The following is a 71,587-nucleotide window of genomic DNA, read 5'->3' as shown; positions in this document are numbered from 1 at the left end:
TCCATTTGCTTCGTCTTGATCTCTTGATGTTATTTCATGTCTCGTTTGTCCATTGTGACGGTGGGAAAGCCAGGGAAATGTCCCGGAGATATACTGAGAAATCTTTGTAACAGCATTTTCCTGCGATCACAGCTGTTCACAGCTACGAGGCTGGGACCGCTTCCATTCGCTTCGTCTTGATATGTAGATGTTATTTCATGTCTCATTTGTTCATTTTGATGGAGAAAAAGTTGTACATTTAGTGAATTCAGAGTGTCTAAGATGCACAAGTAGGCATATTTGCGTACTCAGGTCCAGTGGCTCACTGCGTTAACACTCGCCCCTGTATGCGGTTGGTCGCGTGTTCGAATCCATGCTGTGGCATTCTTTTTTTCATTTTCACCTTTTTTCTATGGATCTCCAAAAAGTGATCTTTTACATTTTCTGAGTCTGGAGGAATTCAAGGGGAGTTTTCAGGGGAGTGCGTTCTCTCTGCCATCTCCTCCTTGTGTGTGTGTTGCTGCAGGCAGCAGCTGCGTGTGTGTGTAAACTGCCCCTCCCTCTCGCAAGCAGGCGGGGGAGAGAGAGATGTTTCGTCTCGATTTACACATGCTATGACTCCGGGGGTACCTCCATTCGCTTCGTCTTGATCTGTTGATGTTATTTCATGTCTCGTTTGTCCATTGTGTCGGTGGGAAAGCCAGGGAAATGTCCCGGAGATATACTGAGAAATCTTTGTAACAGCATTTTCCTGCGATCACAGCTGTTCACAGCTACAAGGCTGGGACCGCTTCCATTCGCTTCGTCTTGATCTGTAGATGTTATTTCATGTCTCATTTGTTCATTTTGATGGAGAAAAAGTTGTACATTTAGTGAATTCAGAGTTTCTAAGATGCAAAAGTAGGCATGTTTGAGTACTCAGGTCCAGTGGCTCACTGCGTTAACGCTCGCCCCTGGATGCGGTTGGTCGCGTGTTCGAATCCATGCTGTGGCATACTTTTTTTCATTTTCACCCTTTTTCTATGGATCTCCAAAAAGTCAACTTTGACTTTTTCTGAGTCTGGAGGAATTCAAGGGGAGTTTTCAAGGGACTCTACCCGCCTTATGAGGCACTATTTTCGAATACTTTTTTCCATTTTCACCCTTTTTCTATGGATCTCCAAAAAGTGAACTTTTACATTTTCTGAGTCTGGAGGAATTCAAGGGGAGTTTTCAGGGGAGTGCGTTCTCTCTGCCATCTCCTCCCTGTGTGTGTGTTGCTGCATGCAGCAGCTGCGTGTGTGTGTAAACTGCCCCTCCCTCTCGCAAGCAGGCGGGGGAGAGAGAGATGTTTCGTCTCGATTTACACATGCTATGACTCCGGGGGTACCTCCATTTGCTTCGTCTTGATCTGTTGATGTTATTTCATGTCTCGTTTGTCCATTGTGACGGTGGGAAAGCCAGGGAAATGTCCCGGAGATATACTGAGAAATCTTTGTAACAGCATTTTCCTGCGATCACAGCTGTTCACAGCTACGAGGCTGGGACCGCTTCCATTCGCTTCGTCTTGATCTGTAGATGTTATTTCATGTCTCATTTGTTCATTTTGATGGAGAAAAAGTTGTACATTTAGTGAATTCAGAGTGTCTAAGATGCACAAGTAGGCATATTTGCGTACTCAGGTCCAGTGGCTCACTGCGTTAACACTCGCCCCTGTATGCGGTTGGTCGCGTGTTCGAATCCATGCTGTGGCATTCTTTTTTTCATTTTCACCTTTTTTCTATGGATCTCCAAAAAGTGATCTTTTACATTTTCTGAGTCTGGAGGAATTCAAGGGGAGTTTTCAGGGGAGTGCGTTCTCTCTGCCATCTCCTCCTTGTGTGTGTGTTGCTGCAGGCAGCAGCTGCGTGTGTGTGTAAACTGCCCCTCCCTCTCGCAAGCAGGCGGGGGAGAGAGAGATGTTTCGTCTCGATTTACACATGCTATGACTCCGGGGGTACCTCCATTCGCTTCGTCTTGATCTGTTGATGTTATTTCATGTCTCGTTTGTCCATTGTGTCGGTGGGAAAGCCAGGGAAATGTCCCGGAGATATACTGAGAAATCTTTGTAACAGCATTTTCCTGCGATCACAGCTGTTCACAGCTACAAGGCTGGGACCGCTTCCATTCGCTTCGTCTTGATCTGTAGATGTTATTTCATGTCTCATTTGTTCATTTTGATGGAGAAAAAGTTGTACATTTAGTGAATTCAGAGTTTCTAAGATGCAAAAGTAGGCATGTTTGAGTACTCAGGTCCAGTGGCTCACTGCGTTAACGCTCGCCCCTGGATGCGGTTGGTCGCGTGTTCGAATCCATGCTGTGGCATACTTTTTTTCATTTTCACCCTTTTTCTATGGATCTCCAAAAAGTCAACTTTGACTTTTTTTGAGTCTGGAGGAATTCAAGGGGAGTTTTCAAGGGACTCTACCCGCCTTATGAGGCACTATTTTCGAATACTTGATTCCATTTTCACCCTTTTTCTATGGATCTCCAAAAAGTGAACTTTTACATTTTCTGAGTCTGGAGGAATTCAAGGGGAGTTTTCAGGGGAGTGCGTTCTCTCTGCCATCTCCTCCCTGTGTGTGTGTTGCTGCATGCAGCAGCTGCGTGTGTGTGTAAACTGCCCCTCCCCCTCGCAAGCAGGCGTGGGAGAGAGAGATGTTTCGTCTCGATTTACACATGCTATGACTCCGGGGGTACCTCCATTCGCTTCGTCTTGATCTGTTGATGTTATTTCATGTCTCGTTTGTCCATTGTGACGGTGGGAAAGCCAGGGAAATGTCCCGGAGATATACTGAGAAATCTTTGTAACAGCATTTTCCTGCGATCACAGCTGTTCACAGCTACGAGGCTGGGACCGCTTCCATTCGCTTCGTCTTGATCTGTAGATGTTATTTAATGTCTCATTTGTTCATTTTGATGGAGAAAAGGTTGTACATTTAGTGAATTCAGAGTTTCTAAGATGCAAAAGTAGGCATGTTTGAGTACTCAGGTCCAGTGGCTCACTGCGTTAATGCTCGCCCCTGGATGCGGTTGGTCGCGTGTTCGAATCCATGCTGTGGCATACTTTTTTTCATTTTCACCCTTTTTCTATGGATCTCCAAAAAGTCAACTTTGACTTTTTCTGAGTCTGGAGGAATTCAAGGGGAGTTTTCAAGGGACTCTACCCGCCTTATGAGGCACTATTTTCGAATACTTTTTTCCATTTTCACCCTTTTTCTATGGATCTCCAAAAAGTGAACTTTTACATTTTCTGAGTCTGGAGGAATTCAAGGGGAGTTTTCAGGGGAGTGCGTTCTCTCTGCCATCTCCTCCCTGTGTGTGTGTTGCTGCATGCAGCAGCTGCGTGTGTGTGTAAACTGCCCCTCCCTCTCGCAAGCAGGCGGGGGAGAGAGAGATGTTTCGTCTCGATTTACACATGCTATGACTCCGGGGGTACCTCCATTTGCTTCGTCTTGATCTGTTGATGTTATTTCATGTCTCGTTTGTCCATTGTGACGGTGGGAAAGCCAGGGAAATGTCCCGGAGATATACTGAGAAATCTTTGTAACAGCATTTTCCTGCGATCACAGCTGTTCACAGCTACGAGGCTGGGACCGCTTCCATTCGCTTCGTCTTGATCTGTAGATGTTATTTCATGTCTCATTTGTTCATTTTGATGGAGAAAAAGTTGTACATTTAGTGAATTCAGAGTGTCTAAGATGCACAAGTAGGCATATTTGCGTACTCAGGTCCAGTGGCTCACTGCGTTAACACTCGCCCCTGTATGCGGTTGGTCGCGTGTTCGAATCCATGCTGTGGCATTCTTTTTTTCATTTTCACCTTTTTTCTATGGATCTCCAAAAAGTGATCTTTTACATTTTCTGAGTCTGGAGGAATTCAAGGGGAGTTTTCAGGGGAGTGCGTTCTCTCTGCCATCTCCTCCCTGTGTGTGCGTTGCTGCATGCAGCAGCTGCGTGTGTGTGTAAACTGCCCCTCCCCTTCGCAAGCAGGCGGGGGAGAGAGAGATGTTTCGTCTCGATTTACACATGCTATGACTCCGGGGGTACCTCCATTCGCTTCGTCTTGATCTGTTGATGTTATTTCATGTCTCGTTTGTCCATTGTGACGGTGGGAAAGCTAGGGAAATGTCCCGGAGATATACTGAGAAATCTTTGTAACAGCATTTTCCTGCGATCACAGCTGTTCACAGCTACAAGGCTGGGACTGCTTCCATTCGCTTCGTCTTGATCTGTAGATGTTATTTAATGTCTCATTTGTTCATTTTGATGGAGAAAAAGTTGTACATTTAGTGAATTCAGAGTTTCTAAGATGCACAAGTAGGCATGTTTGAGTACCCAGGTCCAGTGGCTCACTGCGTTAACGCTCGCCCCTGGATGCGGTTGGTCGCGTGTTCGAGTCCATGCTGTGGCATACTTTTTTTCATTTTCACCCTTTTTCTATGGATCTCCAAAAAGTCAACTTTGACTTTTTCTGAGTCTGGAGGAATTCAAGGGGAGTTTTCAAGGGACTCTACCCGCCTTATGAGGCACTATTTTCGAATACTTTTTTCCATTTTCACCCTTTTTCTATGGATCTCCAAAAAGTGAACTTTTACATTTTCTGAGTCTGGAGGAATTCAAGGGGAGTTTTCAGGGGAGTGCGTTCTCTCTGCCATCTCCTCCCTGTGTGTGTGTTGCTGCATGCAGCAGCTGCGTGTGTGTGTAAACTGCCCCTCCCTCTCGCAAGCAGGCGGGGGAGAGAGAGATGTTTCGTCTCGATTTACACATGCTATGACTCCGGGGGTACCTCCATTTGCTTCGTCTTGATCTGTTGATGTTATTTCATGTCTCGTTTGTCCATTGTGACGGTGGGAAAGCCAGGGAAATGTCCCGGAGATATACTGAGAAATCTTTGTAACAGCATTTTCCTGCGATCACAGCTGTTCACAGCTACGAGGCTGGGACCGCTTCCATTCGCTTCGTCTTGATCTGTAGATGTTATTTCATGTCTCATTTGTTCATTTTGATGGAGAAAAAGTTGTACATTTAGTGAATTCAGAGTGTCTAAGATGCACAAGTAGGCATATTTGCGTACTCAGGTCCAGTGGCTCACTGCGTTAACACTCGCCCCTGTATGCGGTTGGTCGCGTGTTCGAATCCATGCTGTGGCATTCTTTTTTTCATTTTCACCTTTTTTCTATGGATCTCCAAAAAGTGATCTTTTACATTTTCTGAGTCTGGAGGAATTCAAGGGGAGTTTTCAGGGGAGTGCGTTCTCTCTGCCATCTCCTCCCTGTGTGTGCGTTGCTGCATGCAGCAGCTGCGTGTGTGTGTAAACTGCCCCTCCCCTTCGCAAGCAGGCGGGGGAGAGAGAGATGTTTCGTCTCGATTTACACATGCTATGACTCCGGGGGTACCTCCATTCGCTTCGTCTTGATCTGTTGATGTTATTTCATGTCTCGTTTGTCCATTGTGACGGTGGGAAAGCTAGGGAAATGTCCCGGAGATATACTGAGAAATCTTTGTAACAGCATTTTCCTGCGATCACAGCTGTTCACAGCTACAAGGCTGGGACTGCTTCCATTCGCTTCGTCTTGATCTGTAGATGTTATTTAATGTCTCATTTGTTCATTTTGATGGAGAAAAAGTTGTACATTTAGTGAATTCAGAGTTTCTAAGATGCACAAGTAGGCATGTTTGAGTACCCAGGTCCAGTGGCTCACTGCGTTAACGCTCGCCCCTGGATGCGGTTGGTCGCGTGTTCGAGTCCATGCTGTGGCATACTTTTTTTCATTTTCACCCTTTTTCTATGGATCTCCAAAAAGTCAACTTTGACTTTTTCTGAGTCTGGAGGAATTCAAGGGGAGTTTTCAAGGGACTCTACCCGCCTTATGAGGCACTATTTTCGAATACTTTTTTCCATTTTCACCCTTTTTCTATGGATCTCCAAAAAGTGAACTTTTACATTTTCTGAGTCTGGAGGAATTCAAGGGGAGTTTTCAGGGGAGTGCGTTCTCTCTGCCATCTCCTCCCTGTGTGTGCGTTGCTGCATGCAGCAGCTGCGTGTGTGTGTGTGTGTAAACTGCCCCTCCCCTTCGCAAGCAGGCGGGGGAGAGAGAGATGTTTCGTCTCGATTTACACATGCTATGACTCCGGGGGTACTTCCATTCGCTTCGTCTTGATCTGTTGATGTTATTTCATGTCTCGTTTGTCCATTGTGACGGTGGCAAAGCCAGGGAAATGTCCCGGAGATATACTGAGAAATCTTTGTAACAGCATTTTCCTGCGATCACAGCTGTTCACAGCTACGAGGCTGGGACCGCTTCCATTCGCTTCGTCTTGATCTGTAGATGTTATTTCATGTCTCATTTGTTCATTTTGATGGAGAAAAAGTTGTACATTTAGTAAATTCAGAGTGTCTAAGATGCACAAGTAGGCATGTTTGAGTACTCAGGTCCAGTGGCTCACTGTGTTAACGCTCGCCCCTGGATGCGGTTGGTCGCGTGTTCGAATCCATGCTGTGGCATTCTTTTTTTCATTTTCACCCTTTTTCTGTGGATCTCCAAAAAGTCAACTTTGACTTTTTCTGAGTCTGGAGGAATTCAAGGGGAGTTTTCAAGGGACTCTACCCGCCTTATGAGGCACTATTTTCGAATACTTTTTTCCATTTTCACCCTTTTTCTATGGATCTCCAAAAAGTGAACTTTTACATTTTCTGAGTCTGGAGGAATTCAAGGGGAGTTTTCAGGGGAGTGCATTCTCTCTGCCATCTCCTCCCTGTGTGTGCGTTGCTGCATGCAGCAACTGCGTGTGTGTGTGTAAACTGCCCCTCCCCTTCGCAAGCAGGCGGGGGAGAGAGAGATGTTTCGTCTCGATTTACACATGCTATGACTCCGGGGGTACTTCCATTCGCTTCGTCTTGATCTGTTGATGTTATTTCATGTCTCGTTTGTCCATTGTGACGGTGGGAAAGCCAGGGAAATGTCCCGGAGATATACTGAGAAATCTTTGTAACAGTATTTTCCTGCGATCACAGCTGTTCACAGCTACGAGGCTGGGACCGCTTCCATTCGCTTCGTCTTGATCTGTAGATGTTATTTCATGTCTCATTTGTTCATTTTGATGGAGAAAAAGTTGTACATTTAGTGAATTCAGAGTTTCTAAGATGCAAAAGTAGGCATGTTTGAGTACTCAGGTCCAGTGGCTCACTGCGTTAATGCTCGCCCCTGGATGCGGTTGGTCGCGTGTTCGAATCCATACTGTGGCATACTTTTTTTCATTTTCACCCTTTTTCTATGGATCTCCAAAAAGTCAACTTTGACTTTTTCTGAGTCTGGAGGAATTCAAGGGGAGTTTTCAAGGGACTCTACCCGCCTTATGAGGCACTATTTTCGAATACTTTTTTCCATTTTCACCCTTTTTCTATGGATCTCCAAAAAGTGAACTTTTACATTTTCTGAGTCTGGAGGAATTCAAGGGGAGTTTTCAGGGGAGTGCATTCTCTCTGCCATCTCCTCCCTGTGTGTGCGTTGCTGCATGCAGCAGCTGCGTGTGTGTGTGTAAACTGCCCCTCCCCTTCGCAAGCAGGCGGGGGAGAGAGAGATGTTTCGTCTCGATTTACACATGCTATGACTCCGGGGGTACTTACATTCGCTTCGTCTTGATCTGTTGATGTTATTTCATGTCTCGTTTGTCCATTGTGACGGTGGGAAAGCCAGGGAAATGTCCCGGAGATATACTGAGAAATCTTTGTAACAGCATTTTCCTGCGATCACAGCTGTTCACAGCTACAAGGCTGGGACCGCTTCCATTCGCTTCGTCTTGATCTGTAGATGTTATTTAATGTCTCATTTGTTCATTTTGATGGAGAAAAAGTTGTACATTTAGTGAATTCAGAGTTTCTAAGATGCACAAGTAGGCATGTTTGAGTACTCAGGTCCAGTGGCTCACTGCGTTAACGCTCGCCCCTGGATGCGGTTGGTCGCGTGTTCGAGTCCATGCTGTGGCATACTTTTTTTCATTTTCACCCTTTTTCTATGGATCTCCAAAAAGTCAACTTTGACTTTTTCTGAGTCTGGAGGAATTCAAGGGGAGTTTTCAAGGGACTCTACCCGCCTTATGATGCACTCGTTTCGAATACTTTTTTCCATTTTCACCCTTTTTCTATGGATCTCCAAAAAGTGAACTTTTACATTTTCTGAGTCTGGAGGAATTCAAGGGGAGTTTTCAGGGGAGTGCGTTCTCTCTGCCATCTCCTCCCTGTGTGTGTGTTGCTGCATGCAGCAGCTGCGTGTGTGTGTAAACTGCCCCTCCCTCTCGCAAGCAGGCGGGGGAGAGAGAGATGTTTCGTCTCGATTTACACATGCTATGACTCCGGGGGTACCTCCATTCGCTTCGTCTTGATCTGTTGATGTTATTTCATGTCTCGTTTGTCCATTGTGACGGTGGGAAAGCCAGGGAAATGTCCCGGAGATATACTGAGAAATCTTTGTAACAGCATTTTCCTGCGATCACAGCTGTTCACAGCTACGAGGCTGGGACCGCTTCCATTCGCTTCGTCTTGATCTGTAGATGTTATTTCATGTCTCATTTGTTCATTTTGATGGAGAAAAAGTTGTACATTTAGTGAATTCAGAGTGTCTAAGATGCACAAGTAGGCATATTTGCGTACTCAGGTCCAGTGGCTCACTGCGTTAACACTCGCCCCTGTATGCGGTTGGTCGCGTGTTCGAATCCATGCTGTGGCATTCTTTTTTTCATTTTCACCTTTTTTCTATGGATCTCCAAAAAGTGATCTTTTACATTTTCTGAGTCTGGAGGAATTCAAGGGGAGTTTTCAAGGGACTCTACCCGCCTTATGAGGCACTATTTTCGAATACTTTTTTCCATTTTCACCCTTTTTCTATGGATCTCCAAAAAGTGAACTTTTACATTTTCTGAGTCTGGAGGAATTCAAGGGGAGTTTTCAGGGGAGTGCGTTCTCTCTGCCATCTCCTCCCTGTGTGTGTGTTGCTGCATGCAGCAGCTGCGTGTGTGTGTGTAAACTGCCCCTCCCTCTCGCAAGCAGGCGGGGGAGAGAGAGATGTTTCGTCTCGATTTACACATGCTATGACTCCGGGGGTACCTCCATTCGCTTCGTCTTGATCTGTTGATGTTATTTCATGTCTCCTTTGTCCATTGTGACGGTGGGAAAGCCAGGGAAATGTCCCGGAGATATACTGAGAAATCTTTGTAACAGCATTTTCCTGCGATCACAGCTGTTCACAGCTACGAGGCTGGGACTGCTTCCATTCGCTTCGTCTTGATCTGTAGATGTTATTTAATGTCTCATTTGTTCATTTTGATGGAGAAAAAGTTGTACATTTAGTGAATTCAGAGTGTCTAAGATGCAAAAGTAGGCATGTTTGAGTACTCATGTCCAGTGGCTCACTGCGTTAACGCTCGCCCCTGGATGCGGTTGGTCGCGTGTTCGAATCCATGCTGTGGCATACTTTTTTTCATTTTCACCCTTTTTCTATGGATCTCCAAAAAGTCAACTTTGACTTTTTTTGAGTCTGGAGGAATTCAAGGGGAGTTTTCAAGGGACTCTACCCGCCTTATGAGGCACTATTTTCGAATACTTGATTCCATTTTCACCCTTTTTCTATGGATCTCCAAAAAGTGAACTTTTACATTTTCTGAGTCTGGAGGAATTCAAGGGGAGTTTTCAGGGGAGTGCGTTCTCTCTGCCATCTCCTCCCTGTGTGTGTGTTGCTGCATGCAGCAGCTGCGTGTGTGTGTAAACTGCCCCTCCCCCTCGCAAGCAGGCGGGGGAGAGAGAGATGTTTCGTCTCGATTTACACATGCTATGACTCCGGGGGTACCTCCATTCGCTTCGTCTTGATCTGTTGATGTTATTTCATGTCTCGTTTGTCCATTGTGTCGGTGGGAAAGCCAGGGAAATGTCCCGGAGATATACTGAGAAATCTTTGTAACAGCATTTTCCTGCGATCACAGCTGTTCACAGCTACAAGGCTAGGACCGCTTCCATTCGCTTCGTCTTGATCTGTAGATGTTATTTCATGTCTCATTTGTTCATTTTGATGGAGAAAAAGTTGTACATTTAGTGAATTCAGAGTTTCTAAGATGCAAAAGTAGGCATGTTTGAGTACTCAGGTCCAGTGGCTCACTGCGTTAATGCTCGCCCCTGGATGCGGTTGGTCGCGTGTTCGAATCCATACTGTGGCATACTTTTTTTCATTTTCACCCTTTTTCTATGGATCTCCAAAAAGTCAACTTTGACTTTTTCTGAGTCTGGAGGAATTCAAGGGGAGTTTTCAAGGGACTCTACCCGCCTTATGAGGCACTATTTTCGAATACTTTTTTCCATTTTCACCCTTTTTCTATGGATCTCCAAAAAGTGAACTTTTACATTTTCTGAGTCTGGAGGAATTCAAGGGGAGTTTTCAGGGGAGTGCGTTCTCTCTGCCATCTCCTCCCTGTGTGTGTGTTGCTGCATGCAGCAGCTGCGTGTGTGTGTAAACTGCCCCTCCCTCTCGCAAGCAGGCGGGGGAGAGAGAGATGTTTCGTCTCGATTTACACATGCTATGACTCCGGGGTTACCTCCATTCGCTTCGTCTTGATCTGTTGATGTTATTTCATGTCTCGTTTGTCCATTGTGACGGTGGGAAAGCCAGGGAAATGTCCCGGAGATATACTGAGAAATCTTTGTAACAGCATTTTCCTGCGATCACAGCTGTTCACAGCTACGAGACTGAGACCGCTTCCATTCGCTTCGTCTTGATCTGTAGATGTTATTTCATGTCTCATTTGTTCATTTTGATTGAGAAAAAGTTGTACATTTAGTGAATTCAGAGTGTCTAAGATGCACAAGTAAGCATATTTGCGTACTCAGGTCCAGTGGCTCACTGCGTTAACACTCGCCCCTGGATGCGGTTGGTTGCGTGTTCGAATCCATGCTGTGGCATTCTTTTTTTCATTTTCACCCTTTTTCTATGGATCTCCAAAAAGTGATCTTTTACATTTTCTGAGTCTGGAGGAATTCAAGGGGAGTTTTCAGGGGAGTGCGTTCTCTCTGCCATCTCCTCCCTGTGTGTGTGTTGCTGCATGCAGCAGCTGCGCGTGTGTGTGTAAACTGCCCCTCCCTCTCGCAAGCAGGCGGGGGAGAGAGAGATGTTTCGTCTCGATTTACACATGCTATGACTCCGGGGTTACCTCCATTCGCTTCGTCTTGATCTGTTGATGTTATTTCATGTCTCGTTTGTCCATTGTGACGGTGGGAAAGCCAGGGAAATGTCCCGGAGATATACTGAGAAATCTTTGTAACAGTATTTTCCTGCGATCACAGCTGTTCACAGCTACGAGGCTGGGACCGCTTCCATTCGCTTCGTCTTGATCTGTAGATGTTATTTCATGTCTCATTTGTTCATTTTGATGGAGAAAAAGTTGTACATTTAGTGAATTCAGAGTTTCTAAGATGCAAAAGTAGGCATGTTTGAGTACTCAGGTCCAGTGGCTCACTGCGTTAATGCTCGCCCCTGGATGCGGTTGGTCGCGTGTTCGAATCCATACTGTGGCATACTTTTTTTCATTTTCACCCTTTTTCTATGGATCTCCAAAAAGTCAACTTTGACTTTTTCTGAGTCTGGAGGAATTCAAGGGGAGTTTTCAAGGGACTCTACCCGCCTTATGAGGCACTATTTTCGAATACTTTTTTCCATTTTCACCCTTTTTCTATGGATCTCCAAAAAGTGAACTTTTACATTTTCTGAGTCTGGAGGAATTCAAGGGGAGTTTTCAGGGGAGTGCATTCTCTCTGCCATCTCCTCCCTGTGTGTGCGTTGCTGCATGCAGCAGCTGCGTGTGTGTGTGTAAACTGCCCCTCCCCTTCGCAAGCAGGCGGGGGAGAGAGAGATGTTTCGTCTCGATTTACACATGCTATGACTCCGGGGGTACTTACATTCGCTTCGTCTTGATCTGTTGATGTTATTTCATGTCTCGTTTGTCCATTGTGACGGTGGGAAAGCCAGGGAAATGTCCCGGAGATATACTGAGAAATCTTTGTAACAGCATTTTCCTGCGATCACAGCTGTTCACAGCTACAAGGCTGGGACCGCTTCCATTCGCTTCGTCTTGATCTGTAGATGTTATTTAATGTCTCATTTGTTCATTTTGATGGAGAAAAAGTTGTACATTTAGTGAATTCAGAGTTTCTAAGATGCACAAGTAGGCATGTTTGAGTACTCAGGTCCAGTGGCTCACTGCGTTAACGCTCGCCCCTGGATGCGGTTGGTCGCGTGTTCGAGTCCATGCTGTGGCATACTTTTTTTCATTTTCACCCTTTTTCTATGGATCTCCAAAAAGTCAACTTTGACTTTTTCTGAGTCTGGAGGAATTCAAGGGGAGTTTTCAAGGGACTCTACCCGCCTTATGATGCACTCGTTTCGAATACTTTTTTCCATTTTCACCCTTTTTCTATGGATCTCCAAAAAGTGAACTTTTACATTTTCTGAGTCTGGAGGAATTCAAGGGGAGTTTTCAGGGGAGTGCGTTCTCTCTGCCATCTCCTCCCTGTGTGTGTGTTGCTGCATGCAGCAGCTGCGTGTGTGTGTAAACTGCCCCTCCCTCTCGCAAGCAGGCGGGGGAGAGAGAGATGTTTCGTCTCGATTTACACATGCTATGACTCCGGGGGTACCTCCATTCGCTTCGTCTTGATCTGTTGATGTTATTTCATGTCTCGTTTGTCCATTGTGACGGTGGGAAAGCCAGGGAAATGTCCCGGAGATATACTGAGAAATCTTTGTAACAGCATTTTCCTGCGATCACAGCTGTTCACAGCTACGAGGCTGGGACCGCTTCCATTCGCTTCGTCTTGATCTGTAGATGTTATTTCATGTCTCATTTGTTCATTTTGATGGAGAAAAAGTTGTACATTTAGTGAATTCAGAGTGTCTAAGATGCACAAGTAGGCATATTTGCGTACTCAGGTCCAGTGGCTCACTGCGTTAACACTCGCCCCTGTATGCGGTTGGTCGCGTGTTCGAATCCATGCTGTGGCATTCTTTTTTTCATTTTCACCTTTTTTCTATGGATCTCCAAAAAGTGATCTTTTACATTTTCTGAGTCTGGAGGAATTCAAGGGGAGTTTTCAAGGGACTCTACCCGCCTTATGAGGCACTATTTTCGAATACTTTTTTCCATTTTCACCCTTTTTCTATGGATCTCCAAAAAGTGAACTTTTACATTTTCTGAGTCTGGAGGAATTCAAGGGGAGTTTTCAGGGGAGTGCGTTCTCTCTGCCATCTCCTCCCTGTGTGTGTGTTGCTGCATGCAGCAGCTGCGTGTGTGTGTGTAAACTGCCCCTCCCTCTCGCAAGCAGGCGGGGGAGAGAGAGATGTTTCGTCTCGATTTACACATGCTATGACTCCGGGGGTACCTCCATTCGCTTCGTCTTGATCTGTTGATGTTATTTCATGTCTCCTTTGTCCATTGTGACGGTGGGAAAGCCAGGGAAATGTCCCGGAGATATACTGAGAAATCTTTGTAACAGCATTTTCCTGCGATCACAGCTGTTCACAGCTACGAGGCTGGGACTGCTTCCATTCGCTTCGTCTTGATCTGTAGATGTTATTTAATGTCTCATTTGTTCATTTTGATGGAGAAAAAGTTGTACATTTAGTGAATTCAGAGTGTCTAAGATGCAAAAGTAGGCATGTTTGAGTACTCATGTCCAGTGGCTCACTGCGTTAACGCTCGCCCCTGGATGCGGTTGGTCGCGTGTTCGAATCCATGCTGTGGCATACTTTTTTTCATTTTCACCCTTTTTCTATGGATCTCCAAAAAGTCAACTTTGACTTTTTTTGAGTCTGGAGGAATTCAAGGGGAGTTTTCAAGGGACTCTACCCGCCTTATGAGGCACTATTTTCGAATACTTGATTCCATTTTCACCCTTTTTCTATGGATCTCCAAAAAGTGAACTTTTACATTTTCTGAGTCTGGAGGAATTCAAGGGGAGTTTTCAGGGGAGTGCGTTCTCTCTGCCATCTCCTCCCTGTGTGTGTGTTGCTGCATGCAGCAGCTGCGTGTGTGTGTAAACTGCCCCTCCCCCTCGCAAGCAGGCGGGGGAGAGAGAGATGTTTCGTCTCGATTTACACATGCTATGACTCCGGGGGTACCTCCATTCGCTTCGTCTTGATCTGTTGATGTTATTTCATGTCTCGTTTGTCCATTGTGACGGTGGGAAAGCCAGGGAAATGTCCCGGAGATATACTGAGAAATCTTTGTAACAGCATTTTCCTGCGATCACAGCTGTTCACAGCTACGAGGCTGGGACCGCTTCCATTCGCTTCGTCTTGATCTGTAGATGTTATTTAATGTCTCATTTGTTCATTTTGATGGAGAAAAGGTTGTACATTTAGTGAATTCAGAGTTTCTAAGATGCAAAAGTAGGCATGTTTGAGTACTCAGGTCCAGTGGCTCACTGCGTTAATGCTCGCCCCTGGATGCGGTTGGTCGCGTGTTCGAATCCATGCTGTGGCATACTTTTTTTCATTTTCACCCTTTTTCTATGGATCTCCAAAAAGTCAACTTTGACTTTTTCTGAGTCTGGAGGAATTCAAGGGGAGTTTTCAAGGGACTCTACCCGCCTTATGAGGCACTATTTTCGAATACTTTTTTCCATTTTCACCCTTTTTCTATGGATCTCCAAAAAGTGAACTTTTACATTTTCTGAGTCTGGAGGAATTCAAGGGGAGTTTTCAGGGGAGTGCGTTCTCTCTGCCATCTCCTCCCTGTGTGTGTGTTGCTGCATGCAGCAGCTGCGTGTGTGTGTAAACTGCCCCTCCCTCTCGCAAGCAGGCGGGGGAGAGAGAGATGTTTCGTCTCGATTTACACATGCTATGACTCCGGGGGTACCTCCATTCGCTTCGTCTTGATCTGTTGATGTTATTTCATGTCTCGTTTGTCCATTGTGACGGTGGGAAAGCCAGGGAAATGTCCCGGAGATATACTGAGAAATCTTTGTAACAGCATTTTCCTGCGATCACAGCTGTTCACAGCTACGAGGCTGGGACCGCTTCCATTCGCTTCGTCTTGATCTGTAGATGTTATTTCATGTCTCATTTGTTCATTTTGATGGAGAAAAAGTTGTACATTTAGTGAATTCAGAGTGTCTAAGATGCACAAGTAGGCATATTTGCGTACTCAGGTCCAGTGGCTCACTGCGTTAACACTCGCCCCTGTATGCGGTTGGTCGCGTGTTCGAATCCATGCTGTGGCATTCTTTTTTTCATTTTCACCTTTTTTCTATGGATCTCCAAAAAGTGATCTTTTACATTTTCTGAGTCTGGAGGAATTCAAGGGGAGTTTTCAGGGGAGTGCGTTCTCTCTGCCATCTCCTCCTTGTGTGTGTGTTGCTGCAGGCAGCAGCTGCGTGTGTGTGTAAACTGCCCCTCCCTCTCGCAAGCAGGCGGGGGAGAGAGAGATGTTTCGTCTCGATTTACACATGCTATGACTCCGGGGGTACCTCCATTCGCTTCGTCTTGATCTGTTGATGTTATTTCATGTCTCGTTTGTCCATTGTGTCGGTGGGAAAGCCAGGGAAATGTCCCGGAGATATACTGAGAAATCTTTGTAACAGCATTTTCCTGCGATCACAGCTGTTCACAGCTACAAGGCTAGGACCGCTTCCATTCGCTTCGTCTTGATCTGTAGATGTTATTTCATGTCTCATTTGTTCATTTTGATGGAGAAAAAGTTGTACATTTAGTGAATTCAGAGTTTCTAAGATGCAAAAGTAGGCATGTTTGAGTACTCAGGTCCAGTGGCTCACTGCGTTAATGCTCGCCCCTGGATGCGGTTGGTCGCGTGTTCGAATCCATACTGTGGCATACTTTTTTTCATTTTCACCCTTTTTCTATGGATCTCCAAAAAGTCAACTTTGACTTTTTCTGAGTCTGGAGGAATTCAAGGGGAGTTTTCAAGGGACTCTACCCGCCTTATGAGGCACTATTTTCGAATACTTTTTTCCATTTTCACCCTTTTTCTATGGATCTCCAAAAAGTGAACTTTTACATTTTCTGAGTCTGGAGGAATTCAAGGGGAGTTTTCAGGGGAGTGCGTTCTCTCTGCCATCTCCTCCCTGTGTGTGTGTTGCTGCATGCAGCAGCTGCGTGTGTGTCTAAACTGCCCCTCCCTCTCGCAAGCAGGCGGGGGAGAGAGAGATGTTTCGTCTCGATTTACACATGCTATGACTCCGGGGGTACCTCCATTCGCTTCGTCTTGATCTGTTGATGTTATTTCATGTCTCGTTTGTCCATTGTGACGGTGGGAAAGCCAGGGAAATGTCCCGGAGATATACTGAGAAATCTTTGTAACAGCATTTTCCTGCGATCACAGCTGTTCACAGCTACAAGGCTGGGACCGCTTCCATTCGCTTCGTCTTGATCTGTAGATGTTATTTAATGTCTCATTTGTTCATTTTGATGGAGAAAAAGTTGTACATTTAGTGAATTCAGAGTTTCTAAGATGCACAAGTAGGCATGTTTGAGTACCCAGGTCCAGTGGCTCACTGCGTTAACGCTCGCCCCTGGATGCGGTTGGTCGCGTGTTCGAGTCCATGCTGTGGCATACTTTTTTTCATTTTCACCCTTTTTCTATGGATCTCCAAAAAGTCAACTTTGACTTTTTCTGAGTCTGGAGGAATTCAAGGGGAGTTTTCAAGGGACTCTACCCGCCTTATGAGGCACTATTTTCGAATACTTTTTTCCATTTTCACCCTTTTTCTATGGATCTCCAAAAAGTGAACTTTTACATTTTCTGAGTCTGGAGGAATTCAAAGGGGAGTTTTCAGGGGAGTGCATTCTCTCTGCCATCTCCTCCCTCTGTGTGCGTTGCTGCATGCAGCAGCTGCGTGTGTGTGTGTAAACTGCCCCTCCCCTTCGCAAGCAGGCGGGGGAGAGAGAGATGTTTCGTCTCGATTTACACATGCTATGACTCCGGGGGTACCTCCATTCGCTTCGTCTTGATCTGTTGATGTTATTTCATGTCTCGTTTGTCCATTGTGACGGTTCGAAAGCCAGGGAAATGTCCCGGAGATATACTGAGAAATCTTTGGAACAGCATTTTCCTGCGATCACAGCTGTTCACAGCTACGAGGCTGGGACCGCTTCCATTCGCTTCGTCTTGATCTGTAGATGTTATTTAATGTCTCATTTGTTCATTTTGATGGAGAAAAAGTTGTACATTTAGTGAATTCAGAGTGTCTAAGATGCACAAGTAGGCATGTTTGAGTACTCAGGTCCAGTGGCTCACTGCGTTAATGCTCGCCCCTGGATGAGGTTGGTCGCGTGTTCGAATCCATGCTGTGGCATACTTTTATTCATTTTCACCCTTTTTCTATGGATCTCCAAAAAGTCAACTTTGACTTTTTCTGAGTCTGGAGGAATTCAAGGGGAGTTTTCAGGGGAGTGCGTTCTCTCTGCCATCTCCTCCCTGTGTGTGCGTTGCTGCATGCAGCAGCTGCGTGTGTGTGTAAACTGCCCCTCCCCTTCGCAAGCAGGCGGGGGAGAGAGAGATGTTTCGTCTCGATTTACACATGCTATGACTCCGGGGGTACCTCCATTCGCTTCGTCTTGATCTGTTGATGTTATTTCATGTCTCGTTTGTCCATTGTGACGGTGGGAAAGCCAGGGAAATGTCCCGGAGATATACTGAGAAATCTTTGTAACAGCATTTTCCTGCGATCACAGCTGTTCACAGCTACAAGGCTGGGACCGCTTCCATTCGCTTCGTCTTGATCTGTAGATGTTATTTAATGTCTCATTTGTTCATTTTGATGGAGAAAAAGTTGTACATTTAGTGAATTCAGAGTTTCTAAGATGCACAAGTAGGCATGTTTGAGTACCCAGGTCCAGTGGCTCACTGCGTTAACGCTCGCCCCTGGATGCGGTTGGTCGCGTGTTCGAGTCCATGCTGTGGCATACTTTTTTTCATTTTCACCCTTTTTCTATGGATCTCCAAAAAGTCAACTTTGACTTTTTCTGAGTCTGGAGGAATTCAAGGGGAGTTTTCAAGGGACTCTACCCGCCTTATGAGGCACTATTTTCGAATACTTTTTTCCATTTTCACCCTTTTTCTATGGATCTCCAAAAAGTGAACTTTTACATTTTCTGAGTCTGGAGGAATTCAAAGGGGAGTTTTCAGGGGAGTGCATTCTCTCTGCCATCTCCTCCCTCTGTGTGCGTTGCTGCATGCAGCAGCTGCGTGTGTGTGTGTAAACTGCCCCTCCCCTTCGCAAGCAGGCGGGGGAGAGAGATATGTTTCGTCTCGATTTACACATGCTATGACTCCGGGGGTACCTCCATTCGCTTCGTCTTGATCTGTTGATGTTATTTCATGTCTCGTTTGTCCATTGTGACGGTTCGAAAGCCAGGGAAATGTCCCGGAGATATACTGAGAAATCTTTGGAACAGCATTTTCCTGCGATCACAGCTGTTCACAGCTACGAGGCTGGGACCGCTTCCATTCGCTTCGTCTTGATCTGTAGATGTTATTTAATGTCTCATTTGTTCATTTTGATGGAGAAAAAGTTGTACATTTAGTGAATTCAGAGTTTCTAAGATGCAAAAGTAGGCATGTTTGAGTACTCAGGTCCAGTGGCTCACTGCGTTAATGCTCGCCCCTGGATGCGGTTGGTCGCGTGTTCGAATCCATGCTGTGGCATACTTTTTTTCATTTTCACCCTTTTTCTATGGATCTCCAAAAAGTCAACTTTGAGTTTTTCTGAGTCTGGAGGAATTCAAGGGGAGTTTTCAGGGGAGTGCGTTCTCTCTGCCATCTCCTCCCTGTGTGTGCGTTGCTGCATGCAGCAGCTGCGTGTGTGTGTAAACTGCCCCTCCCCTTCGCAAGCAGGCGGGGGAGAGAGAGATGTTTCGTCTCGATTTACACATGCTATGACTCCGGGGGTACCTCCATTCGCTTCGTCTTGATCTGTTGATGTTATGTCATGTCTCGTTTGTCCATTGTGACGGTGGGAAAGCTAGGGAAATGTCCCGGAGATATACTGAGAAATCTTTGTAACAGCATTTTCCTGCGATCACAGCTGTTCACAGCTACAAGGCTGGGACCGCTTCCATTCGCTTCGTCTTGATCTGTAGATGTTATTTAATGTCTCATTTGTTCATTTTGATGGAGAAAAAGTTGTACATTTAGTGAATTCAGAGTTTCTAAGATGCACAAGTAGGCATGTTTGAGTACCCAGGTCCAGTGGCTCACTGCGTTAACGCTCGCCCCTGGATGCGGTTGGTCGCGTGTTCGAGTCCATGCTGTGGCATACTTTTTTTCATTTTCACCCTTTTTCTATGGATCTCCAAAAAGTCAACTTTGACTTTTTCTGAGTCTGGAGGAATTCAAGGGGAGTTTTCAAGGGACTCTACCCGCCTTATGAGGCACTATTTTTGAATACTTTTTTCCATTTTCACCCTTTTTCTATGGATCTCCAAAAAGTGAACTTTTACATTTTCTGAGTCTGGAGGAATTCAAGGGGAGTTTTCAGGGGAGTGCGTTCTCTCTGCCATCTCCTCCCTGTGTGTGCGTTGCTGCATGCAGCAGCTGCGTGTGTGTGTGTGTGTAAACTGCCCCTCCCCTTCGCAAGCAGGCGGGGGAGAGAGAGATGTTTCGTCTCGATTTACACATGCTATGACTCCGGGGGTACTTCCATTCGCTTCGTCTTGATCTGTTGATGTTATTTCATGTCTCGTTTGTCCATTGTGACGGTGGCAAAGCCAGGGAAATGTCCCGGAGATATACTGAGAAATCTTTGTAACAGCATTTTCCTGCGATCACAGCTGTTCACAGCTACGAGGCTGGGACCGCTTCCATTCGCTTCGTCTTGATCTGTAGATGTTATTTCATGTCTCATTTGTTCATTTTGATGGAGAAAAAGTTGTACATTTAGTAAATTCAGAGTGTCTAAGATGCACAAGTAGGCATGTTTGAGTACTCAGGTCCAGTGGCTCACTGTGTTAACGCTCGCCCCTGGATGCGGTTGGTCGCGTGTTCGAATCCATGCTGTGGCATTCTTTTTTTCATTTTCACCCTTTTTCTGTGGATCTCCAAAAAGTCAACTTTGACTTTTTCTGAGTCTGGAGGAATTCAAGGGGAGTTTTCAAGGGACTCTACCCGCCTTATGAGGCACTATTTTCGAATACTTTTTTCCATTTTCACCCTTTTTCTATGGATCTCCAAAAAGTGAACTTTTACATTTTCTGAGTCTGGAGGAATTCAAGGGGAGTTTTCAGGGGAGTGCATTCTCTCTGCCATCTCCTCCCTGTGTGTGCGTTGCTGCATGCAGCAACTGCGTGTGTGTGTGTAAACTGCCCCTCCCCTTCGCAAGCTTGCGGGGGAGAGAGAGATGTTTCGTCTCGATTTACACATGCTATGACTCCGGGGGTACTTCCATTCGCTTCGTCTTGATCTGTTGATGTTATTTCATGTCTCATTTGTCCATTGTGATGGTGGCAAAGCCAGGGAAATGTCCCGGAGATATACTGAGAAATCTTTGGAACAGCATTTTCCTGCGATCACAGCTGTTCGCAGCTACGAGGCTGGGACCGCTTCCATTCGCTTCGTCTTGATCTGTAGATGTTATTTAATGTCTCATTTGTTCATTTTGATGGAGAAAAAGTTGTACATTTAGTGAATTCAGAGTTTCTAAGATGCACAAGTAGGCATGTTTGAGTACTCAGGTCCAGTGGCTCACTGCGTTAACGCTCGCCCCTGGATGCGGTTGGTTGCGTGTTCGAATCAATGCTGTAGCATACTTTTTTTCATTTTCACCCTTTTTCTATGGATCTCCAAAAAGTCAACTTTGACTTTTTCTGAGTCTGGAGGAATTCAAGGGGAGTTTTCAAGGGACTCTACCCGCCTTATGAGGCACTATTTTCGAATACTTTTTTCCATTTTCACCCTTTTTCTATGGATCTCCAAAAAGTGAACTTTTACATTTTCTGAGTCTGGAGGAATTCAAGGGGAGTTTTCAGGGGAGTGTGTTCTCTCTGCCATCTCCTCCCTGTGTGTGCGTTGCTGCATGCAGCAGCTGCGTGTGTGTGTAAACTGCCCCTCCCCTTCGCAAGCAGGCGGGGGAGAGAGAGATGTTTCGTCTCGATTTACACATGCTATGACTCCGGGGGTACCTCCATTCGCTTCGTCTTGATCTGTTGATGTTATTTCATGTCTCGTTTGTCCATTGTGACGGTGGGAAAGCCAGGGAAATGTCCCGGAGATATACTGAGAAATCTTTGTAACAGCATTTTCCTGCGATCACAGCTGTTCACAGCTACGAGGCTGGGACCGCTTCCATTCGCTTCGTCTTGATCTGTAGATGTTATTTAATGTCTCATTTGTTCATTTTGATGGAGAAAAAGTTGTACATTTAGTAAATTCAGAGTGTCTAAGATGCAAAAGTAGGCATGTTTGAGTACTCAGGTCGAGTGGCTCACTGTGTTAACGCTCGCCCCTGGATGCGGTTGGTCGCGTGTTCGAATCCATGCTGTGGCATTCTTTTTTTCATTTTCACCCTTTTTCTATGGATCTCCAAAAAGTCAACTTTGACTTTTTCTGAGTCTGGAGGAATTCAAGGGGAGTTTTCAAGGGACTCTACCCGCCTTATGAGGCACTATTTTCGAATACTTTTTTCCATTTTCACCCTTTTTCTATGGATCTCCAAAAAGTGAACTTTTACATTTTCTGAGTCTGGAGGAATTCAAGGGGAGTTTTCAGGGGAGTGCATTCTCTCTGCCATCTCCTCCCTGTGTGTGCGTTGCTGCATGCAGCAACTGCGTGTGTGTGTGTAAACTGCCCCTCCCCTTCGCAAGCAGGCGGGGGAGAGAGAGATGTTTCGTCTCGATTTACACATGCTATGACTCCGGGGGTACTTCCATTCGCTTCGTCTTGATCTGTTGATGTTATTTCATGTCTCGTTTGTCCATTGTGACGGTGGGAAAGCCAGGGAAATGTCCCGGAGATATACTGAGAAATCTTTGTAACAGTATTTTCCTGCGATCACAGCTGTTCACAGCTACGAGGCTGGGACCGCTTCCATTCGCTTCGTCTTGATCTGTAGATGTTATTTCATGTCTCATTTGTTCATTTTGATGGAGAAAAAGTTGTACATTTAGTGAATTCAGAGTTTCTAAGATGCAAAAGTAGGCATGTTTGAGTACTCAGGTCCAGTGGCTCACTGCGTTAATGCTCGCCCCTGGATGCGGTTGGTCGCGTGTTCGAATCCATACTGTGGCATACTTTTTTTCATTTTCACCCTTTTTCTATGGATCTCCAAAAAGTCAACTTTGACTTTTTCTGAGTCTGGAGGAATTCAAGGGGAGTTTTCAAGGGACTCTACCCGCCTTATGAGGCACTATTTTCGAATACTTTTTTCCATTTTCACCCTTTTTCTATGGATCTCCAAAAAGTGAACTTTTACATTTTCTGAGTCTGGAGGAATTCAAGGGGAGTTTTCAGGGGAGTGCATTCTCTCTGCCATCTCCTCCCTGTGTGTGCGTTGCTGCATGCAGCAGCTGCGTGTGTGTGTGTAAACTGCCCCTCCCCTTCGCAAGCAGGCGGGGGAGAGAGAGATGTTTCGTCTCGATTTACACATGCTATGACTCCGGGGGTACTTACATTCGCTTCGTCTTGATCTGTTGATGTTATTTCATGTCTCGTTTGTCCATTGTGACGGTGGGAAAGCCAGGGAAATGTCCCGGAGATATACTGAGAAATCTTTGTAACAGCATTTTCCTGCGATCACAGCTGTTCACAGCTACAAGGCTGGGACCGCTTCCATTCGCTTCGTCTTGATCTGTAGATGTTATTTAATGTCTCATTTGTTCATTTTGATGGAGAAAAAGTTGTACATTTAGTGAATTCAGAGTTTCTAAGATGCACAAGTAGGCATGTTTGAGTACTCAGGTCCAGTGGCTCACTGCGTTAACGCTCGCCCCTGGATGCGGTTGGTCGCGTGTTCGAGTCCATGCTGTGGCATACTTTTTTTCATTTTCACCCTTTTTCTATGGATCTCCAAAAAGTCAACTTTGACTTTTTCTGAGTCTGGAGGAATTCAAGGGGAGTTTTCAAGGGACTCTACCCGCCTTATGATGCACTCGTTTCGAATACTTTTTTCCATTTTCACCCTTTTTCTATGGATCTCCAAAAAGTGAACTTTTACATTTTCTGAGTCTGGAGGAATTCAAGGGGAGTTTTCAGGGGAGTGCGTTCTCTCTGCCATCTCCTCCCTGTGTGTGTGTTGCTGCATGCAGCAGCTGCGTGTGTGTGTAAACTGCCCCTCCCTCTCGCAAGCAGGCGGGGGAGAGAGAGATGTTTCGTCTCGATTTACACATGCTATGACTCCGGGGGTACCTCCATTCGCTTCGTCTTGATCTGTTGATGTTATTTCATGTCTCGTTTGTCCATTGTGACGGTGGGAAAGCCAGGGAAATGTCCCGGAGATATACTGAGAAATCTTTGTAACAGCATTTTCCTGCGATCACAGCTGTTCACAGCTACGAGGCTGGGACCGCTTCCATTCGCTTCGTCTTGATCTGTAGATGTTATTTCATGTCTCATTTGTTCATTTTGATGGAGAAAAAGTTGTACATTTAGTGAATTCAGAGTGTCTAAGATGCACAAGTAGGCATATTTGCGTACTCAGGTCCAGTGGCTCACTGCGTTAACACTCGCCCCTGTATGCGGTTGGTCGCGTGTTCGAATCCATGCTGTGGCATTCTTTTTTTCATTTTCACCTTTTTTCTATGGATCTCCAAAAAGTGATCTTTTACATTTTCTGAGTCTGGAGGAATTCAAGGGGAGTTTTCAAGGGACTCTACCCGCCTTATGAGGCACTATTTTCGAATACTTTTTTCCATTTTCACCCTTTTTCTATGGATCTCCAAAAAGTGAACTTTTACATTTTCTGAGTCTGGAGGAATTCAAGGGGAGTTTTCAGGGGAGTGCGTTCTCTCTGCCATCTCCTCCCTGTGTGTGTGTTGCTGCATGCAGCAGCTGCGTGTGTGTGTGTAAACTGCCCCTCCCTCTCGCAAGCAGGCGGGGGAGAGAGAGATGTTTCGTCTCGATTTACACATGCTATGACTCCGGGGGTACCTCCATTCGCTTCGTCTTGATCTGTTGATGTTATTTCATGTCTCCTTTGTCCATTGTGACGGTGGGAAAGCCAGGGAAATGTCCCGGAGATATACTGAGAAATCTTTGTAACAGCATTTTCCTGCGATCACAGCTGTTCACAGCTACGAGGCTGGGACTGCTTCCATTCGCTTCGTCTTGATCTGTAGATGTTATTTAATGTCTCATTTGTTCATTTTGATGGAGAAAAAGTTGTACATTTAGTGAATTCAGAGTGTCTAAGATGCAAAAGTAGGCATGTTTGAGTACTCATGTCCAGTGGCTCACTGCGTTAACGCTCGCCCCTGGATGCGGTTGGTCGCGTGTTCGAATCCATGCTGTGGCATACTTTTTTTCATTTTCACCCTTTTTCTATGGATCTCCAAAAAGTCAACTTTGACTTTTTTTGAGTCTGGAGGAATTCAAGGGGAGTTTTCAAGGGACTCTACCCGCCTTATGAGGCACTATTTTCGAATACTTGATTCCATTTTCACCCTTTTTCTATGGATCTCCAAAAAGTGAACTTTTACATTTTCTGAGTCTGGAGGAATTCAAGGGGAGTTTTCAGGGGAGTGCGTTCTCTCTGCCATCTCCTCCCTGTGTGTGTGTTGCTGCATGCAGCAGCTGCGTGTGTGTGTAAACTGCCCCTCCCCCTCGCAAGCAGGCGGGGGAGAGAGAGATGTTTCGTCTCGATTTACACATGCTATGACTCCGGGGGTACCTCCATTCGCTTCGTCTTGATCTGTTGATGTTATTTCATGTCTCGTTTGTCCATTGTGACGGTGGGAAAGCCAGGGAAATGTCCCGGAGATATACTGAGAAATCTTTGTAACAGCATTTTCCTGCGATCACAGCTGTTCACAGCTACGAGGCTGGGACCGCTTCCATTCGCTTCGTCTTGATCTGTAGATGTTATTTAATGTCTCATTTGTTCATTTTGATGGAGAAAAGGTTGTACATTTAGTGAATTCAGAGTTTCTAAAATGCAAAAGTAGGCATGTTTGAGTACTCAGGTCCAGTGGCTCACTGCGTTAATGCTCGCCCCTGGATGCGGTTGGTCGCGTGTTCGAATCCATGCTGTGGCATACTTTTTTTCATTTTCACCCTTTTTCTATGGATCTCCAAAAAGTCAACTTTGACTTTTTCTGAGTCTGGAGGAATTCAAGGGGAGTTTTCAAGGGACTCTACCCGCCTTATGAGGCACTATTTTCGAATACTTTTTTCCATTTTCACCCTTTTTCTATGGATCTCCAAAAAGTGAACTTTTACATTTTCTGAGTCTGGAGGAATTCAAGGGGAGTTTTCAGGGGAGTGCGTTCTCTCTGCCATCTCCTCCCTGTGTGTGTGTTGCTGCATGCAGCAGCTGCGTGTGTGTGTAAACTGCCCCTCCCTCTCGCAAGCAGGCGGGGGAGAGAGAGATGTTTCGTCTCGATTTACACATGCTATGACTCCGGGGGTACCTCCATTTGCTTCGTCTTGATCTGTTGATGTTATTTCATGTCTCGTTTGTCCATTGTGACGGTGGGAAAGCCAGGGAAATGTCCCGGAGATATACTGAGAAATCTTTGTAACAGCATTTTCCTGCGATCACAGCTGTTCACAGCTACGAGGCTGGGACCGCTTCCATTCGCTTCGTCTTGATATGTAGATGTTATTTCATGTCTCATTTGTTCATTTTGATGGAGAAAAAGTTGTACATTTAGTGAATTCAGAGTGTCTAAGATGCACAAGTAGGCATATTTGCGTACTCAGGTCCAGTGGCTCACTGCGTTAACACTCGCCCCTGTATGCGGTTGGTCGCGTGTTCGAATCCATGCTGTGGCATTCTTTTTTTCATTTTCACCTTTTTTCTATGGATCTCCAAAAAGTGATCTTTTACATTTTCTGAGTCTGGAGGAATTCAAGGGGAGTTTTCAGGGGAGTGCGTTCTCTCTGCCATCTCCTCCTTGTGTGTGTGTTGCTGCAGGCAGCAGCTGCGTGTGTGTGTAAACTGCCCCTCCCTCTCGCAAGCAGGCGGGGGAGAGAGAGATGTTTCGTCTCGATTTACACATGCTATGACTCCGGGGGTACCTCCATTCGCTTCGTCTTGATCTGTTGATGTTATTTCATGTCTCGTTTGTCCATTGTGTCGGTGGGAAAGCCAGGGAAATGTCCCGGAGATATACTGAGAAATCTTTGTAACAGCATTTTCCTGCGATCACAGCTGTTCACAGCTACAAGGCTGGGACCGCTTCCATTCGCTTCGTCTTGATCTGTAGATGTTATTTCATGTCTCATTTGTTCATTTTGATGGAGAAAAAGTTGTACATTTAGTGAATTCAGAGTTTCTAAGATGCAAAAGTAGGCATGTTTGAGTACTCAGGTCCAGTGGCTCACTGCGTTAACGCTCGCCCCTGGATGCGGTTGGTCGCGTGTTCGAATCCATGCTGTGGCATACTTTTTTTCATTTTCACCCTTTTTCTATGGATCTCCAAAAAGTCAACTTTGACTTTTTCTGAGTCTGGAGGAATTCAAGGGGAGTTTTCAAGGGACTCTACCCGCCTTATGAGGCACTATTTTCGAATACTTTTTTCCATTTTCACCCTTTTTCTATGGATCTCCAAAAAGTGAACTTTTACATTTTCTGAGTCTGGAGGAATTCAAGGGGAGTTTTCAGGGGAGTGCGTTCTCTCTGCCATCTCCTCCCTGTGTGTGTGTTGCTGCATGCAGCAGCTGCGTGTGTGTGTAAACTGCCCCTCCCTCTCGCAAGCAGGCGGGGGAGAGAGAGATGTTTCGTCTCGATTTACACATGCTATGACTCCGGGGGTACCTCCATTTGCTTCGTCTTGATCTGTTGATGTTATTTCATGTCTCGTTTGTCCATTGTGACGGTGGGAAAGCCAGGGAAATGTCCCGGAGATATACTGAGAAATCTTTGTAACAGCATTTTCCTGCGATCACAGCTGTTCACAGCTACGAGGCTGGGACCGCTTCCATTCGCTTCGTCTTGATCTGTAGATGTTATTTCATGTCTCATTTGTTCATTTTGATGGAGAAAAAGTTGTACATTTAGTGAATTCAGAGTGTCTAAGATGCACAAGTAGGCATATTTGCGTACTCAGGTCCAGTGGCTCACTGCGTTAACACTCGCCCCTGTATGCGGTTGGTCGCGTGTTCGAATCCATGCTGTGGCATTCTTTTTTTCATTTTCACCTTTTTTCTATGGATCTCCAAAAAGTGATCTTTTACATTTTCTGAGTCTGGAGGAATTCAAGGGGAGTTTTCAGGGGAGTGCGTTCTCTCTGCCATCTCCTCCTTGTGTGTGTGTTGCTGCAGGCAGCAGCTGCGTGTGTGTGTAAACTGCCCCTCCCTCTCGCAAGCAGGCGGGGGAGAGAGAGATGTTTCGTCTCGATTTACACATGCTATGACTCCGGGGGTACCTCCATTCGCTTCGTCTTGATCTGTTGATGTTATTTCATGTCTCGTTTGTCCATTGTGTCGGTGGGAAAGCCAGGGAAATGTCCCGGAGATATACTGAGAAATCTTTGTAACAGCATTTTCCTGCGATCACAGCTGTTCACAGCTACAAGGCTGGGACCGCTTCCATTCGCTTCGTCTTGATCTGTAGATGTTATTTCATGTCTCATTTGTTCATTTTGATGGAGAAAAAGTTGTACATTTAGTGAATTCAGAGTTTCTAAGATGCAAAAGTAGGCATGTTTGAGTACTCAGGTCCAGTGGCTCACTGCGTTAACGCTCGCCCCTGGATGCGGTTGGTCGCGTGTTCGAATCCATGCTGTGGCATACTTTTTTTCATTTTCACCCTTTTTCTATGGATCTCCAAAAAGTCAACTTTGACTTTTTTTGAGTCTGGAGGAATTCAAGGGGAGTTTTCAAGGGACTCTACCCGCCTTATGAGGCACTATTTTCGAATACTTGATTCCATTTTCACCCTTTTTCTATGGATCTCCAAAAAGTGAACTTTTACATTTTCTGAGTCTGGAGGAATTCAAGGGGAGTTTTCAGGGGAGTGCGTTCTCTCTGCCATCTCCTCCCTGTGTGTGTGTTGCTGCATGCAGCAGCTGCGTGTGTGTGTAAACTGCCCCTCCCCCTCGCAAGCAGGCGTGGGAGAGAGAGATGTTTCGTCTCGATTTACACATGCTATGACTCCGGGGGTACCTCCATTCGCTTCGTCTTGATCTGTTGATGTTATTTCATGTCTCGTTTGTCCATTGTGACGGTGGGAAAGCCAGGGAAATGTCCCGGAGATATACTGAGAAATCTTTGTAACAGCATTTTCCTGCGATCACAGCTGTTCACAGCTACGAGGCTGGGACCGCTTCCATTCGCTTCGTCTTGATCTGTAGATGTTATTTAATGTCTCATTTGTTCATTTTGATGGAGAAAAGGTTGTACATTTAGTGAATTCAGAGTTTCTAAGATGCAAAAGTAGGCATGTTTGAGTACTCAGGTCCAGTGGCTCACTGCGTTAATGCTCGCCCCTGGATGCGGTTGGTCGCGTGTTCGAATCCATGCTGTGGCATACTTTTTTTCATTTTCACCCTTTTTCTATGGATCTCCAAAAAGTCAACTTTGACTTTTTCTGAGTCTGGAGGAATTCAAGGGGAGTTTTCAAGGGACTCTACCCGCCTTATGAGGCACTATTTTCGAATACTTTTTTCCATTTTCACCCTTTTTCTATGGATCTCCAAAAAGTGAACTTTTACATTTTCTGAGTCTGGAGGAATTCAAGGGGAGTTTTCAGGGGAGTGCGTTCTCTCTGCCATCTCCTCCCTGTGTGTGTGTTGCTGCATGCAGCAGCTGCGTGTGTGTGTAAACTGCCCCTCCCTCTCGCAAGCAGGCGGGGGAGAGAGAGATGTTTCGTCTCGATTTACACATGCTATGACTCCGGGGGTACCTCCATTTGCTTCGTCTTGATCTGTTGATGTTATTTCATGTCTCGTTTGTCCATTGTGACGGTGGGAAAGCCAGGGAAATGTCCCGGAGATATACTGAGAAATCTTTGTAACAGCATTTTCCTGCGATCACAGCTGTTCACAGCTACGAGGCTGGGACCGCTTCCATTCGCTTCGTCTTGATCTGTAGATGTTATTTCATGTCTCATTTGTTCATTTTGATGGAGAAAAAGTTGTACATTTAGTGAATTCAGAGTGTCTAAGATGCACAAGTAGGCATATTTGCGTACTCAGGTCCAGTGGCTCACTGCGTTAACACTCGCCCCTGTATGCGGTTGGTCGCGTGTTCGAATCCATGCTGTGGCATTCTTTTTTTCATTTTCACCTTTTTTCTATGGATCTCCAAAAAGTGATCTTTTACATTTTCTGAGTCTGGAGGAATTCAAGGGGAGTTTTCAGGGGAGTGCGTTCTCTCTGCCATCTCCTCCCTGTGTGTGCGTTGCTGCATGCAGCAGCTGCGTGTGTGTGTAAACTGCCCCTCCCCTTCGCAAGCAGGCGGGGGAGAGAGAGATGTTTCGTCTCGATTTACACATGCTATGACTCCGGGGGTACCTCCATTCGCTTCGTCTTGATCTGTTGATGTTATTTCATGTCTCGTTTGTCCATTGTGACGGTGGGAAAGCTAGGGAAATGTCCCGGAGATATACTGAGAAATCTTTGTAACAGCATTTTCCTGCGATCACAGCTGTTCACAGCTACAAGGCTGGGACTGCTTCCATTCGCTTCGTCTTGATCTGTAGATGTTATTTAATGTCTCATTTGTTCATTTTGATGGAGAAAAAGTTGTACATTTAGTGAATTCAGAGTTTCTAAGATGCACAAGTAGGCATGTTTGAGTACCCAGGTCCAGTGGCTCACTGCGTTAACGCTCGCCCCTGGATGCGGTTGGTCGCGTGTTCGAGTCCATGCTGTGGCATACTTTTTTTCATTTTCACCCTTTTTCTATGGATCTCCAAAAAGTCAACTTTGACTTTTTCTGAGTCTGGAGGAATTCAAGGGGAGTTTTCAAGGGACTCTACCCGCCTTATGAGGCACTATTTTCGAATACTTTTTTCCATTTTCACCCTTTTTCTATGGATCTCCAAAAAGTGAACTTTTACATTTTCTGAGTCTGGAGGAATTCAAGGGGAGTTTTCAGGGGAGTGCGTTCTCTCTGCCATCTCCTCCCTGTGTGTGCGTTGCTGCATGCAGCAGCTGCGTGTGTGTGTGTGTGTAAACTGCCCCTCCCCTTCGCAAGCAGGCGGGGGAGAGAGAGATGTTTCGTCTCGATTTACACATGCTATGACTCCGGGGGTACTTCCATTCGCTTCGTCTTGATCTGTTGATGTTATTTCATGTCTCGTTTGTCCATTGTGACGGTGGCAAAGCCAGGGAAATGTCCCGGAGATATACTGAGAAATCTTTGTAACAGCATTTTCCTGCGATCACAGCTGTTCACAGCTACGAGGCTGGGACCGCTTCCATTCGCTTCGTCTTGATCTGTAGATGTTATTTCATGTCTCATTTGTTCATTTTGATGGAGAAAAAGTTGTACATTTAGTAAATTCAGAGTGTCTAAGATGCACAAGTAGGCATGTTTGAGTACTCAGGTCCAGTGGCTCACTGTGTTAACGCTCGCCCCTGGATGCGGTTGGTCGCGTGTTCGAATCCATGCTGTGGCATTCTTTTTTTCATTTTCACCCTTTTTCTGTGGATCTCCAAAAAGTCAACTTTGACTTTTTCTGAGTCTGGAGGAATTCAAGGGGAGTTTTCAAGGGACTCTACCCGCCTTATGAGGCACTATTTTCGAATACTTTTTTCCATTTTCACCCTTTTTCTATGGATCTCCAAAAAGTGAACTTTTACATTTTCTGAGTCTGGAGGAATTCAAGGGGAGTTTTCAGGGGAGTGCATTCTCTCTGCCATCTCCTCCCTGTGTGTGCGTTGCTGCATGCAGCAACTGCGTGTGTGTGTGTAAACTGCCCCTCCCCTTCGCAAGCAGGCGGGGGAGAGAGAGATGTTTCGTCTCGATTTACACATGCTATGACTCCGGGGGTACTTCCATTCGCTTCGTCTTGATCTGTTGATGTTATTTCATGTCTCATTTGTCCATTGTGACGGTGGCAAAGCCAGGGAAATGTCCCGGAGATATACTGAGAAATCTTTGGAACAGCATTTTCCTGCGATCACAGCTGTTCGCAGCTACGAGGCTGGGACCGCTTCCATTCGCTTCGTCTTGATCTGTAGATGTTATTTAATGTCTCATTTGTTCATTTTGATGGAGAAAAAGTTGTACATTTAGTGAATTCAGAGTTTCTAAGATGCACAAGTAGGCATGTTTGAGTACTCAGGTCCAGTGGCTCACTGCGTTAACGCTCGCCCCTGGATGCGGTTGGTTGCGTGTTCGAATCAATGCTGTAGCATACTTTTTTTCATTTTCACCCTTTTTCTATGGATCTCCAAAAAGTCAACTTTGACTTTTTCTGAGTCTGGAGGAATTCAAGGGGAGTTTTCAAGGGACTCTACCCGCCTTATGAGGCACTATTTTCGAATACTTTTTTCCATTTTCACCCTTTTTCTATGGATCTCCAAAAAGTGAACTTTTACATTTTCTGAGTCTGGAGGAATTCAAGGGGAGTTTTCAGGGGAGTGTGTTCTCTCTGCCATCTCCTCCCTGTGTGTGCGTTGCTGCATGCAGCAGCTGCGTGTGTGTGTAAACTGCCCCTCCCCTTCGCAAGCAGGCGGGGGAGAGAGAGATGTTTCGTCTCGATTTACACATGCTATGACTCCGGGGGTACCTCCATTCGCTTCGTCTTGATCTGTTGATGTTATTTCATGTCTCGTTTGTCCATTGTGACGGTGGGAAAGCCAGGGAAATGTCCCGGAGATATACTGAGAAATCTTTGTAACAGCATTTTCCTGCGATCACAGCTGTTCACAGCTACGAGGCTGGGACCGCTTCCATTCGCTTCGTCTTGATCTGTAGATGTTATTTAATGTCTCATTTGTTCATTTTGATGGAGAAAAAGTTGTACATTTAGTAAATTCAGAGTGTCTAAGATGCAAAAGTAGGCATGTTTGAGTACTCAGGTCCAGTGGCTCACTGTGTTAACGCTCGCCCCTGGATGCGGTTGGTCGCGTGTTCGAATCCATGCTGTGGCATTCTTTTTTTCATTTTCACCCTTTTTCTATGGATCTCCAAAAAGTCAACTTTGACTTTTTCTGAGTCTGGAGGAATTCAAGGGGAGTTTTCAAGGGACTCTACCCGCCTTATGAGGCACTATTTTCGAATACTTTTTTCCATTTTCACCCTTTTTCTATGGATCTCCAAAAAGTGAACTTTTACATTTTCTGAGTCTGGAGGAATTCAAGGGGAGTTTTCAGGGGAGTGCATTCTCTCTGCCATCTCCTCCCTGTGTGTGCGTTGCTGCATGCAGCAACTGCGTGTGTGTGTGTAAACTGCCCCTCCCCTTCGCAAGCGGGCGGGGGAGAGAGAGATGTTTCGTCTCGATTTACACATGCTATGACTCCGGGGGTACTTCCATTCGCTTCGTCTTGATCTGTTGATGTTATTTCATGTCTCGTTTGTCCATTGTGACGGTGGGAAAGCCAGGGAAATGTCCCGGAGATATACTGAGAAATCTTTGTAACAGTATTTTCCTGTGATCACAGCTGTTCACAGCTACGAGGCTGGGACCGCTTCCATTCGCTTCGTCTTGATCTGTAGATGTTATTTCATGTCTCATTTGTTCATTTTGATGGAGAAAAAGTTGTACATTTAGTGAATTCAGAGTTTCTAAGATGCAAAAGTAGGCATGTTTGAGTACTCAGGTCCAGTGGCTCACTGCGTTAATGCTCGCCCCTGGATGCGGTTGGTCGCGTGTTCGAATCCATACTGTGGCATACTTTTTTTCATTTTCACCCTTTTTCTATGGATCTCCAAAAAGTGAACTTTTACATTTTCTGAGTCTGGAGGAATTCAAGGGGAGTTTTCAGGGGAGTGCGTTCTCTGTGCCATCTCCTCCCTGTGTGTGCGTTGCTGCATGCAGCAGCTGTGTGTGTGTGTAAACTGCCGCTCCCCCTCGCAAGCAGGCGGGGGAGAGAGAGATGTTTCGTCTCGATTTACACATGCTATGACTCCGGGGGTACTTCCATTCGCTTCGTCTTGATCTGTTGATGTTATTTCATGTCTTGTTTGTCCATTGTGACGGTGGGAAAGCCAAGGAAATGTCCCGGAGATATACTGAGAAATCTTTGTAACAGCATTTTCCTGCGATCACAGCTGTTCGCAGCTACGAGGCTGGGACCGCTTCCATTCGCTTCGTCTTGATCTGTAGATGTTATTTAATGTCTCAGTTGTTCATGTTGATGGAGAAAAAGTTGTACATTTAGTGAATTCAGAGTTTCTAAGATGCAAAAGTAGGCATGTTTGAGTACTCAGGTCCAGTGGCTCACTGCGTTAATGCTCGCCCCTGGATGCGGTTGTTCGCGTGTTCGAATCCATGCTGTGGCATACTTTTTTTCATTTTCACCCTTTTTCTATGGATCTCCAAAAAGTCAACTTTGACTTTTCTTAGTCTGGAGGAATTCAAGGGGAGTTTTCAAGGGACTCTACCCGCCTTATGAGGCACTATTTTCGAATACTTTTTTCCATTTTCACCCTTTTTCTATGGATCTCCAAAAAGTGATCTTTTACATTTTCTGAGTCTGGAGGAATTCAAGGGGAGTTTTCAGGGGAGTGCGTTCTCTCTGCCATCTCCTCCCTGTGTGTGCGTTGCTGCATGCAGCAACTGCGTGTGTGTGTGTGTAAACTGCCCCTCCCCTTCGCAAGCAGGCGGGGGAGAGAGAGATGTTTCGTCTCGATTTACACATGCTATGACTCCGGGGGTACTTCCATTCGCTTCGTCTTGATCTGTTGATGTTATTTCATGTCTCGTTTGTCCATTGTGACGGTGGGAAAGCCAGGGAAATGTCCCGGAGATATACTGAGAAATCTTTGTAACAGCATTTTCCTGCGATCACAGCTGTTCACAGCTACGAGGCTGGGACCGCTTCCATTCGCTTCGTCTTGATCTGTAGATGTTATTTCATGTCTCATTTGTTCATTTTGATGGAGAAAAAGTTGTACATTTAGTGAATTCAGAGTTTCTAAGATGCAAAAGTAGGCATGTTTGAGTACTCAGGTCCAGTGGCTCACTGCGTTAATGCTCGCCCCTGGATGCGGTTGGTCGCGTGTTCGAATCCATACTGTGGCATACTTTTTTTCATTTTCACCCTTTTTCTATGGATCTCCAAAAAGTCAACTTTGACTTTTTCTGAGTCTGGAGGAATTCAAGGGGAGTTTTCAAGAGACTCTACCCGCCTTATGAGGCACTATTTTCGAATACTTTTTTCCATTTTCACCCTTTTTCTATGGATCTCCAAAAAGTGAACTTTTACATTTTCTGAGTCTGGAGGAATTCAAGGGGAGTTTTCAGGGGAGTGCATTCTCTCTGCCATCTCCTCCCTCTGTGTGCGTTGCTGCATGCAGCAGCTGCGTGTGTGTGTGTAAACTGCCCCTCCCCTTCGCAAGCAGGCGGGGGAGAGAGAGATGTTTCGTCTCGATTTACACATGCTATGACTCCGAGGGTACTTCCATTCGCTTCGTCTTGATCTGTTGATGTTATTTCATGTCTCATTTGTCCATTGTGACGGTGGCAAAGCCAGGGAAAGGTCCCGGAGATATACTGAGAAATCTTTGGAACAGCATTTTCCTGCGATCACAGCTGTTCGCAGCTACGAGTCTGGGACCGCTTCCATTCGCTTCGTCTTGATCTGTAGATGTTATTTAATGTCTCATTTGTTCATTTTGATGGAGAAAAAGTTGTACATTTAGTGAATTCAGAGTTTCTAAGATGCACAAGTAGGCATGTTTGAGTACTCAGGTCCAGTGGCTAACTACGTTAACGCTCGCCCCTGGATGCGGTTGGTCGCGTGTTCGAATCCATGCTGTAGCATACTTTTTTTCATTTTCACCCTTTTTCTATGGATCTCCAAAAAGTCAACTTTGACTTTTTCTGAGTCTGGAGGAATTCAAGGGGAGTTTTCAGGGGAGTGCGTTCTCTCTGCCATCTCCTCCCTGTGTGTGTGTTGCTGCATGCAGCAGCTGCGTGTGTGTGTAAACTGCCCCTCCCCCTCGCAAGCAGGCGGGGGAGAGAGAGATGTTTCGTCTCGATTTACACATGCTATGACTCCGGGGGTACCTCCATTCGCTTCGTCTTGATCTGTTGATGTTATTTCATGTCTCGTTTGTCCATTGTGACGGTGGGAAAGCCAGGGAAATGTCCCGGAGATATACTGAGAAATCTTTGTAACAGCATTTTCCTGCGATCACAGCTGTTCGCAGCTACGAGGCTGGGACCGCTTCCATTCGCTTCGTCTTGATCTGTAGATGTTATTTAATGTCTCATTTGTTCATTTTGATGGAGAAACAGTTGTACATTTAGTAAATTCAGAGTGTCTAAGATGCACAAGTAGGCATGTTTGAGTACTCAGGTCCAGTGGCTCACTGTGTTAACGCTCGCCCCTGGATGCGGTTGGTCGCGTGTTCGAATCCATGCTGTGGCATTCTTTTTTTCATTTTCACCCTTTTTCTATGGATCTCCAAAAAGTCAACTTTGACTTTTTCTGAGTCTGGAGGAATTCAAGGGGAGTTTTCAAGAGACTCTACCCGCCTTATGAGGCACTATTTTCGAATACTTTTTTCCATTTTCACCCTTTTTCTATGGATCTCCAAAAAGTGAACTTTTACATTTTCTGAGTCTGGAGGAATTCAAGGGGAGTTTTCAGGGGAGTGCGTTCTCTCTGCCATCTCCTCCCTGTGTGTGCGTTGCTGCATGCATCAGCTGTGTGTGTGTGTAAACTGCCCCTCCCCCTCGCAAGCAGGCGGGGGAGAGAGAGATGTTTCGTCTCGATTTACACATGCTATGACTCCGGGGGTACTTCCATTCGCTTCGTCTTGATCTGTTGATGTTATTTCATGTCTTGTTTGTCCATTGTGACGGTGGGAAAGCCAAGGAAATGTCCCGGAGATATACTGAGAAATCTTTGTAACAGCATTTTCCTGCGATCACAGCTGTTCGCAGCTACGAGGCTGGGACCGCTTCCATTCGCTTCGTCTTGATCTGTAGATGTTATTTAATGTCTCAGTTGTTCATGTTGATGGAGAAAAAGTTGTACATTTAGTGAATTCAGAGTTTCTAAGATGCAAAAGTAGGCATGTTTGAGTACTCAGGTCCAGTGGCTCACTGCGTTAATGCTCGCCCCTGGATGCGGTTGGTCGCGTGTTCGAATCCATGCTGTGGCATACTTTTTTTCATTTTCACCCTTTTTCTATGGATCTCCAAAAAGTCAACTTTGACTTTTCTTAGTCTGGAGGAATTCAAGGGGAGTTTTCAAGGGACTCTACCCGCCTTATGAGGCACTATTTTCGAATACTTTTTTCCATTTTCACCCTTTTTCTATGGATCTCCAAAAAGTGATCTTTTACATTTTCTGAGTCTGGAGGAATTCAAGGGGAGTTTTCAGGGGAGTGCGTTCTCTCTGCCATCTCCTCCCTCTGTGTGCGTTGCTGCATGCAGCAGCTGTGTGTGTGTGTAAACTGCCGCTCCCCCTCGCAAGCAGGCGGGGGAGAGAGAGATGTTTCGTCTCGATTTACACATGCTATGACTCCGGGGGTACTTCCATTCGCTTCGTCTTGATCTGTTGATGTTATTTCATGTCTTGTTTGTCCATTGTGACGGTGGGAAAGCCAAGGAAATGTCCCGGAGATATACTGAGAAATCTTTGTAACAGCATTTTCCTGCGATCACAGCTGTTCGCAGCTACGAGGCTGGGACCGCTTCCATTCGCTTCGTCTTGATCTGTAGATGTTATTTAATGTCTCAGTTGTTCATGTTGATGGAGAAAAAGTTGTACATTTAGTGAATTCAGAGTTTCTAAGATGCAAAAGTAGGCATGTTTGAGTACTCAGGTCCAGTGGCTCACTGCGTTAATGCTCGCCCCTGGATGCGGTTGGTCGCGTGTTCGAATCCATGCTGTGGCATACTTTTTTTCATTTTCACCCTTTTTCTATGGATCTCCAAAAAGTCAACTTTGACTTTTCTTAGTCTGGAGGAATTCAAGGGGAGTTTTCAAGGGACTCTACCCGCCTTATGAGGCACTATTTTCGAATACTTTTTTCCATTTTCACCCTTTTTTCTATGGATCTCCAAAAAGTGAACTTTTACATTTTCTGAGTCTGGAGGAATTCAAGGGGAGTTTTCAGGGGAGTGCATTCTCTCTGCCATCTCCTCCCTCTGTGTGCGTTGCTGCATGCAGCAGCTGCGTGTGTGTGTGTAAACTGCCCCTCCCCTTCGCAAGCAGGCGGGGGAGAGAGAGATGTTTCGTCTCGATTTACACATGCTATGACTCCGGGGGTACTTCCATTCGCTTCGTCTTGATCTGTTGATGTTATTTCATGTCTCATTTGTCCATTGTGACGGTGGCAAAGCCAGGGAAATGTCCCGGAGATATACTGAGAAATCTTTGTAACAGCATTTTCCTGCGATCACAGCTGTTCACAGCTACGAGGCTGGGACCGCTTCCATTCGCTTCGTCTTGATCTGTAGATGTTATTTCATGTCTCATTTGTTCATTTTGATGGAGAAAAAGTTGTACATTTAGTGAATTCAGAGTTTCTAAGATGCAAAAGTAGGCATGTTTGAGTACTCAGGTCCAGTGGCTCACTGCGTTAATGCTCGCCCCTGGATGCGGTTGGTCGCGTGTTCGAATCCATACTGTGGCATACTTTTTTTCATTTTCACCCTTTTTCTATGGATCTCCAAAAAGTCAACTTTGACTTTTTCTGAGTCTGGAGGAATTCAAGGGGAGTTTTCAAGAGACTCTACCCGCCTTATGAGGCACTATTTTCGAATACTTTTTTCCATTTTCACCCTTTTTCTATGGATCTCCAAAAAGTGAACTTTTACATTTTCTGAGTCTGGAGGAATTCAAGGGGAGTTTTCAGGGGAGTGCATTCTCTCTGCCATCTCCTCCCTCTGTGTGCGTTGCTGCATGCAGCAGCTGCGTGTGTGTGTGTAAACTGCCCCTCCCCTTCGCAAGCAGGCGGGGGAGAGAGAGATGTTTCGTCTCGATTTACACATGCTATGACTCCGGGGGTACTTCCATTCGCTTCGTCTTGATCTGTTGATGTTATTTCATGTCTCATTTGTCCATTGTGACGGTGGCAAAGCCAGGGAAAGGTCCCGGAGATATACTGAGAAATCTTTGGAAGAGCATTTTCCTGCGATCACAGCTGTTCGCAGCTACGAGGCTGGGACCGCTTCCATTCGCTTCGTCTTGATCTGTAGATGTTATTTAATGTCTCATTTGTTCATTTTGATGGAGAAAAAGTTGTACATTTAGTGAATTCAGAGTTTCTAAGATGCACAAGTAGGCATGTTTGAGTACTCAGGTCCAGTGGCTAACTACGTTAACGCTCGCCCCTGGATGCGGTTGGTCGCGTGTTCGAATCCATGCTGTAGCATACTTTTTTTCATTTTCACCCTTTTTCTATGGATCTCCAAAAAGTCAACTTTGACTTTTTCTGAGTCTGGAGGAATTCAAGGGGAGTTTTCAGGGGAGTGCGTTCTCTCTGCCATCTCCTCCCTGTGTGTGTGTTGCTGCATGCAGCAGCTGCGTGTGTGTGTAAACTGCCCCTCCCCCTCGCAAGCAGGCGGGGGAGAGAGAGATGTTTCGTCTCGATTTACACATGCTATGACTCCGGGGGTACCTCCATTCGCTTCGTCTTGATCTGTTGATGTTATTTCATGTCTCGTTTGTCCATTGTGACGGTGGGAAAGCCAGGGAAATGTCCCGGAGATATACTGAGAAATCTTTGTAACAGCATTTTCCTGCGATCACAGCTGTTCGCAGCTACGAGGCTGGGACCGCTTCCATTCGCTTCGTCTTGATCTGTAGATGTTATTTAATGTCTCATTTGTTCATTTTGATGGAGAAACAGTTGTACATTTAGTAAATTCAGAGTGTCTAAGATGCACAAGTAGGCATGTTTGAGTACTCAGGTCCAGTGGCTCACTGTGTTAACGCTCGCCCCTGGATGCGGTTGGTCGCGTGTTCGAATCCATGCTGTGGCATTCTTTTTTTCATTTTCACCCTTTTTCTATGGATCTCCAAAAAGTCAACTTTGACTTTTTCTGAGTCTGGAGGAATTCAAGGGGAGTTTTCAAGAGACTCTACCCGCCTTATGAGGCACTATTTTCGAATACTTTTTTCCATTTTCACCCTTTTTCTATGGATCTCCAAAAAGTGAACTTTTACATTTTCTGAGTCTGGAGGAATTCAAGGGGAGTTTTCAGGGGAGTGCATTCTCTCTGCCATCTCCTCCCTCTGTGTGCGTTGCTGCATGCAGCAGCTGCGTGTGTGTGTGTAAACTGCCCCTCCCCTTCGCAAGCAGGCGGGGGAGAGAGAGATGTTTCGTCTCGATTTACACATGCTATGACTCCGGGGGTACTTCCATTCGCTTCGTCTTGATCTGTTGATGTTATTTCATGTCTCGTTTGTCCATTGTGACGGTGGGAAAGCCAGGGAAATGTCCCGGAGATATACTGAGAAATCTTTGTAACAGCATTTTCCTGCGATCACAGCTGTTCACAGCTACGAGAATGGGACCGCTTCAATTCGCTTCGTCTTGATCTGTAGATGTTATTTAATGTCTCATTTGTTCATTTTGATGGAGAAAAAGTTGTACATTTAGTGAATTCAGAGTTTCTAAGATGCACAAGTAGCCATGTTTGAGTACTCAGGTCCAGTGGCTCACTGCGTTAATGCTCGCCCCTGGATGCTGTTGGTCGCGTGTTCGAATCCATACTGTGGCATACTTTTTTTTTCATTTTCACCCTTTTTCTATGGATCTCCAAAAAGTCAACTTTGACTTTTTCTGAGTCTGGAGGAATTCAAGGGGAGTTTTCAAGGGACTCTACCCGCCTTATGAGGCACTATTTTCGAATACTTTTTTCCATTTTCACCCTTTTTCTATGGATCTCCAAAAAGTGAACTTTTACATTTTCTGAGTCTGGAGGAATTCAAGGGGAGTTTTCAGGGGAGTGCGTTCTCTCTGCCATCTCCTCCCTGTGTGTGCGTTGCTGCATGCAGCAGCTGCGTGTGTGTGTAAACTGCCCCTCCCCTTCGCAAGCAGGCGGGGGAGAGAGAGATGTTTCGTCTCGATTTACACATGCTATGACTCCGGGGGTACCTCCATTCGCTTCGTCTTGATCTGTTGATGTTATTTCATGTCTCGTTTGTCCATTGTGACAGTGGGAAAGCCAGGGAAATGTCCCGGAGATATACTGAGAAATCTTTGTAACAGCATTTTCCTGCGATCACAGCTGTTCACAGCTACGAGGCTGGGACCGCTTCAATTCGCTTCGTCTTGATCTGTAGATGTTATTTAATGTCTCATTTGTTCATTTTGATGGAGAAAAAGTTGTACATTTAGTGAATTCAGAGTTTCTAAGATGCACAAGTAGCCATGTTTGAGTACTCAGGTCCAGTGGCTCACTGCGTTAACGCTCGCCCCTGGATGCGGTTGGTCGCGTGTTCAAATCCATGCTGTGGTGTACTTTTTTTCATTTTCACCCTTTTTCTATGGATCTCCAAAAAGTCAACTTTGACTTTTTCTGAGTCTGGAGGAATTCAAGGGGAGTTTTCAAGGGACTCTACCCGCCTTATGAGGCACTATTTTCGAATACTTTTTTCCATTTTCACCCTTTTTCTATGGATCTCCAAAAAGTGAACTTTTACATTTTCTGAGTCTGGAGGAATTCAAGGGGAGTTTTCAGGGGAGTGCGTTCTCTCTGCCATCTCCTCCCTGTGTGTGCGTTGCTGCATGCAGCAGCTGTGTGTGTGTGTAAACTGCCGCTCCCCCTCGCAAGCAGGCGGGGGAGAGAGAGATGTTTCGTCTCGATTTACACATGCTATGAATCCGGGGGTACTTCCATTCGCTTCGTCTTGATCTGTTGATGTTATTTCATGTCTTGTTTGTCCATTGTGACGGTGGGAAAGCCAAGGAAATGTCCCGGAGATATACTGAGAAATCTTTGTAACAGCATTTTCCTGCGATCACAGCTGTTCACAGCTACGAGGCTGGGACCGCTTCCATTCGCTTCGTCTTGATCCGTAGATGTTATTTCATGTCTCATTTGTTCATTTTGATGGAGAAAAAGTTGTACATTTAGTGAATTCAGAGTTTCTAAGATGCACAAGTAGGCATGTTTGAGTACTCAGGTCCAGTGGCTCACTGCGTTAACGCTCGCCCCTGGATGCGGTTGGTCGCATGTTCGAGTCCATTCTGTGGCATACTTTTTTTCATTTTCACACTTTTTTCTATGGATCTCCAAAAAGTCAACTTTGACTTTTTCTGAGTCTGGAGGAATTCAAGGGGAGTTTTCAAGGGACTCTACCCGCCTTATGAGGCACTATTTTCGAATACTTTTTTCTGAACTTTTACATTTTCTGAGTCTGGAGGAATTCAAGGGGAGTTTTCAGGGAGTGCATTCTCTCTGCCATCTCCTCCCTGTGTGTGCGTTGCTGCATGCAGCAGCTGTGTGTGTGTGTGTAAACTGCCGCTCCCCCTCGCAAGCAGGCGGGGGAGAGAGAGATGTTTCGTCTCGATTTACACATGCTATGACTCCGGGGGTACTTCCATTCGCTTCGTCTTGATCTGTTGATGTTATTTCATGTCTTGTTTGTCCATTGTGACGGTGGGAAAGCCAAGGAAATGTCCCGGAGATATACTGAGAAATCTTTGTAACAGCATTTTCCTGCGATCACAGCTGTTCGCAGCTACGAGGCTGGGACCGCTTCCATTCGCTTCGTCTTGATCTGTAGATGTTATTTAATGTCTCAGTTGTTCATGTTGATGGAGAAAAAGTTGTACATTTAGTGAATTCAGAGTTTCTAAGATGCAAAAGTAGGCATGTTTGAGTACTCAGGTCCAGTGGCTCACTGCGTTAATGCTCGCCCCTGGATGCGGTTGGTCGCGTGTTCGAATCCATGCTGTGGCATACTTTTTTTCATTTTCACCCTTTTCTATGGATCTCCAAAAAGTCAACTTTGACTTTTCTTAGTCTGGAGGAATTCAAGGGGAGTTTTCAAGGGACTCTACCCGCCTTATGAGGCACTATTTTCGAATACTTTTTTCCATTTTCACCCTTTTTCTATGGATCTCCAAAAAGTGATCTTTTACATTTTCTGAGTCTGGAGGAATTCAAGGGGAGTTTTCAGGGGAGTGCGTTCTCTCTGCCATCTCCTCCCTCTGTGTGCGTTGCTGCATGCAGCAGCTGCGTGTGTGTGTGTAAACTGCCCCTCCCCTTCGCAAGCAGGCGGGGGAGAGAGAGATGTTTCGTCTCGATTTACACATGCTATGACTCCGGGGGTACTTCCATTCGCTTCGTCTTGATCTGTTGATGTTATTTCATGTCTCGTTTGTCCATTGTGACGGTGGCAAAGCCAGGGAAATGTCCCGGAGATATACTGAGAAATCTTTGTAACAGTATTTTCCTGCGATCACAGCTGTTCACAGCTACGAGGCTGGGACCGCTTCCATTCGCTTCGTCTTGATCTGTAGATGTTATTTAATGTCTCATTTGTTCATTTTGATGGAGAAAAAGTTGTACATTTAGTGAATTCAGAGTTTCTAAGATGCAAAAGTAGGCATGTTTGAGTACTCAGGTCCAGTGGCTCACTGCGTTAATGCTCGCCCCTGGATGCGGTTGGTCGCGTGTTCGAATCCATACTGTGGCATACTTTTTTTCATTTTCACCCTTTTTCTATGGATCTCCAAAAAGTCAACTTTGACTTTTTCTGAGTCTGGAGGAATTCAAGGGGAGTTTTCAAGGGACTCTACCCGCCTTATGAGGCACTATTTTCGAATACTTTTTTCTGAACTTTTACATTTTCTGAGTCTGGAGGAATTCAAGGGGAGTTTTCAGGGGAGTGCATTCTCTCTGCCATCTCCTCCCTCTGTGTGCGTTGCTGCATGCAGCAGCTGCGTGTGTGTGTGTAAACTGCCCCTCCCCTTCGCAAGCAGGCGGGGGAGAGAGAGATGTTTCGTCTCGATTTACACATGCTATGACTCCGGGGGTACTTCCATTCGCTTCGTCTTGATCTGTTGATGTTATTTCATGTCTCATTTGTCCATTGTGACGGTGGCAAAGCCAGGGAAATGTCCCGGAGATATACTGAGAAATCTTTGTAACAGCATTTTCCTGCGATCACAGCTGTTCACAGCTACGAGGCTGGGACCGCTTCCATTCGCTTCGTCTTGATCTGTAGATGTTATTTCATGTCTCATTTGTTCATTTTGATGGAGAAAAAGTTGTACATTTAGTGAATTCAGAGTGTCTAAGATGCAAAAGTAGGCATGTTTGAGTACTCATGTCCAGTGGCTCACTGCGTTAACGCTCGCCCCTGGATGCGGTTGGTCGCGTGTTCGAATCCATACTGTGGCATACTTTTTTTCATTTTCACCCTTTTTCTATGGATCTCCAAAAAGTCAACTTTGACTTTTTCTGAGTCTGGAGGAATTCAAGGGGAGTTTTCAAGGGACTCTACCCGCCTTATGAGGCACTTTTTTCGAATACTTTTTTCTGAACTTTTACATTTTCTGAGTCTGGAGGAATTCAAGGGGAGTTTTCAGGGGAGTGGATTCTCTCTGCCATCTCCTCCCTGTGTGTGCGTTGCTGCATGCAGCAGCTGTGTGTGTGTGTGTAAACTGCCGCTCCCCCTCGCAAGCAGGCGGGGGAGAGAGAGATGTTTCGTCTCGATTTACACATGCTATGACTCCGGGGGTACCTCCATTCGCTTCGTCTTGATCTGTTGATGTTATTTCATGTCTCGTTTGTCCATTGTGACGGTGGGAAAGCCAGGGAAATGTCCCGGAGATATACTGAGAAATCTTTGTAACAGCATTTTCCTGCGATCACAGCTGTTCGCAGCTACGAGGCTGGGACTGCTTCCATTCGCTTCGTCTTGATCTGTAGATGTTATTTAATGTCTCATTTGTTCATTTTGATGGAGAAAAAGTTGTACATTTAGTAAATTCAGAGTGTCTAAGATGCACAAGTAGGCATGTTTGAGTACTCAGGTCCAGTGGCTCACTGTGTTAACGCTCGCCCCTGGATGCGGTTGGTCGCGTGTTCGAATCCATGCTGTGGCATTCTTTTTTTCATTTTCACCCTTTTTCTATGGATCTCCAAAAAGTCAACTTTGACTTTTTCTGAGTCTGGAGGAATTCAAGGGGAGTTTTCAAGGGACTCTACCCGCCTTATGAGGCACTATTTTCGAATACTTTTTTCCATTTTCACCCTTTTTCTATGGATCTCCAAAAAGTGAACTTTTACATTTTCTGAGTCTGGAGGAATTCAAGGGGAGTTTTCAGGGGAGTGCATTCTCTCTGCCATCTCCTCCCTGTGTGTGCGTTGCTGCATGCAGCAACTGCGTGTGTGTGTGTAAACTGCCCCTCCCCTTCGCAAGCAGGCGGGGGAGAGAGAGATGTTTCGTCTCGATTTACACATGCTATGACTCCGGGGGTACTTCCATTCGCTTCGTCTTGATCTGTTGATGTTATTTCATGTCTCGTTTGTCCATTGTGATGGTGGGAAAGCCAGGGAAATGTCCCGGAGATATACTGAGAAATCTTTGTAACAGCATTTTCCTGCGACCACAGCTGTTCACAGCTACGAGTCTGGGACCGCTTCCATTCGCTTCGTCTTGATCTGTAGATGTTATTTCATGTCTCATTTGTTCATTTTGATGGAGAAAAAGTTGTACATTTAGTGAATTCAGAGTTTCTAAGATGCACAAGTAGGCATGTTTGAGTACTCAGGTCCAGTGGCTCACTGCGTTAACGCTCGCCCCTGGATGCGGTTGGTCGCATGTTCGAGTCCATGCTGTGGCATACTTTTTTTCATTTTCACCCTTTTTCTATGGATCTCCAAAAAGTCAACTTTGACTTTTTCTGAGTCTGGAGGAATTCAAGGGGAGTTTTCAAGGGACTCTACCCGCCTTATGAGGCACTATTTTCGAATACTTTTTTCTGAACTTTTACATTTTCTGAGTCTGGAGGAATTCAAGGGGAGTTTTCAGGGGAGTGCATTCTCTCTGCCATCTCCTCCCTGTGTGTGCGTTGCTGCATGCAGCAGCTGTGTGTGTGTGTGTAAACTGCCGCTCCCCCTCGCAAGCAGGCGGGGGAGAGAGAGATGTTTCGTCTCGATTTACACATGCTATGACTCCGGGGGTACTTCCATTCGCTTCGTCTTGATCTGTTGATGTTATTTCATGTCTTGTTTGTCCATTGTGACGGTGGGAAAGCCAAGGAAATGTCCCGGAGATATACTGAGAAATCTTTGTAACAGCATTTTCCTGCGATCACAGCTGTTCGCAGCTACGAGGCTGGGACCGCTTCCATTCGCTTCGTCTTGATCTGTAGATGTTATTTAATGTCTCAGTTGTTCATGTTGATGGAGAAAAAGTTGTACATTTAGTGAATTCAGAGTTTCTAAGATGCAAAAGTAGGCATGTTTGAGTACTCAGGTCCAGTGGCTCACTGCGTTAATGCTCGCCCCTGGATGCGGTTGGTCGCGTGTTCGAATCCATGCTGTGGCATACTTTTTTTCATTTTCACCCTTTTCTATGGATCTCCAAAAAGTCAACTTTGACTTTTCTTAGTCTGGAGGAATTCAAGGGGAGTTTTCAAGGGACTCTACCCGCCTTATGAGGCACTATTTTCGAATACTTTTTTCCATTTTCACCCTTTTTCTATGGATCTCCAAAAAGTGATCTTTTACATTTTCTGAGTCTGGAGGAATTCAAGGGGAGTTTTCAGGGGAGTGCGTTCTCTCTGCCATCTCCTCCCTCTGTGTGCGTTGCTGCATGCAGCAGCTGCGTGTGTGTGTGTAAACTGCCCCTCCCCTTCGCAAGCAGGCGAGGGAGAGAGAGATGTTTCGTCTCGATTTACACATGCTATGACTCCGGGGGTACTTCCATTCGCTTCGTCTTGATCTGTTGATGTTATTTCATGTCTCGTTTGTCCATTGTGACGGTGGCAAAGCCAGGGAAATGTCCCGGAGATATACTGAGAAATCTTTGTAACAGTATTTTCCTGCGATCACAGCTGTTCACAGCTACGAGGCTGGGACCGCTTCCATTCGCTTCGTCTTGATCTGTAGATGTTATTTAATGTCTCATTTGTTCATTTTGATGGAGAAAAAGTTGTACATTTAGTGAATTCAGAGTTTCTAAGATGCAAAAGTAGGCATGTTTGAGTACTCAGGTCCAGTGGCTCACTGCGTTAATGCTCGCCCCTGGATGCGGTTGGTCGCGTGTTCGAATCCATACTGTGGCATACTTTTTTTCATTTTCACCCTTTTTCTATGGATCTCCAAAAAGTCAACTTTGACTTTTTCTGAGTCTGGAGGAATTCAAGGGGAGTTTTCAGGGGAGTGCGTTCTCTCTGCCATCTCCTCCCTGTGTGTGTGTTGCTGCATGCAGCAGCTGCGTGTGTGTGTAAACTGCCCCTCCCCCTCGCAAGCAGGCGGGGGAGAGAGAGATGTTTCGTCTCGATTTACACATGCTATGACTCCGGGGGTACCTCCATTCGCTTCGTCTTGATCTGTTGATGTTATTTCATGTCTCGTTTGTCCATTGTGACGGTGGGAAAGCCAGGGAAATGTCCCGGAGATATACTGAGAAATCTTTGTAACAGCATTTTCCTGCGATCACAGCTGTTCGCAGCTACGAGGCTGGGACCGCTTCCATTCGCTTCGTCTTGATCTGTAGATGTTATTTAATGTCTCATTTGTTCATTTTGATGGAGAAAAAGTTGTACATTTAGTAAATTCAGAGTGTCTAAGATGCACAAGTAGGCATGTTTGAGTACTCAGGTCCAGTGGCTCACTGTGTTAACGCTCGCCCCTGGATGCGGTTGGTCGCGTGTTCGAATCCATGCTGTGGCATTCTTTTTTTCATTTTCACCCTTTTTCTATGGATCTCCAAAAAGTCAACTTTGACTTTTTCTGAGTCTGGAGGAATTCAAGGGGAGTTTTCAAGGGACTCTACCCGCCTTATGAGGCACTATTTTCGAATACTTTTTTCCATTTTCACCCTTTTTCTATGGATCTCCAAAAAGTGAACTTTTACATTTTCTGAGTCTGGAGGAATTCAAGGGGAGTTTTCAGGGGAGTGCATTCTCTCTGCCATCTCCTCCCTGTGTGTGCGTTGCTGCATGCAGCAACTGCGTGTGTGTGTGTAAACTGCCCCTCCCCTTCGCAAGCAGGCGGGGGAGAGAGAGATGTTTCGTCTCGATTTACACATGCTATGACTCCGGGGGTACTTCCATTCGCTTCGTCTTGATCTGTTGATGTTATTTCATGTCTCGTTTGTCCATTGTGATGGTGGGAAAGCCAGGGAAATGTCCCGGAGATATACTGAGAAATCTTTGTAACAGCATTTTCCTGCGACCACAGCTGTTCACAGCTACGAGTCTGGGACCGCTTCCATTCGCTTCGTCTTGATCTGTAGATGTTATTTCATGTCTCATTTGTTCATTTTGATGGAGAAAAAGTTGTACATTTAGTGAATTCAGAGTTTCTAAGATGCAAAAGTAGGCATGTTTGAGTACTCAGGTCCAGTGGCTCACTGCGTTAACGCTCGCCCCTGGATGCGGTTGGTCGCGTGTTCAAATCCATGCTGTGGTGTACTTTTTTTCATTTTCACCCTTTTTCTATGGATCTCCAAAAAGTCAACTTTGACTTTTTCTGAGTCTGGAGGAATTCAAGGGGAGTTTTCAAGGGACTCTACCCGCCTTATGAGGCACTATTTTCGAATACTTTTTTCTGAACTTTTACATTTTCTGAGTCTGGAGGAATTCAAGGGGAGTTTTCAGGGGAGTGCATTCTCTCTGCCATCTCCTCCCTCTGTGTGCGTTGCTGCATGCAGCAGCTGCGTGTGTGTGTGTAAACTGCCCCTCCCCTTCGCAAGCAGGCGGGGGAGAGAGAGATGTTTCGTCTCGATTTACACATGCTATGACTCCGGGGGTACTTCCATTCACTTCGTCTTGATCTGTTGATGTTATTTCATGTCTCATTTGTCCATTGTGACGGTGGCAAAGCCAGGGAAATGTCCCGGAGATATACTGAGAAATCTTTGTAACAGCATTTTCCTGCGATCACAGCTGTTCACAGCTACGAGGCTGGGACCGCTTCCATTCGCTTCGTCTTGATCTGTAGATGTTATTTCATGTCTCATTTGTTCATTTTGATGGAGAAAAAGTTGTACATTTAGTGAATTCAGAGTGTCTAAGATGCAAAAGTAGGCATGTTTGAGTACTCATGTCCAGTGGCTCACTGCGTTAACGCTCGCCCCTGGATGCGGTTGGTCGCGTGTTCGAATCCATACTGTGGCATACTTTTTTTCATTTTCACCCTTTTTCTATGGATCTCCAAAAAGTCAACTTTGACTTTTTCTGAGTCTGGAGGAATTCAAGGGGAGTTTTCAAGGGACTCTACCCACCTTATGAGGCACTTTTTTCGAATACTTTTTTCTGAACTTTTACATTTTCTGAGTCTGGAGGAATTCAAGGGGAGTTTTCAGGGGAGTGGATTCTCTCTGCCATCTCCTCCCTGTGTGTGCGTTGCTGCATGCAGCAGCTGTGTGTGTGTGTGTAAACTGCCGCTCCCCCTCGCAAGCAGGCGGGGGAGAGAGAGATGTTTCGTCTCGATTTACACATGCTATGACTCCGGGGGTACCTCCATTCGCTTCGTCTTGATCTGTTGATGTTATTTCATGTCTCGTTTGTCCATTGTGACGGTGGGAAAGCCAGGGAAATGTCCCGGAGATATACTGAGAAATCTTTGTAACAGCATTTTCCTGCGATCACAGCTGTTCGCAGCTACGAGGCTGGGACTGCTTCCATTCGCTTCGTCTTGATCTGTAGATGTTATTTAATGTCTCATTTGTTCATTTTGATGGAGAAAAAGTTGTACATTTAGTAAATTCAGAGTGTCTAAGATGCACAAGTAGGCATGTTTGAGTACTCAGGTCCAGTGGCTCACTGTGTTAACGCTCGCCCCTGGATGCGGTTGGTCGCGTGTTCGAATCCATGCTGTGGCATTCTTTTTTTCATTTTCACCCTTTTTCTATTGATCTCCAAAAAGTCAACTTTGACTTTTTCTGAGTCTGGAGGAATTCAAGGGGAGTTTTCAAGGGACTCTACCCGCCTTATGAGGCACTATTTTCGAATACTTTTTTCCATTTTCACCCTTTTTCTATGGATCTCCAAAAAGTGAACTTTTACATTTTCTGAGTCTGGAGGAATTCAAGGGGAGTTTTCAGGGGAGTGCATTCTCTCTGCCATCTCCTCCCTGTGTGTGCGTTGCTGCATGCAGCAACTGCGTGTGTGTGTGTAAACTGCCCCTCCCCTTCGCAAGCAGGCGGGGGAGAGAGAGATGTTTCGTCTCGATTTACACATGCTATGACTCCGGGGGTACTTCCATTCGCTTCGTCTTGATCTGTTGATGTTATTTCATGTCTCGTTTGTCCATTGTGATGGTGGGAAAGCCAGGGAAATGTCCCGGAGATATACTGAGAAATCTTTGTAACAGCATTTTCCTGCGACCACAGCTGTTCACAGCTACGAGTCTGGGACCGCTTCCATTCGCTTCGTCTTGATCTGTAGATGTTATTTCATGTCTCATTTGTTCATTTTGATGGAGAAAAAGTTGTACATTTAGTGAATTCAGAGTTTCTAAGATGCAAAAGTAGGCATGTTTGAGTACTCAGGTCCAGTGGCTCACTGCGTTAACGCTCGCCCCTGGATGCGGTTGGTCGCGTGTTCAAATCCATGCTGTGGTGTACTTTTTTTCATTTTCACCCTTTTTCTATGGATCTCCAAAAAGTCAACTTTGACTTTTTCTGAGTCTGGAGGAATTCAAGGGGAGTTTTCAAGGGACTCTACCCGCCTTATGAGGCACTATTTTCGAATACTTTTTTCTGAACTTTTACATTTTCTGAGTCTGGAGGAATTCAAGGGGAGTTTTCAGGGGAGTGCATTCTCTCTGCCATCTCCTCCCTCTGTGTGCGTTGCTGCATGCAGCAGCTGCGTGTGTGTGTGTAAACTGCCCCTCCCCTTCGCAAGCAGGCGGGGGAGAGAGAGATGTTTCGTCTCGATTTACACATGCTATGACTCCGGGGGTACTTCCATTCGCTTCGTCTTGATCTGTTGATGTTATTTCATGTCTCATTTGTCCATTGTGACGGTGGCAAAGCCAGGGAAATGTCCCGGAGATATACTGAGAAATCTTTGTAACAGCATTTTCCTGCGATCACAGCTGTTCACAGCTACGAGGCTGGGACCGCTTCCATTCGCTTCGTCTTGATCTGTAGATGTTATTTCATGTCTCATTTGTTCATTTTGATGGAGAAAAAGTTGTACATTTAGTGAATTCAGAGTGTCTAAGATGCAAAAGTAGGCATGTTTGAGTACTCATGTCCAGTGGCTCACTGCGTTAACGCTCGCCCCTGGATGCGGTTGGTCGCGTGTTCGAATCCATACTGTGGCATACTTTTTTTCATTTTCACCCTTTTTCTATGGATCTCCAAAAAGTCAACTTTGACTTTTTCTGAGTCTGGAGGAATTCAAGGGGAGTTTTCAAGGGACTCTACCCGCCTTATGAGGCACTTTTTTCGAATACTTTTTTCTGAACTTTTACATTTTCTGAGTCTGGAGGAATTCAAGGGGAGTTTTCAGGGGAGTGGATTCTCTCTGCCATCTCCTCCCTGTGTGTGCGTTGCTGCATGCAGCAGCTGTGTGTGTGTGTGTAAACTGCCGCTCCCCCTCGCAAGCAGGCGGGGGAGAGAGAGATGTTTCGTCTCGATTTACACATGCTATGACTCCGGGGGTACTTCCATTCGCTTCGTCTTGATCTGTTGATGTTATTTCATGTCTTGTTTGTCCATTGTGACGGTGGGAAAGCCAAGGAAATGTCCCGGAGATATACTGAGAAATCTTTGTAACAGCATTTTCCTGCGATCACAGCTGTTCGCAGCTACGAGGCTGGGACCGCTTCCATTCGCTTCGTCTTGATCTGTAGATGTTATTTAATGTCTCAGTTGTTCATGTTGATGGAGAAAAAGTTGTACATTTAGTGAATTCAGAGTTTCTAAGATGCAAAAGTAGGCATGTTTGAGTACTCAGGTCCAGTGGCTCACTGCGTTAATGCTCGCCCCTGGATGCGGTTGGTCGCGTGTTCGAATCCATGCTGTGGCATACTTTTTTTCATTTTCACCCTTTTCTATGGATCTCCAAAAAGTCAACTTTGACTTTTCTTAGTCTGGAGGAATTCAAGGGGAGTTTTCAAGGGACTCTACCCGCCTTATGAGGCACTATTTTCGAATACTTTTTTCCATTTTCACCCTTTTTCTATGGATCTCCAAAAAGTGATCTTTTACATTTTCTGAGTCTGGAGGAATTCAAGGGGAGTTTTCAGGGGAGTGCGTTCTCTCTGCCATCTCCTCCCTCTGTGTGCGTTGCTGCATGCAGCAGCTGCGTGTGTGTGTGTAAACTGCCCCTCCCCTTCGCAAGCAGGCGAGGGAGAGAGAGATGTTTCGTCTCGATTTACACATGCTATGACTCCGGGGGTACTTCCATTCGCTTCGTCTTGATCTGTTGATGTTATTTCATGTCTCGTTTGTCCATTGTGACGGTGGCAAAGCCAGGGAAATGTCCCGGAGATATACTGAGAAATCTTTGTAACAGTATTTTCCTGCGATCACAGCTGTTCACAGCTACGAGGCTGGGGCCGCTTCCATTCGCTTCGTCTTGATCTGTAGATGTTATTTAATGTCTCATTTGTTCATTTTGATGGAGAAAAAGTTGTACATTTAGTGAATTCAGAGTTTCTAAGATGCAAAAGTAGGCATGTTTGAGTACTCAGGTCCAGTGGCTCACTGCGTTAATGCTCGCCCCTGGATGCGGTTGGTCGCGTGTTCGAATCCATACTGTGGCATACTTTTTTTCATTTTCACCCTTTTTCTATGGATCTCCAAAAAGTCAACTTTGACTTTTTCTGAGTCTGGAGGAATTCAAGGGGAGTTTTCAGGGGAGTGCGTTCTCTCTGCCATCTCCTCCCTGTGTGTGTGTTGCTGCATGCAGCAGCTGCGTGTGTGTGTAAACTGCCCCTCCCCCTCGCAAGCAGGCGGGGGAGAGAGAGATGTTTCGTCTCGATTTACACATGCTATGACTCCGGGGGTACCTCCATTCGCTTCGTCTTGATCTGTTGATGTTATTTCATGTCTCGTTTGTCCATTGTGACGGTGGGAAAGCCAGGGAAATGTCCCGGAGATATACTGAGAAATCTTTGTAACAGCATTTTCCTGCGATCACAGCTGTTCGCAGCTACGAGGCTGGGACCGCTTCCATTCGCTTCGTCTTGATCTGTAGATGTTATTTAATGTCTCATTTGTTCATTTTGATGGAGAAAAAGTTGTACATTTAGTAAATTCAGAGTGTCTAAGATGCACAAGTAGGCATGTTTGAGTACTCAGGTCCAGTGGCTCACTGTGTTAACGCTCGCCCCTGGATGCGGTTGGTCGCGTGTTCGAATCCATGCTGTGGCATTCTTTTTTTCATTTTCACCCTTTTTCTATGGATCTCCAAAAAGTCAACTTTGACTTTTTCTGAGTCTGGAGGAATTCAAGGGGAGTTTTCAAGGGACTCTACCCGCCTTATGAGGCACTATTTTCGAATACTTTTTTCCATTTTCACCCTTTTTCTATGGATCTCCAAAAAGTGAACTTTTACATTTTCTGAGTCTGGAGGAATTCAAGGGGAGTTTTCAGGGGAGTGCATTCTCTCTGCCATCTCCTCCCTGTGTGTGCGTTGCTGCATGCAGCAACTGCGTGTGTGTGTGTAAACTGCCCCTCCCCTTCGCAAGCAGGCGGGGGAGAGAGAGATGTTTCGTCTCGATTTACACATGCTATGACTCCGGGGGTACTTCCATTCGCTTCGTCTTGATCTGTTGATGTTATTTCATGTCTTGTTTGTCCATTGTGATGGTGGGAAAGCCAGGGAAATGTCCCGGAGATATACTGATAAATCTTTGTAACAGCATTTTCCTGCGACCACAGCTGTTCACAGCTACGAGTCTGGGACCGCTTCCATTCGCTTCGTCTTGATCTGTAGATGTTATTTCATGTCTCATTTGTTCATTTTGATGGAGAAAAAGTTGTACATTTAGTGAATTCAGAGTTTCTAAGATGCAAAAGTAGGCATGTTTGAGTACTCAGGTCCAGTGGCTCACTGCGTTAACGCTCGCCCCTGGATGCGGTTGGTCGCGTGTTCAAATCCATGCTGTGGTGTACTTTTTTTCATTTTCACCCTTTTTCTATGGATCTCCAAAAAGTCAACTTTGACTTTTTCTGAGTCTGGAGGAATTCAAGGGGAGTTTTCAAGGGACTCTACCCGCCTTATGAGGCACTATTTTCGAATACTTTTTTCTGAACTTTTACATTTTCTGAGTCTGGAGGAATTCAAGGGGAGTTTTCAGGGGAGTGCATTCTCTCTGCCATCTCCTCCCTCTGTGTGCGTTGCTGCATGCAGCAGCTGCGTGTGTGTGTGTAAACTGCCCCTCCCCTTCGCAAGCAGGCGAGGGAGAGAGAGATGTTTCGTCTCGATTTACACATGCTATGACTCCGGGGGTACTTCCATTCGCTTCGTCTTGATCTGTTGATGTTATTTCATGTCTCATTTGTCCATTGTGACGGTGGCAAAGCCAGGGAAATGTCCCGGAGATATACTGAGAAATCTTTGTAACAGCATTTTCCTGCGATCACAGCTGTTCACAGCTACGAGGCTGGGACCGCTTCCATTCGCTTCGTCTTGATCTGTAGATGTTATTTCATGTCTCATTTGTTCATTTTGATGGAGAAAAAGTTGTACATTTAGTGAATTCAGAGTTTCTAAGATGCAAAAGTAGGCATGTTTGAGTACTCAGGTCCAGTGGCTCACTGCGTTAACGCTCGCCCCTGGATGCGGTTTGTTTGCGTGTTCAAATCCATGCTGTGGTGTACTTTTTTTCATTTTCACCCTTTTTCTATGGATCTCCAAAAAGTCAACTTTGACTTTTTCTGAGTCTGGAGGAATTCAAGGGGAGTTTTCAAGGGACTCTACCCGCCTTATGAGGCACTATTTTCGAATACTTTTTTCTGAACTTTTACATTTTCTGAGTCTGGAGGAATTCAAGGGGAGTTTTCAGGGGAGTGCATTCTCTCTGCCATCTCCTCCCTCTGTGTGCGTTGCTGCATGCAGCAGCTGCGTGTGTGTGTGTAAACTGCCCCTCCCCTTCGCAAGCAGGCGGGGGAGAGAGAGATGTTTCGTCTCGATTTACACATGCTATGACTCCGGGGGTACTTCCATTCGCTTCGTCTTGATCTGTTGATGTTATTTCATGTCTCATTTGTCCATTGTGACGGTGGCAAAGCCAGGGAAATGTCCCGGAGATATACTGAGAAATCTTTGTAACAGCATTTTCCTGCGATCACAGCTGTTCACAGCTACGAGGCTGGGACCGCTTCCATTCGCTTCGTCTTGATCTGTAGATGTTATTTCATGTCTCATTTGTTCATTTTGATGGAGAAAAAGTTGTACATTTAGTGAATTCAGAGTGTCTAAGATGCAAAAGTAGGCATGTTTGAGTACTCATGTCCAGTGGCTCACTGCGTTAACGCTCGCCCCTGGATGCGGTTGGTCGCGTGTTCGAATCCATACTGTGGCATACTTTTTTTCATTTTCACCCTTTTTCTATGGATCTCCAAAAAGTCAACTTTGACTTTTTCTGAGTCTGGAGGAATTCAAGGGGAGTTTTCAAGGGACTCTACCCGCCTTATGAGGCACTATTTTCGAATACTTTTTTCCATTTTCACCCTTTTTCTATGGATCTCCAAAAAGTGAACTTTTACATTTTCTGAGTCTGGAGGAATTCAAGGGGAGTTTTCAGGGGAGTGCGTTCTCTCTGCCATCTCCTCCCTGTGTGTGCGTTGCTGCATGCAGCAGCTGCGTGTGTGTGTAAACTGCCCCTCCCCTTCGCAAGCAGGCGGGGGAGAGAGAGATGTTTCGTCTCGATGTACACATGCTATGACTCCGGGGGTACATCCATTCGCTTCGTCTTGATCTGTTGATGTTATTTCATGTCTCGTTTGTCCATTGTGACAGTGGGAAAGCCAGGGAAATGTCCCGGAGATATACTGAGAAATCTTTGTAACAGCATTTTCCTGCGATCACAGCTGTTCACAGCTACGAGGCTGGGACCGCTTCAATTCGCTTCGTCTTGATCTGTAGATGTTATTTAATGTCTCATTTGTTCATTTTGATGGAGAAAAAGTTGTACATTTAGTGAATTCAGAGTTTCTAAGATGCACAAGTAGCCATGTTTGAGTACTCAGGTCCAGTGGCTCACTGCGTTAACGCTCGCCCCTGGATGCGGTTGGTCGCGTGTTCAAATCCATGCTGTGGTGTACTTTTTTTCATTTTCACCCTTTTTCTATGGATCTCCAAAAAGTCAACTTTGACTTTTTCTGAGTCTGGAGGAATTCAAGGGGAGTTTTCAAGGGACTCTACCCGCCTTATGAGGCACTATTTTCGAATACTTTTTTCTGAACTTTTACATTTTCTGAGTCTGGAGGAATTCAAGGGGAGTTTTCAGGGGAGTGCATTCTCTCTGCCATCTCCTCCCTCTGTGTGCGTTGCTGCATGCAGCAGCTGCGTGTGTGTGTGTAAACTGCCCCTCCCCTTCGCAAGCAGGCGGGGGAGAGAGAGATGTTTCGTCTCGATTTACACATGCTATGACTCCGGGGGTACTTCCATTCGCTTCGTCTTGATCTGTTGATGTTATTTCATGTCTCATTTGTCCATTGTGACGGTGGCAAAGCCAGGGAAATGTCCCGGAGATATACTGAGAAATCTTTGTAACAGCATTTTCCTGCGATCACAGCTGTTCACAGCTACGAGGCTGGGACCGCTTCCATTCGCTTCGTCTTGATCTGTAGATGTTATTTCATGTCTCATTTGTTCATTTTGATGGAGAAAAAGTTGTACATTTAGTGAATTCAGAGTGTCTAAACTGCAAAAGTAGGCATGTTTGAGTACTCATGTCCAGTGGCTCACTGCGTTAACGCTCGCCCCTGGATGCGGTTGGTCGCGTGTTCGAATCCATACTGTGGCATACTTTTTTCATTTTCACCCTTTTTCTATGGATCTCCAAAAAGTCAACTTTGACTTTTTCTGAGTCTGGAGGAATTCAAGGGGAGTTTTCAAGGGACTCTACCCGCCTTATGAGGCACTATTTTCGAATACTTTTTTCCATTTTCACCCTTTTTCTATGGATCTCCAAAAAGTGAACTTTTACATTTTCTGAGTCTGGAGGAATTCAAGGGGAGTTTTCAGGGGAGTGCATTCTCTCTGCCATCTCCTCCCTCTGTGTGCGTTGCTGCATGCAGCAGCTGCGTGTGTGTGTGTAAACTGCCCCTCCCCTTCGCAAGCAGGCGGGGGAGAGAGAGATGTTTCGTCTCGATTTACACATGCTATGACTCCGGGGGTACTTCCATTCGCTTCGTCTTGATCTGTTGATGTTATTTCATGTCTCGTTTGTCCATTGTGACGGTGGCAAAGCCAGGGAAATGTCCCGGAGATATACTGAGAAATCTTTGTAACAGTATTTTCCTGCGATCACAGCTGTTCACAGCTACGAGGCTGGGACCGCTTCCATTCGCTTCGTCTTGATCTGTAGATTTTATTTAATGTCTCAGTTGTTCATTTTGATGGAGAAAAAGTTGTACATTTAGTGAATTCAGAGTTTCTAAGATGCAAAAGTAGGCATGTTTGAGTACTCAGGTCCAGTGGCTCACTGCGTTAATGCTCGCCCCTGGATGCGGTTGGTCGCGTGTTCGAATCCATGCTGTGGCATACTTTTTTTCATTTTCACCCTTTTTCTATGGATCTCCAAAAAGTGATCTTTTACATTTTCTGAGTCTGGAGGAATTCAAGGGGAGTTTTCAGGGGAGTGCGTTCTCTCTGCCATCTCCTCCCTGTGTGTGTGTTGCTGCATGCAGCAGCTGCGTGTGTGTGTAAACTGCCCCTCCCCCTCGCAAGCAGGCGGGGGAGAGAGAGATGTTTCGTCTCGATTTACACATGCTATGACTCCGGGGGTACCTCCATTCGCTTCGTCTTGATCTGTTGATGTTATTTCATGTCTCGTTTGTCCATTGTGATGGTGGGAAAGCCAGGGAAATGTCCCGGAGATATACTGAGAAATCTTTGTAACAGCATTTTCCTGCGATCACAGCTGTTCGCAGCTACGAGGCTGGGACCGCTTCCATTCGCTTCGTCTTGATCTGTAGATGTTATTTAATGTCTCAGTTGTTCATTTTGATGGAGAAAAAGTTGTACATTTAGTGAATTCAGAGTTTCTAAGATGCACAAGTAGGAATGTTTGAGTACTCAGGTCCAGTGGCTCACTGCGTTAACGCTCGCCCCTGGATGCGGTTGGTCGCGTGTTCGAATCCATGCTGTGGTGTACTTTTTTTCATTTTCACCCTTTTTCTATGGATCTCCAAAAAGTCAACTTTGACTTTTTCTGAGTCTGGAGGAATTCAAGGGGAGTTTTCAAGGGACTCTACCCGCCTTATGAGGCACTATTTTCGAATACTTTTTTCTGAACTTTTACATTTTCTGAGTCTGGAGGAATTCAAGGGGAGTTTTCAGGGGAGTGCATTCTCTCTGCCATCTCCTCCCTCTGTGTGCGTTGCTGCATGCAGCAGCTGCGTGTGTGTGTGTAAACTGCCCCTCCCCTTCGCAAGCAGGCGGGGGAGAGAGAGATGTTTCGTCTCGATTTACACATGCTATGACTCCGGGGGTACTTCCATTCGCTTCGTCTTGATCTGTTGATGTTATTTCATGTCTCATTTGTCCATTGTGACGGTGGCAAAGCCAGGGAAATGTCCCGGAGATATACTGAGAAATCTTTGTAACAGCATTTTCCTGCGATCACAGCTGTTCACAGCTACGAGGCTGGGACCGCTTCCATTCGCTTCGTCTTGATCTGTAGATGTTATTTCATGTCTCATTTGTTCATTTTGATGGAGAAAAAGTTGTACATTTAGTGAATTCAGAGTGTCTAAGATGCAAAAGTAGGCATGTTTGAGTACTCATGTCCAGTGGCTCACTGCGTTAACGCTCGCCCCTGGATGCGGTTGGTCGCGTGTTCGAATCCATACTGTGGCATACTTTTTTTCATTTTCACCCTTTTTCTATGGATCTCCAAAAAGTCAACTTTGACTTTTTCTGAGTCTGGAGGAATTCAAGGGGAGTTTTCAAGGGACTCTACCCGCCTTATGAGGCACTATTTTCGAATACTTTTTTCCATTTTCACCCTTTTTCTATGGATCTCCAAAAAGTGAACTTTTACATTTTCTGAGTCTGGAGGAATTCAAGGGGAGTTTTCAGGGGAGTGCGTTCTCTCTGCCATCTCCTCCCTGTGTGTGCGTTGCTGCATGCAGCAGCTGTGTGTGTGTGTAAACTGCCCCTCCCCCTCTCAAGCAGGCGGGGGAGAGAGAGATGTTTCGTCTCGATTTACACATGCTGTGACTCCGGGGGTACTTCCATTCGCTTCGTCTTGATCTGTTGATGTTATTTCATGTCTTGTTTGTCCATTGTGACGGTGGGAAAGCCAGGGAAATGTCCCGGAGATATACTGAGAAATCTTTGTAACAGCATTTTCCTGCGATCACAGCTGTTCGCAGCTACGAGGCTGGGACCGCTTCCATTCGCTTCGTCTTGATCTGTAGATTTTATTTAATGTCTCAGTTGTTCATTTTGATGGAGAAAAAGTTGTACATTTAGTGAATTCAGAGTTTCTAAGATGCAAAAGTAGGCATGTTTGAGTACTCAGGTCCAGTGGCTCACTGCGTTAATGCTCGCCCCTGGATGCGGTTGGTCGCGTGTTCGAATCCATGCTGTGGTGTACTTTTTTTAATTTTCACCCTTTTTCTATGGATCTCCAAAAAGTCAACTTTGACTTTTTCTGAGTCTGGAGGAATTCAAGGGGAGTTTTCAAGGGACTCTACCCGCCTTATGAGGCACTATTTTCGAATACTTTTTTCCATTTTCACCCTTTTTCTATGGATCTCCAAAAAGTGAACTTTTACATTTTCTGAGTCTGGAGGAATTCAAGGGGAGTTTTCAGGGGAGTGCGTTCTCTCTGCCATCTCCTCCCTGTGTGTGCGTTGCTGCATGCAGCAGCTGCGTGTGTGTGTAAACTGCCCCTCCCCTTCGCAAGCAGGCGGGGGAGAGAGAGATGTTTCGTCTCGATTTACACATGCTATGACTCCGGGGGTACCTCCATTCGCTTCGTCTTGATCTGTTGATGTTATTTCATGTCTCGTTTGTCCATTGTGACGGTGGGAAAGCCAGGGAAATGTCCCGGAGATATACTGAGAAATCTTTGTAACAGCATTTTCCTGCGATCACAGCTGTTCACAGCTACGAGAATGGGACCGCTTCAATTCGCTTCGTCTTGATCTGTAGATGTTATTTAATGTCTCATTTGTTCATTTTGATGGAGAAAAAGTTGTACATTTAGTGAATTCAGAGTTTCTAAGATGCACAAGTAGCCATGTTTGAGTACTCAGGTCCAGTGGCTCACTGCGTTAATGCTCGCCCCTGGATGCTGTTGGTCGCGTGTTCGAATCCATACTGTGGCATACTTTTTTTCATTTTCACCCTTTTTCTATGGATCTCCAAAAAGTCAACTTTGACTTTTTCTGAGTCTGGAGGAATTCAAGGGGAGTTTTCAAGGGACTCTACCCGCCTTATGAGGCACTATTTTCGAATACTTTTTTCCATTTTCACCCTTTTTCTATGGATCTCCAAAAAGTGAACTTTTACATTTTCTGAGTCTGGAGGAATTCAAGGGGAGTTTTCAGGGGAGTGCGTTCTCTCTGCCATCTCCTCCCTGTGTGTGTGTTGCTGCATGCAGCAGCTGCGTGTGTGTGTAAACTGCCCCTCCCCCTCGCAAGCAGGCGGGGGAGAGAGAGATGTTTCGTCTCGATTTACACATGCTATGACTCCGGGGGTACTTCCATTCGCTTCGTCTTGATCTGTTGATGTTATTTCATGTCTTGTTTGTCCATTGTGACGGTGGGAAAGCCAGGGAAATGTCCCGGAGATATACTGAGAAATCTTTGTAACAGCATTTTCCTGCGATCACAGCTGTTCGCAGCTACGAGGCTGGGACCGCTTCCATTCGCTTCGTCTTGATCTGTAGATGTTATTTAATGTCTCAGTTGTTCATTTTGATGGAGAAAAAGTTGTACATTTAGTGAATTCAGAGTTTCTAAGATGCAAAAGTAGGCATGTTTGAGTACTCAGGTCCAGTGGCTCACTGCGTTAATGCTCGCCCCTGGATGCGGTTGGTCGCGTGTTCGAATCCATGCTGTGGCATACTTTTTTTCATTTTCACCCTTTTTCTATGGATCTCCAAAAAGTCAACTTTGACTTTTTCTGAGTCTGGAGGAATTCAAGGGGAGTTTTCAAGGGACTCTACCCGCATTATGAGGCACTATTTTCGAATACTTTTTTCCATTTTCACCCTTTGTCTATGGATCTCCAAAAAGTGAACTTTTACATTTTCTGAGTCTGGAGGAATTCAAGGGGAGTTTTCAGGGGAGTGCGTTCTCTCTGCCATCTCCTCCCTGTGTGTGCGTGGCTGCATGCAGCAGCTGTGTGTGTGTGTAAACTGCCCCTCCCCCTCGCAAGCAGGCGGGGGAGAGAGAGATGTTTCGTCTCGATTTACACATGCAATGACTCCGGGGGTACTTCCATTCGCTTCGTCTTGATCTGTTGATGTTATTTCATGTCTTGTTTGTCCATTGTGACGGTGGGAAAGCCAGGGAAATGTCCCGGAGATATACTGAGAAATCTTTGTAACAGCATTTTCCTGCGATCACAGCTGTTCGCAGCTACGAGGCTGGGACCGCTTCCATTCGCTTCGTCTTGATCTGTAGATTTTATTTAATGTCTCAGTTGTTCATTTTGATGGAGAAAAAGTTGTACATTTAGTGAATTCAGAGTTTCTAAGATGCAAAAGTAGGCATGTTTGAGTACTCAGGTCCAGTGGCTCACTGCGTTAATGCTCGCCCCTGGATGCGGTTGGTTGCGTGTTCGAATCCATGCTGTGGCATACTTTTTTTCATTTTCACCCTTTTTCTATGGATCTCCAAAAAGTGATCTTTTACATTTTCTGAGTCTGGAGGAATTCAAGGGGAGTTTTCAAGGGACTCTACCCGCCTTATGAGGCACTATTTTCGAATACTTTTTTCTGAACTTTTACATTTTCTGAGTCTGGAGGAATTCAAGGGGAGTTTTCAGGGGAGTGCATTCTCTCTGCCATCTCCTCCCTCTGTGTGCGTTGCTGCATGCAGCAGCTGCGTGTGTGTGTGTAAACTGCCCCTCCCCTTCGCAAGCAGGCGGGGGAGAGAGAGATGTTTCGTCTCGATTTACACATGCTATGACTCCGGGGGTACTTCCATTCGCTTCGTCTTGATCTGTTGATGTTATTTCATGTCTCATTTGTCCATTGTGACGGTGGCAAAGCCAGGGAAATGTCCCGGAGATATACTGAGAAATCTTTGTAACAGCATTTTCCTGCGATCACAGCTGTTCACAGCTACGAGGCTGGGACCGCTTCCATTCGCTTCGTCTTGATCTGTAGATGTTATTTCATGTCTCATTTGTTCATTTTGATGGAGAAAAAGTTGTACATTTAGTGAATTCAGAGTGTCTAAGATGCAAAAGTAGGCATGTTTGAGTACTCATGTCCAGTGGCTCACTGCGTTAACGCTCGCCCCTGGATGCGGTTGGTCGCGTGTTCGAATCCATACTGTGGCATACTTTTTTTCATTTTCACCCTTTTTCTATGGATCTCCAAAAAGTCAACTTTGACTTTTTCTGAGTCTGGAGGAATTCAAGGGGAGTTTTCAAGGGACTCTACCCGCCTTATGAGGCACTATTTTCGAATACTTTTTTCCATTTTCACCCTTTTTCTATGGATCTCCAAAAAGTGAACTTTTACATTTTCTGAGTCTGGAGGAATTCAAGGGGAGTTTTCAGGGGAGTGCGTTCTCTCTGCCATCTCCTCCCTGTGTGTGCGTTGCTGCATGCAGCAGCTGTGTGTGTGTGTAAACTGCCCCTCCCCCTCTCAAGCAGGCGGGGGAGAGAGAGATGTTTCGTCTCGATTTACACATGCTGTGACTCCGGGGGTACTTCCATTCGCTTCGTCTTGATCTGTTGATGTTATTTCATGTCTTGTTTGTCCATTGTGACGGTGGGAAAGCCAGGGAAATGTCCCGGAGATATACTGAGAAATCTTTGTAACAGCATTTTCCTGCGATCACAGCTGTTCGCAGCTACGAGGCTGGGACCGCTTCCATTCGCTTCGTCTTGATCTGTAGATTTTATTTAATGTCTCAGTTGTTCATTTTGATGGAGAAAAAGTTGTACATTTAGTGAATTCAGAGTTTCTAAGATGCAAAAGTAGGCATGTTTGAGTACTCAGGTCCAGTGGCTCACTGCGTTAATGCTCGCCCCTGGATGCGGTTGGTCGCGTGTTCGAATCCATGCTGTGGCATACTTTTTTTCATTTTCACCCTTTTTCTATGGATCTCCAAAAAGTGATCTTTTACATTTTCTGAGTCTGGAGGAATTCAAGGGGAGTTTTCAGGGGAGTGCGTTCTCTCTGCCATCTCCTCCCTGTGTGTGTGTTGCTGCATGCAGCAGCTGCGTGTGTGTGTAAACTGCCCCTCCCCCTCGCAAGCAGGCGGGGGAGAGAGAGATGTTTCGTCTCGATTTACACATGCTATGACTCCGGGGGTACCTCCATTCGCTTCGTCTTGATCTGTTGATGTTATTTCATGTCTCGTTTGTCCATTGTGATGGTGGGAAAGCCAGGGAAATGTCCCGGAGATATACTGAGAAATCTTTGTAACAGCATTTTCCTGCGATCACAGCTGTTCGCAGCTACGAGGCTGGGACCGCTTCCATTCGCTTCGTCTTGATCTGTAGATGTTATTTAATGTCTCAGTTGTTCATTTTGATGGAGAAAAAGTTGTACATTTAGTGAATTCAGAGTTTCTAAGATGCACAAGTAGGAATGTTTGAGTACTCAGGTCCAGTGGCTCACTGCGTTAACGCTCGCCCCTGGATGCGGTTGGTCGCGTGTTCGAATCCATGCTGTGGTGTACTTTTTTTCATTTTCACCCTTTTTCTATGGATCTCCAAAAAGTCAACTTTGACTTTTTCTGAGTCTGGAGGAATTCAAGGGGAGTTTTCAAGGGACTCTACCCGCCTTATGAGGCACTATTTTCGAATACTTTTTTCCATTTTCACCCTTTTTCTATGGATCTCCAAAAAGTGAACTTTTACATTTTCTGAGTCTGGAGGAATTCAAGGGGAGTTTTCAGGGGAGTGCGTTCTCTCTGCCATCTCCTCCCTGTGTGTGCGTTGCTGCATGCAGCAGCTGCGTGTGTGTGTAAACTGCCCCTCCCCTTCGCAAGCAGGCGGGGGAGAGAGAGTTGTTTCGTCTCGATTTACACATGCTATGACTCCGGGGGTACCTCCATTCGCTTCGTCTTGATCTGTTGATGTTATTTCATGTCTCGTTTGTCCATTGTGACGGTGGGAAAGCCAGGGAAATGTCCCGGAGATATACTGAGAAATCTTTGTAACAGCATTTTCCTGCGATCACAGCTGTTCACAGCTACGAGAATGGGACCGCTTCAATTCGCTTCGTCTTGATCTGTAGATGTTATTTAATGTCTCATTTGTTCATTTTGATGGAGAAAAAGTTGTACATTTAGTGAATTCAGAGTTTCTAAGATGCACAAGTAGCCATGTTTGAGTACTCAGGTCCAGTGGCTCACTGCGTTAACGCTCGCCCCTGGATGCGGTTGGTCGCGTGTTCAAATCCATGCTGTGGTGTACTTTTTTTCATTTTCACCCTTTTTCTATGGATCTCCAAAAAGTCAACTTTGACTTTTTCTGAGTCTGGAGGAATTCAAGGGGAGTTTTCAAGGGACTCTACCCGCCTTATGAGGCACTATTTTCGAATACTTTTTTCCATTTTCACCCTTTTTCTATGGATCTCCAAAAAGTGAACTTTTACATTTTCTGAGTCTGGAGGAATTCAAGGGGAGTTTTCAGGGGAGTGCGTTCTCTCTGCCATCTCCTCCCTGTGTGTGCGTTGCTGCATGCAGCAGCTGTGTGTGTGTGTAAACTGCCCCTCCCCCTCTCAAGCAGGCGGGGGAGAGAGAGATGTTTCGTCTCGATTTACACATGCTGTGACTCCGGGGGTACTTCCATTCGCTTCGTCTTGATCTGTTGATGTTATTTCATGTCTTGTTTGTCCATTGTGACGGTGGGAAAGCCAGGGAAATGTCCCGGAGATATACTGAGAAATCTTTGTAACAGCATTTTCCTGCGATCACAGCTGTTCGCAGCTACGAGGCTGGGACCGCTTCCATTCGCTTCGTCTTGATCTGTAGATTTTATTTAATGTCTCAGTTGTTCATTTTGATGGAGAAAAAGTTGTACATTTAGTGAATTCAGAGTTTCTAAGATGCAAAAGTAGGCATGTTTGAGTACTCAGGTCCAGTGGCTCACTGCGTTAATGCTCGCCCCTGGATGCGGTTGGTTGCGTGTTCGAATCCATGCTGTGGCATACTTTTTTTCATTTTCACCCTTTTTCTATGGATCTCCAAAAAGTGATCTTTTACATTTTCTGAGTCTGGAGGAATTCAAGGGGAGTTTTCAAGGGACTCTACCCGCCTTATGAGGCACTATTTTCGAATACTTTTTTCTGAACTTTTACATTTTCTGAGTCTGGAGGAATTCAAGGGGAGTTTTCAGGGGAGTGCATTCTCTCTGCCATCTCCTCCCTCTGTGTGCGTTGCTGCATGCAGCAGCTGCGTGTGTGTGTGTAAACTGCCCCTCCCCTTCGCAAGCAGGCGGGGGAGAGAGAGATGTTTCGTCTCGATTTACACATGCTATGACTCCGGGGGTACTTCCATTCGCTTCGTCTTGATCTGTTGATGTTATTTCATGTCTCATTTGTCCATTGTGACGGTGGCAAAGCCAGGGAAATGTCCCGGAGATATACTGAGAAATCTTTGTAACAGCATTTTCCTGCGATCACAGCTGTTCACAGCTACGAGGCTGGGACCGCTTCCATTCGCTTCGTCTTGATCTGTAGATGTTATTTCATGTCTCATTTGTTCATTTTGATGGAGAAAAAGTTGTACATTTAGTGAATTCAGAGTGTCTAAGATGCAAAAGTAGGCATGTTTGAGTACTCATGTCCAGTGGCTCACTGCGTTAACGCTCGCCCCTGGATGCGGTTGGTCGCGTGTTCGAATCCATACTGTGGCATACTTTTTTTCATTTTCACCCTTTTTCTATGGATCTCCAAAAAGTCAACTTTGACTTTTTCTGAGTCTGGAGGAATTCAAGGGGAGTTTTCAAGGGACTCTACCCGCCTTATGAGGCACTATTTTCGAATACTTTTTTCCATTTTCACCCTTTTTCTATGGATCTCCAAAAAGTGAACTTTTACATTTTCTGAGTCTGGAGGAATTCAAGGGGAGTTTTCAGGGGAGTGCGTTCTCTCTGCCATCTCCTCCCTGTGTGTGCGTTGCTGCATGCAGCAGCTGTGTGTGTGTGTAAACTGCCCCTCCCCCTCTCAAGCAGGCGGGGGAGAGAGAGATGTTTCGTCTCGATTTACACATGCTGTGACTCCGGGGGTACTTCCATTCGCTTCGTCTTGATCTGTTGATGTTATTTCATGTCTTGTTTGTCCATTGTGACGGTGGGAAAGCCAGGGAAATGTCCCGGAGATATACTGAGAAATCTTTGTAACAGCATTTTCCTGCGATCACAGCTGTTCGCAGCTACGAGGCTGGGACCGCTTCCATTCGCTTCGTCTTGATCTGTAGATTTTATTTAATGTCTCAGTTGTTCATTTTGATGGAGAAAAAGTTGTACATTTAGTGAATTCAGAGTTTCTAAGATGCAAAAGTAGGCATGTTTGAGTACTCAGGTCCAGTGGCTCACTGCGTTAATGCTCGCCCCTGGATGCGGTTGGTCGCGTGTTCGAATCCATGCTGTGGCATACTTTTTTTCATTTTCACCCTTTTTCTATGGATCTCCAAAAAGTGATCTTTTACATTTTCTGAGTCTGGAGGAATTCAAGGGGAGTTTTCAGGGGAGTGCGTTCTCTCTGCCATCTCCTCCCTGTGTGTGTGTTGCTGCATGCAGCAGCTGCGTGTGTGTGTAAACTGCCCCTCCCCCTCGCAAGCAGGCGGGGGAGAGAGAGATGTTTCGTCTCGATTTACACATGCTATGACTCCGGGGGTACCTCCATTCGCTTCGTCTTGATCTGTTGATGTTATTTCATGTCTCGTTTGTCCATTGTGATGGTGGGAAAGCCAGGGAAATGTCCCGGAGATATACTGAGAAATCTTTGTAACAGCATTTTCCTGCGATCACAGCTGTTCGCAGCTACGAGGCTGGGACCGCTTCCATTCGCTTCGTCTTGATCTGTAGATGTTATTTAATGTCTCAGTTGTTCATTTTGATGGAGAAAAAGTTGTACATTTAGTGAATTCAGAGTTTCTAAGATGCACAAGTAGGAATGTTTGAGTACTCAGGTCCAGTGGCTCACTGCGTTAACGCTCGCCCCTGGATGCGGTTGGTCGCGTGTTCGAATCCATGCTGTGGTGTACTTTTTTTCATTTTCACCCTTTTTCTATGGATCTCCAAAAAGTCAACTTTGACTTTTTCTGAGTCTGGAGGAATTCAAGGGGAGTTTTCAAGGGACTCTACCCGCCTTATGAGGCACTATTTTCGAATACTTTTTTCCATTTTCACCCTTTTTCTATGGATCTCCAAAAAGTGAACTTTTACATTTTCTGAGTCTGGAGGAATTCAAGGGGAGTTTTCAGGGGAGTGCGTTCTCTCTGCCATCTCCTCCCTGTGTGTGCGTTGCTGCATGCAGCAGCTGCGTGTGTGTGTAAACTGCCCCTCCCCTTCGCAAGCAGGCGGGGGAGAGAGAGTTGTTTCGTCTCGATTTACACATGCTATGACTCCGGGGGTACCTCCATTCGCTTCGTCTTGATCTGTTGATGTTATTTCATGTCTCGTTTGTCCATTGTGACGGTGGGAAAGCCAGGGAAATGTCCCGGAGATATACTGAGAAATCTTTGTAACAGCATTTTCCTGCGATCACAGCTGTTCACAGCTACGAGAATGGGACCGCTTCAATTCGCTTCGTCTTGATCTGTAGATGTTATTTAATGTCTCATTTGTTCATTTTGATGGAGAAAAAGTTGTACATTTAGTGAATTCAGAGTTTCTAAGATGCACAAGTAGCCATGTTTGAGTACTCAGGTCCAGTGGCTCACTGCGTTAACGCTCGCCCCTGGATGCGGTTGGTCGCGTGTTCAAATCCATGCTGTGGTGTACTTTTTTTCATTTTCACCCTTTTTCTATGGATCTCCAAAAAGTCAACTTTGACTTTTTCTGAGTCTGGAGGAATTCAAGGGGAGTTTTCAAGGGACTCTACCCGCCTTATGAGGCACTATTTTCGAATACTTTTTTCCATTTTCACCCTTTTTCTATGGATCTCCAAAAAGTGAACTTTTACATTTTCTGAGTCTGGAGGAATTCAAGGGGAGTTTTCAGGGGAGTGCGTTCTCTCTGCCATCTCCTCCCTGTGTGTGCGTTGCTGCATGCAGCAGCTGTGTGTGTGTGTAAACTGCCGCTCCCCCTCGCAAGCAGGCGGGGGAGAGAGAGATGTTTCGTCTCGATTTACACATGCTATGACTCCGGGGGTACTTCCATTCGCTTCGTCTTGATCTGTTGATGTTATTTCATGTCTTGTTTGTCCATTGTGACGGTGGGAAAGCCAAGGAAATGTCCCGGAGATATACTGAGAAATCTTTGTAACAGCATTTTCCTGCGATCACAGCTGTTCACAGCTACGAGGCTGGGACCGCTTCAATTCGCTTCGTCTTGATCCGTAGATGTTATTTCATGTCTCATTTGTTCATTTTGATGGAGAAAAAGTTGTACATTTAGTGAATTCAGAGTTTCTAAGATGCACAAGTAGGCATGTTTGAGTACTCAGGTCAAGTGGCTCACTGCGTTAACGCTCGCCCCTGGATGCGGTTGGTCGCATGTTCGAGTCCATGCTGTGGCATACTTTTTTTCATTTTCACCCTTTTTCTATGGATCTCCAAAAAGTCAACTTTGACTTTTTCTGAGTCTGGAGGAATTCAAGGGGAGTTTTCAAGGGACTCTACCCGCCTTATGAGGCACTATTTTCGAATAATTTTTTCTGAACTTTTACATTTTCTGAGTCTGGAGGAATTTAAGGGGAGTTTTCAGGGGAGTGCGTTCTCTCTGCCATCTCCTCCCTGTGTGTGCGTTGCTGCATGCAGCAGCTGTGTGTGTGTGTAAACTGCCGCTCCCCCTCGCAAGCAGGCGGGGGAGAGAGAGATGTTTCGTCTCGATTTACACATGCTATGACTCCGGGGGTACTTCCATTCGCTTCGTCTTGATCTGTTGATGTTATTTCATGTCTTGTTTGTCCATTGTGACGGTGGGAAAGCCAAGGAAATGTCCCGGAGATATACTGAGAAATCTTTGTAACAGCATTTTCCTGCGATCACAGCTGTTCGCAGCTACGAGGCTGGGACCGCTTCCATTCGCTTCGTCTTGATCTGTAGATGTTATTTAATGTCTCAGTTGTTCATGTTGATGGAGAAAAAGTTGTACATTTAGTGAATTCAGAGTTTCTAAGATGCAAAAGTAGGCATGTTTGAGTACTCAGGTCCAGTGGCTCACTGCGTTAATGCTCGCCCCTGGATGCGGTTGGTCGCGTGTTCGAATCCATGCTGTGGCATACTTTTTTTCATTTTCACCCTTTTCTATGGATCTCCAAAAAGTCAACTTTGACTTTTCTTAGTCTGGAGGAATTCAAGGGGAGTTTTCAAGGGACTCTAACCGCCTTATGAGGCACTATTTTCGAATACTTTTTTCCATTTTCACCCTTTTTCTATGGATCTCCAAAAAGTGATCTTTTACATTTTCTGAGTCTGGAGGAATTCAAGGGGAGTTTTCAGGGGAGTGCGTTCTCTCTGCCATCTCCTCCCTGTGTGTGTGTTGCTGCATGCAGCAGCTGCGTGTGTGTGTGTAAACTGCCCCTCCACTTCGCAAGCAGGCGGGGGAGAGAGAGATGTTTCGTCTCGATTCACACATGCTATGACTCCGGGGGTACTTACATTTGCTTCGTCTTGATCTGTTGATGTTATTTCATGTCTCGTTTGTCCATTGTGACGGTGGCAAAGCCATTGAAATGTCCCGGAGATATACTGAGAAATCTTTGTAACAGCATTTTCCTGCGATCACAGCTGTTCACAGCTACGAGGCTGGGACCGCTTCCATTCGCTTCGTCTTGATCTGTAGATGTTATTTAATGTCTCATTTGTTCATTTTGATGGAGAAAAAGTTGTACATTTAGTGAATTCAGAGTGTCTAAGATGCAAAAGTAGGCATGTTTGAGTACTCATGTCCAGTGGGTCACTGCGTTAACGCTCGCCCCTGGATGCGGTTGGTCGCGTGTTCGAATCCATACTGTGGCATACTTTTTTTCATTTTCACCCTTTTTCTATGGATCTCCAAAAAGTCAACTTTGATTTTTTCTGAGTCTGGAGGAATTCAAGGGGAGTTTTCAAGGGACTCTACCCGCCTTATGAGGCACTATTTTCGAATACTTTTTTCCATTTTCACCCTTTTTCTATGGATCTCCAAAAAGTGAACTTTTACATTTTCTGAGTCTGGAGGAATTCAAGGGGAGTTTTCAGGGGAGTGCATTCTCTCTGCCATCTCCTCCCTCTGTGTGCGTTGCTGCATGCAGCAGCTGCGTGTGTGTGTGTAAACTGCCCCTCCCCTTTGCAAGCAGGCGGGGGAGAGAGAGATGTTTCGTCTCGATTTACACATGCTATGACTCCGGGGGTACTTCCATTCGCTTCGTCTTGATCTGTTGATGTTATTTCATGTCTCGTTTGTCCATTGTGACGGTGGCAAAGCCAGGGAAATGTCCCGGAGATATACTGAGAAATCTTTGTAACAGCATTTTCCTGCGATCACAGCTGTTCACAGCTACGAGGCTGGGACCGCTTCCATTCGCTTCTTCTTGATCTGTAGATGTTATTTAATGTCTCATTTGTTCATTTTGATGGAGAAAAAGTTGTACATTTAGTGAATTCAGAGTTTCTAAGATGCAAAAGTAGGCATGTTTGAGTACTCAGGTCCAGTGGCTCACTGCGTTAATGCTCGCCCCTGGATGCGGTTGGTCGCGTGTTCGAATCCATGCTGTGACATACTTTTTTTCATTTTCACCCTTTTTCTATGGATCTCCAAAAAGTCAACTTTGACTTTTTCTGAGTCTGGAGGAATTCAAGGGGAGTTTTCAAGGGACTCTACCCGCCTTATGAGGCACTATTTTTGAATACTTTTTTCCATTTTCACCCTTTTTCTATGGATCTCCAAAAAGTGATATTTTACATTTTCTGAGTCTGGAGGAATTCAAGGGGAGTTTTCAAGGGAGTGCGTTCTCTCTGCCATCTCCTCCCTATGTGTGTGTTGCTGCATGCAGCAGCTGCGTGTGTGTGTAAACTGCCCCTCCCCCTCGCAAGCAGGCGGGGGAGAGAGAGATGTTTCGTCTCGATTTACAAATGCTATGACTCCGGGGGTACCTCCATTCGCTTCGTCTTGATCTGTTGATGTTATTTCATGTCTCGTTTGTCCATTGTGACGGTGGGAAAGCCAGGGAAATGTCCCGGAGATATACTGAGAAATCTTTGTAACAGCATTTTCCTGCGATCACAGCTGTTCACAGCTACGAGGCTGGGACCGCTTCCATTCGCTTCGTCTTGATCTGTAGATGTTATTTAATGTCTCATTTGTTCATTTTGATGGAGAAAAGGTTGTACATTTAGTGAATTCAGAGTTTCTAAGATGCAAAAGTAGGCATGTTTGAGTACTCAGGTCCAGTGGCTCACTGCGTTAACACTCGCCCCTGGATGCGGTTGGTCGCGTGTTCGAATCCATGCTGTAGCATACTTTTTTTCATTTTCACCCTTTTTCTATGGATCTCCAAAAAGTCAACTTTGACTTTTTCTGAGTCTGGAGGAATTCAAGGGGAGTTTTCAAGGGACTCTACCCGCCTTATGAGGCACTATTTTCGAATACTTTTTTCCATTTTCACCCTTTTTCTATGGATCTCCAAAAAGTGAACTTTTACA

The sequence above is a fragment of the Notothenia rossii genome (assembly GCF_949606895.1).
Source record: "Notothenia rossii genome assembly, contig: scaffold_27, whole genome shotgun sequence".
NCBI lineage: Eukaryota > Metazoa > Chordata > Actinopteri > Perciformes > Nototheniidae > Notothenia > Notothenia rossii.
This window is presented reverse-complemented; position numbering follows the sequence as displayed.